At 32.5% G+C, this 72089-nt stretch overlaps 2 protein-coding genes across 2 annotated transcripts; one reads left to right on the forward strand and one right to left on the reverse strand.

Moving 5' to 3' along the window:
- Nucleotides 1-6663: 6663 nt before the first annotated feature.
- Nucleotides 6664-14061, reverse strand: LOC132751530 (ATP-dependent RNA helicase DDX1-like; the record flags this gene model as incomplete). The annotated part of the gene is made up of 8 exons (XM_060741715.1): nt 6664-8385; nt 8610-8730; nt 9070-9168; nt 9648-9690; nt 10635-10707; nt 11601-11673; nt 12883-12956; nt 13830-14061. Coding segments are annotated over 8 exons (840 nt in total), but the record flags the coding sequence as incomplete, so codon positions are not given.
- An 8644-nt stretch (nt 14062-22705) lies between these two features.
- On the forward strand, nt 22706-38626 carry LOC132751529 (putative G-protein coupled receptor F59B2.13). Its single transcript, XM_060741714.1, has 3 exons — nt 22706-23182; nt 29502-29744; nt 36139-38626. The coding sequence occupies exon 3, from the start codon at nt 36200-36202 to the stop codon at nt 37337-37339; it is 1140 nt and encodes a 379-aa protein (XP_060597697.1). The 5' UTR covers nt 22706-23182; nt 29502-29744; nt 36139-36199; the 3' UTR covers nt 37340-38626.
- Nucleotides 38627-72089: the final 33463 nt, after the last annotated feature.

Below are 72089 nucleotides of genomic sequence, written 5' to 3' on the forward strand. Positions count from 1 at the left end.
GAACTAAAATGCCTTAAAGGTTTTTTACCAAATATAATAAAGCCTGGGTGATGGTTTAATTAATAGAAGCAGTGTTTCACTCAGACATTCTCTCATATTGCTGCCAGTGCCTGGCCAAATTGAATGATGAATTAATCTGCAATGAACTCTTTTTGAGAGAAATAAATGAAAGTTCATATTGCTTTGAACATATTTGTAGGTTGGAATTTGTTATATATTATGTGCAAATATGACTGGAAATAACTGACTTCATCCAAGTGTAACCAAATGATATTTGCAAAATTAACCTTTTAGTAAAGCAAAGAGAATTCTTGGAGCAATAATGTTATGCACCTGGTTATCTGTCCATCATCCATCTGTCTGTTAGTAATTTATTGTTTATTCTATCTCCTGAACCAATGGAAGGAATTAAAAATTATTTGGAAGAAATATAATATCATAATGTGCATTATGCAAGATGCAGGTTTGAGCTTCCGCGGAGCATGGTCAAGGTTACAATTAATTATTCAAAATTGTTATATAATATGTCAAAAGGAGAATGGTCCAATTTGAATGTTAATTGTAATGTATGTGATGATGTTCATGAAATATTATTATGTATTTTTTAGTTATACCCATTTATTGATTTAAAATAGGCATTAAAAATTTATGTCTGAAGAGTGATGAACTTTATTTTATTATTTCTTGGTAGGAAAGTATTTAAGAAAAGGAATATTACATTGTCACAGGGTGAGAAAAATGTGCAGCCTGACTCGAACCTGAGACGCTCGGAAAACTGTACCGCGGCTCTACCGACTGAGCTATCCGGCGGCTTACAGCACATCTGTTTCCCCTAATTAGTGAACAGATCTGAACCGTGACGAACCCCCTCCCCCTGCATATCCTCAGGAAAGAAAGAGTTCACATAAATCACCCCGAATACTGTCGTAGTTAACCCTTGCCACGGTAAATATCAAAAGTACACTTATGCATCGTAATTTCTATTTGGACAAAACCATTTATCATTATTTCGGGGAAATATCAAAATACGTCCTGACTAAATAGGGAACAGAACAGACAGTGTATATGCCGGCTATTCTTTATCTGCAATGGTTTTCATCAGACATGGGGCGATTACTTGACAATTGTAATCGATTAAATTATGATTATTTGTCAAAATGCTTGATTAAATTAAATTACTGATTACTCCATTTTGACATTGTAATTGATTAAATTTCTGATTACTGACAGGAGTAATCAGATTACATTTATGATTACTGATTACATGTACATAAGTTAAGAAATGCAATGGTTCAACACTATCGTTTTATTGAACATTTCAATACAACAAATGTACAAAAAAATAATCCAGCTTAGTTTTACAGTAATTAATTCAGTCTTACTCTAGATATGTACATGTGTTGCCTCCTATTTACTAAGCTATATTCTCATATTACATTTAATGTTCTGGCAATATGAAGTATTTAAAAACAGCAGGCATATTTCCTGCCATGCTTGCGTATTGCTTTCTTTTCGATATGATGAAAATCTTTTTGTACTTTTTGCTTCTACATGGACTTAACAATACCAAAATGTAACAGAAAATATAACCATATCTCACTTTTGTCAGTAATTGCAGCTTACACTTGCTCTTTAATGAACCTGTAAAGTCTTCTCATAAAGTGATAATATACCGATCCAGGCCATTGTTATAATTTCACAGCTAAATTTAAGTGGTATAATTGTGACAATCATTTATGTATTGGGTCAATCTGCCAGTGATCTTTTCATCACCTTATTAAAACACAGGTGTCATCAAATCTGACCTGGGTGACTGCATTTAATTCACCTACACTACCTAAGACAATTAGTAGGCATTGACATTGGTACTTTTTTAACCTTTATATGTATGTTTGTTCAGCGATTTTTTTTAGCTTAACATGTATTGTAATCATACATGTAATCATTGTGATTACTGATTAAGTGGTCATGTAATTGATTAAATTATGATTAAATTACAGGAAAAAAATTATGATTACTGATTATTGTGATTACTCAAAAAATTGTAATCGATTAAATTAAATTAAATTACCGATTGCGATTACCCCATGTCTGGTTTTCATGACTAGAATCTGTTGCGGTCAGCAGGTTCATCTGTGTTGACATCGTTGTTTTTATCACGCGAACAAAGTATTTTACTGAACGAAAAAATCATGTACATCCTTATTCTTCTATTTGTTTGTAAATCTGACCGTCTGCTTCTGTAAGTTGTTTTTTTTTCAATTTATTTGATTTTCTTTCTCTTTTTGATAACTCCCTGTAGCATAGGCTTAGATATTCTTGTTCTTGTGGCTAATAATTGAACAGTTTTGAAATTCAAAACTTTAGATGTAAAAATGACCTTTATGAAATTAAATTTTGATATGAAAAATGTGAAAAGAATGTAATAATAATAACCATCTTTTTAATAAGATTAAGATATAAGTCTGGTTGAAGCTCATTTAATTAAAACTTAAGTCCTCTGAACATTTTATTTCTTCATCAAAATAAACTACAGTTTGTTATGACAGAAAGAAGATAAAAAATGAAACATAATATTAACCGCCTGTAAAATGATATTAACTGCCACAATATTGGAGTGAGAAATAATTGAATACTGAATTTTCTCATTATTTTATACAGGTTAAATGTAAATAATCAAGTAATGTGTTATATGGCAAACTGATTCGTTTTCAAGTATATACCTAGTCAACAGAAAAGTACATCAATACTCTAATCAGATACATGTACTGGGAAAGTGACTTTGTTTTTTAGTAATTCCATTCTTGTTTTTCTATTTTATTGTCACATCAGTGTTATTAGTGCATTGTGAAGGCCGTAAAATATCGCCCCATACATTTAATCAAGGATGTTATATTTTAGACCATTGAAGATCGTTCAGCATGACATATTGCTGTGTGTACATGTTTGTGATGTTATAATTCCTTCTATCTAACCCTTTTTCTGAATGTGTGGTTCCAATATCCTTTCTTTAATACTGTTGAATAACCCTTAAGATATGTTGCCTTCTTTTTAATTTTGTCGTTTGACGTCTTATCTATGACTCGCAGTCATTATAAAATTTTATAACCTTTCGAAATTTCATTTTGTGTAGTTCCGAAAAAGCAAGAGCACACGGTTTCTTTAAATAAGGGACCATATACCGCTATTCCACATTAAAAGTTTCATTATTACTGCTGTATGAACACATATGCGAATGTTTCTAATTCCAAATGTCCCCATTTTCATGAATAAATATTGAATTCTGCTTAAGCCGGTGGTATGGTGACTAAACAGTTTATATAATCTGTATACGTGACAATGTCTCCGACATTAACTTCTCTCACAACGTGAAACAAAGTCAATGTCCATTGCTTCTACTTTTTTGCCTATTGATTTTATTTGTCGTATGTTTATTGTATGGCTTTCTTGTGAGTGTTCCTAAAGTCACTTGTTTTCACAGTGATCAACTGTTTGATTTTTTCTTCTTTTTTTTTTTTTTGGGGGGGGGGGGGGGGGTTGAAATGATCCATGTACACAAAATTTCTACCCATTAAAATAACGTTACAGTCAATAACGTTATACAAAACTTGGCATAAATCATAGCTTTTATGTAATGTTTAGGAAATCGTTTTATACATAGATTGTGACAAAAAACTTACTAAATAATATCATTTTCTTTATCCAGATGTGATGTGATCCTGCAGTCAATGCTTTGTTTTCTACGTCAGTCATCTGTTTACACTTTGGTACACTGAAAATGCTATTAAAAACACACATAATATGCCCAGAAACAAATAAGTGTTACCTTATTTAGGAAGGGAAAACAAGAGTGTTTTTTTTAGCTCACCTGACCACAAAATGATCAAGGTGTGGTATAGTGATGGGGCTATGTCCGGCGTCTGTCGTCGTGCGTCTTCAACAATTAGCTTGTTAACAGTCTAACAGTCACAATTTTGATTGGATCATCATCAAACTTTGTCAGAATGTTTGTCTCAATGAAATTCAGATCGAATACGAAGATGGGTCATCTCGGGTCAAAAACTAGGTCACATGAGCTAAAATTAGAAAAAGCTTGTTAACACTCTAGTGGCTGCAGTTTTGATCCAAATATTCTGGAAATTTGTCAGGAAGGTTGTTTGATGATTTCTAGAAAAATCTTGCTAACACTTTAGTGGCTGCAGTTTTGATCCAAATATCCTGAATATTGATCAGGGAGGTTGTTTTGATGTTTTGTAGGTCAAGTTCGAATACGGGTCATCTCCGGTCAAAAACTATGTCATAGAAGCAAGAATAAGAAAAAAGCTTCTAAACACTCTAGTGGCAGCAGATTTGATTCAAATTTCCTGGAAATCGGCCGGGAAGGTTGTTTTGATGATTTGTAGGTCAAGTTCGAATATGGGTCATCTCCGGTCAAAAACTAGGTCACAGGAGCTTAAAATAGAAAATCTGGTAACACTCAAGTGGCTGCAGTTTTGATCAAAAGCTATGTCACACTGCCCAAATATGGAAAAAACCTTGTTAACACACTAGTGTGTTCACATTTATTACTCCATTGTCATCAAACTTGGTCAGGATGCAGCCATTGCTCGGATGTGGTTGATGGGTCAGGGGAGCGATCTAGGGCCATCATGACCCTCTTTTGTTCAATATAAAGATAATGGTTTACAGAATCATAGATGCTTATCACTTGAAGACAGTAACGCTGGAGGTAAAATTAGTCATAAAAAAGCAAACTTTCAAACAAAATATTAAATCACTATAAAAGTACCAGTTACCAATATGCAACAGAAGCAAAAGATGGTTCAGGTTATTAGCCAATGAGTAACTTTTTTTAAACTTTAAGTAGACATCAAAAATAAAAAGGTTCTGAAAAATATAAGTTAAAGCATTTCTGAGGCAAAGGCCATACAGTGCCTTTAAGCAGCTACATTATAAGCCGGGGACGAATTAGTATTTGGGTCGCGTGATTGATGATCACACATGTACTTCCAATTGTTACAGTTTATGACGCTTCATTTAAACTAAATGTATTTCAAACATGCCGTTTAATTGATAACATGTGCTATATTTTAGCTATCATCAGTTATGTTTATAAGCAGGAAGACTATCTGTTTTGTGATGGTCTGGTCAAGTGTCACTTAGGGCAAATTATGACATCCAGTCTATATAAGGTTTCCAATTATGATAACTTTTAGCTGTGTTTTCTTTTCACGCAGATACAATGAATTTGTTCAAGGTTTCAGCGACATAAAGTACGCCTTAGAATGGATCAATTTTTGTACTCACATTCTATATGTTTAAAGTCTAAGAAACTAAGAGTCTCGGTGATTTTAGAGAGTCGATTTGAGCAACTGTTGAGTACTGCAATAAACTTGTATAATGGATTTGACTAGTTTGGTAATATTCGTTGAAGATAAAAAGGAATATACTAAGAGGCTATAAAGTCTGACAAAACTATGAACATTGTCCACGCTAGCTCTCGCGTGTACTTGTGATATTAATATGCAAGTCGTTAACATCATTTCCATCCAGGACCATGACGGCCATATGTTTCTCATGTGTATGGATCTCATATTCAAACGAAAGAAAGTTAAATAAGAAACATTTTTTTTATCCTGGGTGAATTTGTCTGTAGGGAGGGCAATATAATGTACCTGCGTACCATCTATCTTGGATATTACTTAGTTAATAAAGAGTGGCAATAAGAAAAAGCTATAATTAGCTAGGTACTTTGAAGGTACTGACCTCATCAAATGGTAGAGTTAAAATTTAATATTTGAGTAAGTAAATGTGTACTTAAGAAATAAAATACTTGTTCTTTAACAAATTGTTATAATTTGTCATTCAAATTCGCACATGAAACGTGGTTCAAATTTTTTCTTACAATTTCAAAAGTAGTTTGAGGAGACACTAGGTCTTGTTTCAAATCATTTCTTGAAACAATATATCTTTTTTTATGTTGTTTGTCATAATCGTCTACATTTTTGACTTGATCGACCATAATGCAAGCAAATTTGATAGAAAGTACGTCGATAGAAATTACGACGATCGACGAATTCAAAATAACTCCTATGGTTAAAAATATTTGTACAGCCATATTGTTAAGGCCTCTGAAACAATGCAACTCTTCGCACAGAAGTTTGGGCAAGGCCTATTGAGCAGTGCCGCGTTTCGAAGCTCAAGTCCTACTTAATTTCTGATTCAATGCCATATAAACGATGTGTAACCAATGGCTGATCAATTTTTTTATTTTAGTCCCTTGGTTTTTACTTGAATCTAGGTTGAGGTCCACTACGTACTAATTTTCTAATATCTGAGTTTTAGTTTTCGTATTTTGGAGTATAAAGCTTGTCGTCCAGAAGGAAAAAAAAGAGTGAATTTTTATCCCAAAAAGGCTCAAAATTTGAACAATCATGATCAAGTCCGACACGTCTTGCAACAACAAAATGGTTCCAGGCCTTACAATTCTTTGGGTAGGTTTCAAAGATTTCAGTTTCAAGTTTGCATGAAGTTGATTTGTTTAAACAACCAAGACAGGGCATCATAGAAGGAACATCAATCAGTACCAGAGATCAACCAACATTACAGAATAAATATATATTTAACTTTTATTTCATAGTCTTTGCATTACAAGTAAAGTCAAAATTAACTTCTTTAATATTAAACAGAAGAAAGATATACTTAACATATGAAGCCAAAGTCTATGACACACACTTTTCAATATGTTAGCCATGATAGTTAAATAAAAAAACACCCTAAATCAACACCCAAATCTGTAAAATTGAAAATGTTTAACACACTTGTTCCACAAAAATCCTATCATTTGTAATTTCTATTATTACAGATAATTAAAGTATTTAAGCCTCTCATATGTTTGAAATTGTTCATACAAGAGTTAATATGTCTGCCTATCATAACTGTTTAACTGTTCCACTAGAATTCTTTAAAATGTCAATTTTATTCTCAGTATAGAATGATGTTTAATTGGGTTTTACGTCACACAGTATACATTATTTAGGTCATATGACAACGTTACTGGTGGAGGAAGACCTCAAGTGCTCTTCCGTGCACCTGAGTAAAACCACCGACGTTCCATAAGCTAGGTATAGAATTTAAATACAATCAAAACACTTTTTTAGCATGACAAAACCAGTTCAAATCCTTACATGTTTATGATTACAACATCTTTAATAATTTATAAATAAACTCAATTTGATTCACATCTTCACCAATGTCTTTGATAGACAGATGGAGTTAACTGTCGGGGCATATAAACATATAAAAGGAAAATGTCTATGGCAAAAAGAAAGTTAAATTTGAACGAGTGATAGTATGAACAGATTTTAAATCCCAACATAATGGGCGAATAAACTTTTGAGTGTTTCTTTACTAAAACAAACAAAAGAAATGAAGTTAATTATGGAATAACTTAAAATGACAAAAATAAATAAATAAGAAATGTGAATTTCGATCTTATACATTGTAAATATGCAAAGAGCATACATGTGAACTTTTTTTGATGATTAAGTGGGAGATTTTTCTTCAAAAAGAGGGAGATTTTAGAATTTGCAATAAATAAAGAAGTGCTGACATCAAAATTAGGGAGATATCTTTAATTTGTAAAAATACCCCTTATTTTAAGAAAAATCTTTGAAAATATGATTGCAAAAAGTGGGAGTCTCCCGCTAAAAGTGGGAGAGTTCACATTGAGAATATGTTCTTCACTACACTGGTTTTAGAGATATTAATGCAAATGTAAATTTTCAAATTATGACAAAGTGCAACACAGATCTGTGAACCTTGGGCCTCCAAACTGTTTGGTGTGAGTATAAAAACTTTTTTCAAAATTTATATAACTGAAGTTTGATGCAAAAAAAAGAAGAACCTACGGCAAAATTGTATTGAAAAGTCTTTAGATTCTATGATACCACATACATTAAACATACTTTTATTACACATCTTATATGAATATATTTGCGATAATTTGAACAAAACAATTTGGATGCCACTCAAAAAGCTTCAAATAAATATTTTACACAAAGGCTTGTCATCAATTTTAATTCAAGCAAACTAAAATATTACATTCTATTGCACTTTTGAGATTTCCTTTATTTGCCAATTAACCAACAAACAACAAAATGGGTTGTTATTCACGCATCATAAAAGTTTTTACTCAGTAAACTTTCACAATATCTATCAATACGTATATTAAATTAGACTCCATTTCTAAATTAGCCAATTAACGTTGAGAGAATTTCTTCTTGTATTTAAGATCTATAAATGATGTTTGGACTTTTTTCTCAAGCTTAGCAAGTTCCATAACTGCTGGAGCCAGCGAATCGACGTGTCCTCTATAACCACTTCCTGTAAACAGAAAGCATGTCAAGTATTTAATAAAATAACATTGCTCAATTGAATGCAGTTTCATTAACTAATTAATAATATTTCTCTTAATATTGATAAAATTTCTTTTAACATTGTTCATTGTTGTTTTGAGAAGATATCATAAAGTACATTGTCACAGACCTAATTTAATCTAAAGTGAATGACAAGACCAAATAAAATCTAACAATTATTATTAGACTTACCTCCTAGCTTTCTTTTCTGGCCATAAGTAACTTTACCATCAAACTCATTAACTGGCACTTTCATATCGGGTTCCACCTGGTCTATGGTGATGTCTAAATGTTCTTCTACATCTGCCAGTAACTGAAATATCACAGTCATCAAAACTGACTTTAAAAAAGTACTACCCTTTACCTAAAGTCTAAAACTATTATATATACAGTGCTTTAACAAATCAGCAGTAATACAAAAATATTGAGACAATTAAGTGTTTGGTAGAATTCCTATTGTTCTCTTCTATTCATGTACACAAGATTCATTTACTGTATATACAGTATTTGATCATTATTTACACAAGAATATGCAAGAAAATAGGAGAGTTCAATTTTGCAATATACTGTAAAATATGTAGAAAAGGACCTCCACAAAACACTGTTGCTTAATTATTCAATTCATTTAAAAATATGTATGAGATTATTTTACCTGTGGTTCATTATACCAGATACAGCATCCACCTCTATCTGTAAGATTGGTGTTATAGCATCCTCGTCCACGTGTATTACAATTAGAGTGATACCAAACCTGAAAATAAAACAACACTAATCATACTCTTATTCTTGAACTTATTTCTATTGTTAATAAATTATTTGTGTAACCAGAATTATCCTGCTCTATTAAAGGGACTACACTGAAGTTTATTGACATGACAGGACTAAAAATATATTTTCGAGGTTTGTGTTACATTTAATATAGGTCTAGACCAACCAAATAATATTCATTTTAATTCTGATTTGATTTCTCTATAATCCATTGCAGACTTCTCCATTTCAAGGGCTTTACTTAGTCTGTACTTATCTTTTTAGGCTTTTTAACCTCAGACCAATATCAATTAAGACAGTTAAGAAACAAATTAATTCATTACAACTTGATGATATCATTTCATTGTTTTTTTTACAATTTTGTTGGATAATAAGCTGATATTTTCTGCTGTAAATAATCAACATTATATAGTGCCTCTTTGTATGTTAAGACGAAATATTTTTCTTATTTTCTCATCTCACCTTTTCTTTTACAGTTGCCACTAGAGACACTGCCAAACCCATTCTGTAAAAATACAAATATAACTGTTATACAAGAAAATATCTTCATGGTAACTGAATGGATAACATAGTTGAAAATGATGTACACTTTAATTCAGCTTAAGTTAATCAATCAAGAAATTGGTAAATCAAACATGCCAATCTGACTGTAAAAGGCAGAAGTGAGAATTACCGTAAACTAAATTAAAAGGCAACACTTAATTAATAATGGAAGACAAAATTTTAAATGACAAATTTCCTAACAGTGAAACAATCTTCTGAACAAGGTTAATAGAATTTAAATATCTCTTTTAGTTTATACAAATTTATTCAATTTCAATTGTGTTGGAGGCTATAAGCTTATTGAAACATTTTTCTTTTATTAACTGAAACATATTCTCTCCTTCTCTAAACTGAATAATTGAGCCGTGTCACGACAAAACCAACATAATGGGTTGGCGACCAGCATGGATCCAGACCAGCCTGCGCATCCGTGCAGTCTGATCAGGATCCATGCTGTTCGCTTACAAACCCTATTACAAGAAGAGAAACTGATAGCGAACAGCATGGATCCTGATCAGACTTCGCGGATGCGCAGGCTGGTCTGGATCCATGCTGGTCACAAACGCACTATGTTGGTTTTGTCGTGACACTGCTCAATTATAATATGCGAGTATGCATTTCCTTAGTTATTTGTTTTACAAAGCAATCCATTTAAAACTGATAGGCACTTATAATTTAAATATGATGAAAAAGAGATAATGTTAAAGATGAATTCGCCTTAATAATGTTATGAGGCAAAATTCATGATTTTATGTGAAAGAAGTCTCACATGCCCCTATGTGCAATATTTCAAACTCAAACAGGAACCTTGGTAGAAACCACCTTACTTGCACAAGGTCTCAAGTGGTAAGACAAGTTTTTCATAGTAATTTGTCAAAAGGATTAATAAAATAATGGCTCTCCAACCTTTCTGCACGTCCAACTCTTCCAATACGATGAATATAGTTCTGTTTCTCATCAGGCAATGTCACATTAATCACTGGAAATTTAATTAAATGTCTGTATGCATAATGTTTTAATCAATCAAGATGAAACAAATCTGTTCTTTGATATTTTAATATTAGCAAACTTTTGAAAGTAAAACTTGAAAAATTTTATAATCCAACAATGCCATAGATTAAAAGAAGCCATGTGATATTACTTTGTAATTTAAAAGACAAGTAGGGTTGTCATTTGCTGAAAATAGCCAATAAAGTACTTGTATCTGACAGTTTATGTGCTCTTGAGCCTTTGAAGTTACAAGGAACTGGCTGACTTTAAATTGGCAGAGGGGTCAAACACACTCCTTGTATCATTTCAGAGAAAAGTGCATTTTTTATGACATCTTAAAGGTAAACTATGATCATGACAAGCCTGAATTGTAGAAATTAGGATTATTATCAGGTATATCTATTAAACAAGTTAAAATAAAATAATATTATGTCACAATAAGATTATACATCAATAGAGAAATATGTAAATTTTTTTTAACCCACAAATATAGTTAATACACAACTGCATTAAAGAATTCTCTTTACATACATAGCTCTTGTAATCACAAAGGTCACAATAATGAAAATGCAATTTGGTCAGTTTTTTCTTGCAGATTTACGTACAATGTTTGAAATAATTTATAACTAAAAGTAGAAAAGGACATGGATGCCCTCACATTCAACTGCTCTGTCTATGGATGGATGGTATGACAGCCGGATGAACGAACAAGGGCAATTCCATATGTCCCCAATCCCCCACACCTTAATAGTGGAGGCTTTTAAAAAAATCCATATACTCCTTAATATTTGGGGCATGAAAAATACTTCAAATTTCAAATTTTTATACTTTTAGAAGGTATAAATACAGACAATTTAGAGCTTTTAGGAAAAGAATTCTTACCAAATGGAAGCCCCGACACATCAATTCCACGGGCAGCAACATCAGTACAAATCATATACTTTACTTTTCCATCCTGTGTGATAAAATATAGGACAAGTTACCATTTAATATAAAACTTTTATTATCTTAGTCAATATCCTATTTACTAATGGTTATCCATTATAAAAACAAGATAATATCCATTATCAATACCCATTTTGAAGCAAAGAAAGCAGACAAATAAATGTAAATAAATCATAATTAACGAGATATTACGAAAGACAACAATTTAGACATATTGTTAAACTAGTTCATTGTATTAGTTGATAACACTCAAGTTTCACATCAGAAAACATTAAATATTATGCTCTATTATCAATAATAGTTCTAGGAGAATATTCCATGGTCACTACTTATACAAAATCAGTCTAGCTAGGCAAGTACAACCTAGATAGAGGTATTAGCAAAATGACCACTAACTCTAATAACAAAGTTATTGTCTGAACTTTGCCCTAACTAGTCTTGTTTAATCTACTTGCAATGTGATTAATTTTCAATGATCTGGAATTTTAATAGTCAAATCAAACATCAAATACCATCAGCTAAACATAAAGAACTCTACAAGTATAGTTATTCATATAATTTATTCCTATACTCCTGATGGTGGTGTTGGTAGTTTAACCTGCGGACCACGGCAGTAAGCCACAGTAAGGTCCATTGATAACTCAAGATCAATGTTAGTCTCATCAAATTGAAAATCTATCCTCAAGGATTGTTGTTTTTGTTGTGTCCAAGTATCACTGAGGGCAATTCATTCATTAATAAGTAACATTTAGCCACATTGGTATATTTTTTGGATATTTTTAAGTAGACACACAATGATGTCAAACTTAAACTGTTAGTGATATGAAACTTAGATAGATTAGTAACAAAAGAATTTGAAACTGACCTGCCCTTCTGAATGCAATTCAATTTTTCTTATGTGCAAGTTTACCTTGTTTGGGAGTGAATATCTTTGATAATTTTTGACAAGAAAGTTCTGAGTCTAAAGACCGGCATACCTTTGCCAAAATGATTTACATGGTGATCTGGCCTTTTGAATTGGTTTCATCATTTTTAGAGTGTACAAGTACACCATGTTTGAAATAATTTAATAACTTAAAATGTTTGAAATAGGGCACATCAAAAAGGTTTTTTCTAGCATCAACATCATTTTTTCTTCTTTCCAAAAATAGAACTAAATGTGACTTTGATAAAAAAAACAACACCAAAAACAACAACAAGAACAACAACAATATCTTACTTTAAACTTCTGTAAGTTTGCCTTTCTTTCTTGTGGTTTTCTGTCACCATGAAGACAAACACAGGAGTATTTTCCTGTAAAATAACAGCCATTATGTCTGCAGTTTGCCCAGAGATCTTAAGATATTTGTCAGAAAATGCATAAACATTATATTATCTGTTCCCATAAAATGGCCATCAAAACATTATCATTCAATTAAATAGACTGATTGAAACAGCTAGTGTATCACTTCTAATTGATATAAATGTGTTTCTACAATCAGATAATAGCAGAAGGACATAAGGGTTAAAATGCGTGTAGTTTCTTAACAAGAGATGTTACTAGTAAAGAATTATTTCTATGTTGAAACAAACATGAAACCTACATATATAAAGAAATCAATTATATATTCAGAAAATTATCAAAAAATTTGTTGTAAATGAATAAAAATTCTCATTATGTATGTAGTTTGTAATGAAGTAATTTTTTGATAATTTGCCTATAAAATCCTATTATAATACCAGTTCACAAGTTTGGTACAATATTATATCTTGCCTAGCATTTCATTGCCTGTAAACAAAATTATTTTATCTGCTTAAGTCCATAAATATGAAATTTGAACAATTATGCACTGTGCTACAATAACCACAAGATTTTGAACTGAGCAGCTTATGCTAAAGTTACAAAATGCATTATTACCCCTTATAACATGTCAACATGTTTAGTGGCCACATGGCCGAGCAATTAATGGGTCAGACTATTAATCTAATGATCGCTAGCCGCAAGGGTTCAAACCCCATCAGGGGCTAGTAGTTGTTTCGTTGAGCAAGAAACTTTACACTCATTGCTCAGTGCTGGTTGGTTCCAGTAATGGATTCCAAAGTGTGGCTATAAGCAGAAACTTCCTACATATGCGAACTAAAATAAATTCTGTATTAACCATCATGTTGGAAAAATAAGTAATTTACCTTGACCCCTTAGTTGTAAGTATTTTTCAAGGTTGTCACAATCAATTTTAGTTCTGCAAAATATTAGGGCTTTATCCATTTTGTGTTCATCTAAAGCTCGCACAACATACTCTCCTTTTAATATCTTTACGGCCTCTGAATAGGTCTCTGAAAATAGACAGTAACAGAAATGGTGAAATAAAGCCAATCTTAATATTAACAAACTTAATGATAAAAGTAGTTTTGAAGCATTTATATTTATATTTTATACATCTGCAGAATTGCTAGAAATTTTATGTGTCATTTGATTTACATACACTTTTATTCAGTTCATTTAGTTTTATTCATGGTATTGTACATTTCATATTAATACCATTCTTTCAAAAGATTAAATGCAATGAATGTTAACATTGAATAATTATTATTTTTCTATAGCAAATGCTAGGTTTTAATGATGAAGTCTTTCTTACTTTTTACATGTTGCTTAAAGTGCATTTAACCTTAACAGACATGTCTTGCTCTCTTAAATTATTGTCTTAAGATAAGTATTAGATTCAGATATTATATAATGGTATGCATATTACAGGGTACAATATCAAATGTTAATGTCTGTATAATAAAGGAATGCAACCTTAGTGATGTTTTAAGATACAATTTATATATACAAATTAACATTTAATGTTTTATTCTCAGATTCTGCTCATATATAGACTTGCAAAACACATATTAAGCACATATTAAGAAGAACTTTTTAGCATATCAATTTACAATAAAATTTAATCAAACAAGGATGGAAGAAAGTTATCAAAACATAGTACTGAGTTTAGATCTTAACCTAATGGCAAAAGAACATGAGGTCTGAAGTTAAATACTATTTCCTGAAAGGTCTTATTGTAATTATGAGGAAAATAACAGGTTGCACAAAATTATAAAATGAGCCATGTCACGACAAAACCAACATAGTGCGTTTGCGACCAGCATGGATCCAGACCAGCCTGCGCATCTGCGCAGTCTGATCTGGCTGAGGATCCATGCTGTTCGCTTATCAAACCTATTACAAGTAGAGAAACTGATAGTGGACAGCATGGATCCTGATCAGACTGCGCGGATGCACAGGCTGGTCTGGATCAATGCTGGTCGCAAACCCATTATGTTGGTTTTGTCGTGACGCGGCTCAAATAGTTATCTAAACCATCCTAATGTTTGACATGTGTTATCTCTCCTCTTGATTTACTTGTTTATTTAGTTTTTATAAAAGTACAACCTATTTCATATAACTAATTTTCTATTTATAAGCATTAAGTACAAAAACTTCAAAATATTTAAATATACAAGTTAAACTGTTGCCTAGCAACAAAAGTGCCCTACTAGGAAGAGCCTAAATATAGCAAATATCTTAAATAACTATTGATATTTTCAAAATACCAAATTGAAAGTACATTGAAGTAAAAGGTTTTTACTCTTTAAAAGGTTAGTAGAGTCATTTTTTTCTTCAATACAAAGAACAGACCTATATAAATGTACTTTTTCTGTGTGACTAAAACTGTATAGGTTAACTGTAAAGGTTCTTTATGAAAAACATTTATTGAGAGTAACCCATTTGTCATATTTTCTTAGCAAAAAGGTGGCAAAGTCTGTCATTATATGGAAAAGGAAAAATGCCACAAAGATAAAAGAAAAAGCCAATAAACCCCAAAATAATGGTGTTATGTATGGAATTACAGACAGATGGACTGTTGGAAAAACTAACTCATCAATTGATATTCAAAATCATAATGCAAAAATAGTATTAACATAAAAACAATCTTTAACATAATACATATATGTGAATTGGTAACATTTAAATATCAAACAAGTACAAATATATCTATAATAATTAAGGACCCACAGCAAAGAAGTACTTCCATAATTAGGTGTAAAAAGGTCTCAAAAATGTTGCATCCGTTGTGTTGAGCAAATTAAATATCAATATTACAGCGACAGAACTAATCCTATATTCCTTAATTCTGAAACATATCAGAACAAATGTTTTCTTTGCTCTGTTGCAATCCATATTGCATTGTTATATATGCCTGCTAGTACAATTAAGAACCTTAATAATTTTATTCAAGTGCAATGATTTTCTTGGTCAGTAACATTCAATTAATCTGACAGGATGTTGCATTTAAATGAAGTAAATTTTATCACTCTCCTAGGGGCAGACATTTCTTATCATGCAGAGAATACCAACCAAAACAACCCTGATAATTCTGTTAAATTTGGTCGCAGCAAAAATTCCTTCCTTTACTACCAAATTCACATTAAGGTTGTTCATCCCTGTAAGTTTAAGCAAAAATCTGCCATCCGGTTTAAGAAGGAGTTGCGTTCACAAAATTTCTACATAGTATATAGTGAAAAAATCAACAAAGGGCCATAATTCTGTTAAATTTGGTCGCAGCAAAAATTCCTTCCTTTACTACCATCTTCACATTAAGGTTGTTCATCCCTGTAAGTTTAAGCAAAATCTGCCATCCGGTTTAAGAGGAGTTGCGTTCACAAAAATTCTACATAGTATATAGTGAAAAAATCAACAAAGGGCCATAATTCTGTTAAATTTGGTCGCAGCGAAAATTCCTTCCTTTACTACCATCTACACATTAAGGTTGTTCATCCCTGTAAGTTTAAGCAAAATCTGCCATCCGGTTTAAGAGGAGTTGCGTTCACAAGATTTCGGGACGTACGGACTGACGGACGGACGGACGGACGGACAAGTGCAACGCTATATGCTCCCACATTGTGGGGGCATAACAATCTTTAACATAATACATATATGTGAATTGGTAACATTTAAATATCAGACAAGTACAAATTAAATTTCTATTAATTTTCTCTTTTAGGCAAACAGCAAAGGAGAATATTCCATAATAATGTAAGACTCACAGCAAAGAAGTACTTTCCATAATTATGTAAAAAGGTCTCAAAAATGTTGCATCCATTGTTTGAGTAAATTAAATATCAATATACAGCAGACAGAACTCATCTATATTCCTTATTCTGAACATAATGAGACAAATGTTTTCTTGCTCTGTTGCATCCATATTGCATTGCTATAATGCCTGCTAGTGTACAATATGAAGACCTTAATAATTTTATTCAAGTGCAATGATTTCTCAATGGTCAGTAACAATCATTAATCTGACAGGAAGTGTGCATTTATGATAAATTTTATCACTCTGGGGGGCAGACATTTCTTTATCAGGCAGGAAATACCAAAACAACCCTGATCAATCCTGAATATTTAAGAAGTGAAAATGTCTTGTGAAGCATCTTGATAGAAAGTTTTAGAGTAATGACAAAGAAAAGTTGTTATAGAATATTTATTGCATGCATTTGTCAAGAAATGACAATAACAGTGCAATATATTCATTTATCTGTCTATAATTTTTTGAAAAAATAACATAGGACAGCAATAAATTACAGAAAAGGTCTAAAGATTTTAACATACATATTCCAGGCAGATATGGACAAAACAGTACAAAATACAATAAGAAGGAAATGTTGTGAGGTAAATTCATGGCAAAGAAGGGTGTGAACATAAAAATTGGCCTGCTAAATGAGTAATGTTAGTATTCATTAAAGGTCTGGCCTATCTCTGATGTGTATTAGTTTGTCTTTAATACACTTGTTGATTTTCAATGACTGTAAATTATATTTTATACAAGTTTATACAGTCTGGACTCAAAAAATCAAGCGCTCAGCTAGCTTGTTTTGATGATGTAAAATGTGACATCACATTTCAAATTATTGCATGTGCATATATAAGTTCTCTTGCCATTTAAGATTTTTATTTTTGCCAAAGGCGGCAAACTCATGACAGGTCACATGACATCCCTTATTGCTACAAATGTCTACAATAAGCAACAGCAATATTGATAAACTAACAACATAAACCAAACAACAGACCCTCCTCCCATCACTACTTTGGTAGTGTTAGTATGAAAGATGTCACTTGATGTTCCAAATAAAATTTATCAAAAACAAATAAATATACTCTAATGAAACCTTTTTCTGTTACAGACTGTAGGTCTAACCAATAGAAAGGTAAAAGTTTTTACAAAAACATTCGGATTCTATGAAAATCATCACAGGTGTATTGCATTCAGTTAAACTAGAGTCAGCAATGGTGACAAGATATTAAAGGAAGTGTGAATATCCAATAAAAGACTGTGCTAGTATTCCCATTCTTTATTCATTAAAATACAGACATACATGAACAGAAAAATTGTTTTCATCTTGTCAGTTACCTGCAACAAAAAACATTTAAACCCTGTGAACATATTTTGTCACAAACAAGAGACAACAAATAAGTCATAATATTATATCAGTCTTCTTTAACTTTACGCATTTTTTTGGTCTTCTAACAATTTTTGTAAGTGACTTTCTAAATGAACTTGGAAAATTAGAAATTAACAGTGTTTGAATATACACAAATCATTCAAGAATTTCTTTGCAAAAAATGCAAAATCATGGACCATCGTCAATGACATTCAGTGCGAGTTTGTTACATAAAAGAATTTATGAATTTGCCAGGCACCTAGCTGTCATGTAGTTTCTCTGACAATGTGTTGAGATTTTACTTGCAAAAGCTGAAAACTTTGCTTTATTTGGAGGACATGCTACTTGAAACATTTCATTTGGATGTCACCTTTAATTTTTAAAGCTGGAGTTTACAAGTACTTATTAAATTATGACATCCTGCCGATGCACACGCCAAATAAGAGGTGCTCCCTTTAATCATTTTACAAGAAAATCCTCGCAACAATTTGCTAGTGTAATACACAATCACTTGAAATTAACACATGTGAGCTAAATTTTTAACTCTGAATATAAAAGCACTCTGTAAAGATGTGTTTAAAACTTTAGTTTGCTAAAACAAACATTCCTTTCAAAACAATTATGTTTACAATGAGTCATGTACTTTAATACAAGTTATATTAAGTCAGTCTAAGCTGCGACCTTTCTTTTATATAATTTTGTTCAGTAATGATGTCATGGATTTGTTATTAAGAGCACCCCTGAAACTGAAATGTTTCAGAATTTCTGGCAAGTTCTTCTGAAGCCACCAAACTAATTGTCACTCATGAACTGTAACTGCTATATCACAGAATCAAGATAAAAATCCTTCAACACTATATAACCTCTATTAAAAAGGAGGTATAAGTAAAGGGCACATAATAACAATAACTGGTAGATGACATGGTTTTGCAACATGATAGGTGAATAGTCTAGTAATAGCTGAAGTTTATTTCTCATACTGTATCATTGTTATTAACAATTTATAGCTTAAAGCCATTACAACAAAAATAATAATGATAATTATGATGTATACCAAGGACTGTAAAAATAAATCTCCTTCAGGCAAAAATCTATTTATTTACTTGTCCTTTGATTATAGCTCATTCTACAGGCTGATTGTTTGGACAGGACATGAAAGATTTTTTCGTTCAGTCTCGACACGCAATATTTTAATAATGATAATCATAGCAACACGCTTCTCTTCTATTAAATCAGATCTTTGATAAACCTATGGTGCTGTTTAACTTTTTAAAATAAAACATTTTATATTTTTTCTTAAGAAAAATGCATAAATACATATTTTTTATATATCTTCACTCCCTTAGTATAAAAGAAAGTGGTACTATCTAAAAACATCTGATTCTCATTTAAAGTGTCCAGTGCACTGTAAATTTTATTTTGTCATATTTGGTTATACATTATACAGGGGTGTAAACTCCCATAAATAATTCTATCTAGCAGCAGAATAAAATGACTATTATATGGCCTATAACTTGAAACAATTTCTATTTTCCTCCCACAACCTCTGCCAGTTTGGGTAGGGTAGGTAGATGAGTAGGGAGGAGGGAGGTAACCAAACAATATTTCATTCTTGGCCTGTGTGGAGGGAATTTTCCAATTGCCATTATGACTAAGATTTATATAATTTTTCATATGTTTACAAAACAACTTTATTAGCATAAAGTCACTCCCAAACTGAACTGAACTTTATAAAGAACAGATGAAATGACTCATGTGTTCAATACTAAATTCATAGCTTTTCATATCAGTTATTCCTCTTACAAATCAGTCTAAGATTAGTAATGTTTCATCACTTGGGATCAATTTCATTAGCACTACATGTGATGTCCATACAATATTCTTTAAACACATCAATATTGAAGGATAGCATATACATGTATAATAGAAAAAAATGGCACTGCAATATGGGTACATGTATATGATCAGAAGAAAATGATATAAACAAACACAAGTATAATACAAATATGTATACAAAGGTTACACACATGAAGAAAAATGTAAATGAAGAGGCTTTAGTCCTATATGTAAATTTGATGGACGGGGGAGTTGTCCTACATGTTAATTTGATATGGGGGCTTTTGTCCTATGTGTACATTTGATACGGGGCGGGGGAGCCTTTAGTCCCAAAGGGCTTTAGTCCACTGATGGGCTTTTGTCCCTATACAGTTTAAAATGCATACATTGCCATAATTTTTAGCTAATTTCCCGGACACTTTTCATTTGGAGATGGGGCATTGATCAAAAACCGTACTGTTTCTAAAATTTAAAATGTGGCACAGTCAACCTATATTACCAGTATTTACAAATTGCAAATTTAATGACAACATAAACAAGACAAAATGTAAATAATTATTAACAGTTTTTTTTTCTATTTTTTTAAAGTATTAAGGCTTTATAAATTCAATCAGTCACAGATTTATAGAACAAGAACCAGTTCAACCGACACAGAAAAGTATACCTCTTGAATTGTCAAGAGTTATGTCCCTGAGTTCAGAATGTAAAAATGAACAAAGGGCAATAACTCTAAAATTAGGCAAGGCAGAGTTAAGCTTCTTTTGCACTGCATATCTACTCAATGAGATCTATCTACCTACAGTTTCATGTTGATACCTTTTGTTGTTTCAAAGTTATGTCCCTGACAAGAGTAGCGGACGGACGGACATAGCGGTGACTATATGCTCACCCTTCGGGGAGCATAATAAAATCAGTCACAGAATAGAATAAAGCCATGTTAAGTAAGGACAATTAGCTATACAGTCATTTGGTAAAAATAGCTGAAACATTCGTCAAATCCTGCTGACATTATTACCTCATATCTAGCAGTAATTTTACGGTGTTTGAGTACTTATATTAGAATGGAGTTATTATTAATAATTGCCTGAAGGCAGATTCAATTTATGCTGGCCAGTTGTTAATCTGTTACAGTTTATGACACTAATAGCTCCATTAATCTTTTAATTGATCTAAATTATTGCCAATAATTTTTAGTTGGAAGGGGCACATAGATTTACCAATTATTATTAGTGTCACCATTTACTGTATTACTGCATTATGGGGATAATCAGTCTGTTATTAGCATTCTAGAATAGTTAGTAATAACTTGACAATAAGATTCCATTAAAAATTGTAAAATTTCTGGCTGAAAAGTAGATTATTTAAGATTTTTTATATTTACCTTGACATAAATCATCTCTGGGACACCTCCGGGAAAGATACTTTATTTCTGGGACAATCCCAGATGTCTGGGACATCATGGCATATATGATAAAGGACAAGTTGAGTAACTGTGACATCATTATAATGGTCAAGATGAGTAACTGTGACAGTTATAAAGGACAAGTTGAGTAACTGTGACGTCATTATAATGGTCAAGATGAGTAACTGTGACAGTTATAGAGGTCAAGTTGAGTAACTGTGACAGTTATAAAGGTCAAGTTGAGTAACTGTGACAGTTATAGAGGTCAAGTTGAGTAACTGTGACAGTTATAGAGGTCAAGTTGAGTAACTGTGACAGTTATAAAGGTCAATTTGTATATCTATCACAGTTATCAAGGAAAAATTATGTACCTACTACAGTTAAAGGACAAGTTGTGTACCTATCACAGTTAAAATATTTAAAAATTCATATATTTCAGTTACATTAAGTGCATTATTCACTAGAATTAAAGTAATATCCTCTCTATATATATGATACAATGGTGATTGTGATGTAAATGGTGCCTCACAGTGGTCAGACTAATCAGCAAAATATCAAAACGTCTGTGCTGAATTGATCAATACTTGGAGCAACAAAAACATATTCCATTTCATTACTTTCTAATAATTGAATGAAATCCTACCATTAATGAAATATTGAGCCACATTTGATGCATTGATATCTACTTTACCAGTCTACTTCAAACATGGTAAATTTGTGCAGAATTTAGATCTATTAAAGAACTGAAGTCTGAAATACAAGGGAAATACAGTATGTAGACCATTTCACAAACAAAATCTGAATGATTAAAGCACAAGACTCGTTATCTTAGAATTACGGGTTCAATCCTGCTCAATTACAAGCCTTTGTTTCCTTGAGCAAGAAACTATGAAACTTTACACTCATTGCTAAATACAGGTTGGTTCCAGGAGCTGATTCAAAAGTTATGACTTCCGTGTTAATTAAGAATTGTAACCAATTGCATACTATGAGAATTCCTTTTATTTTTGGAAAAGTATGCTATGCAAGTTACCATCATTCACTATTATTAGGCAAAGCAATACAAAGTATTTTGTCTGACACAAGACTTTATATAACCATTACCGCAAGTATCATTATATTTGAGCTGTGTCATGACAAAACCAACATAGTGCGTTTGTTGGTTTTGTCATGACGCGGCTCATTTCTTCTTAAGTATATTTTCTATATTAACTGTTTTGTACGAGATTACTGGGAATATAGAGGAGATACTGATAATAGGTAGAGGTCTCTCAAAACAAATACATTTCTAGAAAATAATATTGACCACTAAGCTTGGTAAAGAGTGAAGGCAATGTCCAGAAGTATATTGAATGATTGCCGTCAGAAGTATATTGAATGGTAGGAATTCTATCAAAATGCATTTATTCTATATATATTGGGAGAACGGTGAGCGGGAAAATATTGGTCTCGCTCTCTCCACTCTGGTGATTATCAAGGCAGGAATTATTACTTGACGAGATTTTCTCCAATACAAACCAGCAAGACAAACTACGGCATTGCCAATATATAGACAAAACGGCAAGTCTACTTTTACCAGTGACAGATCTATTTATCAATGATAAAAGTTTTATATTTTTTAATTTTTCTCCAACATTAGAGCATATATTTACTGTAAAATTAAAATAATATATATAAATATCAATTGTTATAACAATAAACAGTGAAAAATAAAATTCATTGGAATTTTATTTCATCTTGTGCGGAGAAGTTTTAAAGACTGACTGGATTTATTAGTGGTAATAGAAGTAATGAAAATAGACTGATATATGTTGAGCTTCAGGTAAGTTATGTTTTCTTACGCTACTTTGACAGCTAAATAAGTTAAAAATTGTCAAACTTTATAAGCTGAAATTATGAATGGAATAGCAATTGTTCTATGAAGACTATAAGAAAAGGGAAGAAGATATATTGAACATTTGTTTTTTTTTTGTAATTTGAAAACAGTATTTTATTCATGTTTTTAAAGAAATATTTTTTCATTTACTTAAATGTTAATTTATGGTATTTTCAAAAAATATCATTACATATCATTGTTATATAATTTGAAATTTTATTTTTCCCCTATTTAATGGAGGCCTTAATATTATAAGTTAAAGCTTTATATCTTTTTAATACACAAAATTCTTAGCATTATTAGCTTAATTACTGATATAAATTGAAATAAATATTTTAGAGAATGCAGTCTTTAAATCACTGAGTGACAAACCATTACGTAGTCAAATTATTTTTAAATACTGTGAATGAAAAAATATATCAATTTTTATTACCTTCCTTAATATGATTCAACAAAAGAAAAGGTAGGAAAATAAAGAATTATGCTGAATTAAAACAATAATCTGTGCAGAAGAAGTACTTCATTCAAACTTCATTGAATCACAATTTATCTGCAACATTAACAATGCTTCTAGCAATGGGTAATGATTCAAAATTCCACATGAAATGAAAATCTTACACTACTTTAAGTCTTCTATATTGAGAAAAAAAAATGAAATTCCTTTTACTCATAATAAATAATATAACATAAATCTTTTTATTCCCCTACAATCTTGCTTGTATGATTAAATAATTAATTCAATCAATCATAAAATACTGCAAATATGTAAGATCTTTATTTTACTGCATGAATCTGTATACATTATGATCTTCTGGTAAAATCCATGCATTTGTATAATTTGTTTGTTATATAACATGCACATTTGCTATAAAAATTTATTTGTTTTATGCAATAAAGTATAACATTGAACATGAGAAGTATTATTTTTAGGAACAAAATGGTAGACACCCATCAATTAAAAAGTCTTTACTTAACTAGTATTTACATTTTGATATTTTGCTACATTTATGTTTTAACAACTTAAACTCTTTTACATTTTTTTGCTATTATTTTTTGTAAAATAAATTTAATCAAACTATTTAATAACATATAGATTGGTTGCCATTGACTTTCTGGAAAGAGAGCACTTGTAAACTTACAGTGTTCAGCAAGTTGATGGCATAATGTGACAATATTTGCATATAAGGAAAAATAAACATGTTCCCTGATGATAAAAGTAATACACATCAATCAAATGAAAAATTATTGGGTACACTGTTACTTAGTAAATGATCTAAACATCAGAATTCACTGAATCACTGAAATGCAAATATGTAAAAACGCTTAAGCAATACAGACTTTGTAAAGGCATCAATACAGACTTTAAGACATCAATACAGACTTTGTAAAGGCATCAAAACAGACTTTAAAACATAAAAACAGACTGTGTAAGACATCAATACAGACTTTGTAAAGGCATCAAAACAGACTTTAAGGCATCAATACAGCCTTTGTAAAGGCATCAATACAGACTTCAAGACATCAATACAGACTTTGTAAAGGCATCAATACAGACCTCAAGACATCAATACAGACTTTAAGACATCAATACAGACTTTGTAAAGACATCAATACAGACTTTAAGACATCAATACAGACTTTAATGAATCAATACAGACTTTGTAAAGGCATCAGTAAAGGCTTTAAGGCATCAATACAGACTTTGTTAAGACATCAATGCAGACTTATGAAGGCATCAATACAGACTTTGTAAAGGCATCAATACAGACTTTAAGGCATCAAAACAGACTTTGTATAGACATCAATACAGACTTGAAGGCATCAATACAAACTTTGTAAAGGCATCAATACAGACTTTAAGGCATCAATACAGACTTTGTAAGACATCAAAATAGACTTTGTAAGGCACCATTTCGGACATGAATAAAAAATGCTTAAAATATAAACATTGTTTACTTCATCATTTTAAGTTATAAAAAAAAATATTGCAACATAATAAATTTTGTTATATTGGTTTAGCTAAAGGGATATATACTATGAGATCTATATGACCCTTGGGTAGCACCTAGGGTAATAAAGACCTAAGTCTACCTATATTCTCTGGTATTATCTTGTTGGCAACTTATATAACTACTAAAACAGTTAATATATTCGTTATATAACCTTTTAATCTTTTATACAACTTATACTTTGTGCCATTGAACCTGTCCAATCCCTTTATTATACTTGAATGAACTTCTTTTCAATAACAATTAGTCAATATTAACAGTATTCAGCAAGTATTAGAAGGAAGGTGACTTACTGGACATAAAATTTTCTTTATTACATAACCTTACATGTGACAGGAAAGTGATAATAATAAAATGAATAGCTTGTGTTTTATATAAACTATTTGGCCTATAAGTAAGTAAGCAAGTAAATTTTTTATTACATATATATGATATGTGTATATGTAATAACAATAACAGAAATAACATATTAATATTATTAATAACACCAGACCCAATAGGTCTAGAAGTCACTTTTAAATTAGAAGTGTTTCTATATTTTACATAGGTCAACAAAATAAAATGACTGTAAAATTGTTATAGCATCATTATTCATGCATTATATAATATTTAACCTGGAAACGTGATTGACATGATAATATGGATTTAAATAATAAATTAAATAATGCATTAGGCTGGAACTTTCAGAACTTGTGTAAAATACTACATGTACTATACAAAAATCTTTTTTATGATCAAATAGAACACCAATAGAAATGTGGAAGTCTCATGAAAGAAAGAAAAGTTGACTAGATGTAGTTAATCATATCAAAATTTCTTTATTAATCAACATGAACATTGCAATATTCATCTTTCATGTTTTTTTATTTCATGCTGTTTTCTCTGTAAAAAGTCTAAGCTCAAGTAAAAGAAGGCATTGCTAATGCTAAATAATACATGAGTTTTCCCCACTGATGAAGCAAAAATTCCCAATTGGTAATGTGTCTTTCAAAACACTGATTACTTTCAGGAATAGCAATGAACTGACTAGAGATTTTTTTTAAAGCTATGTTTCTTTCTTACTTAGAAAGTCATGCAAAGCTTATAACACAGCTGAGTTCTTTTTTTTATATATTTTACTTATATTATATGTACTGTTCCAAAATTCCAAATTGCAATAATTTGTGTCACTCTTTTTCCATATATACTGGTGATACATTAGCATTTAGAGCCAAATATGATGAAAAAAAAAAGGCTTTTATTTTACACATATTATATAATATTAAAGTAGATTTGTTTTGTATTCAATCAATGTGATACTTATAATGTAAGCACTGTTCTGTTTCATAATTACGCTAAAAGTTATAATACATTCAATGGCAATAAATATATCACAAATTGTGGAAAAAGAAAAGAAAAAGATTTTATTCTCAGCTGTGTAAAAGTTTTTTTTTTATTACTTTATAGTTCATTACTTTATCTCATTTAACACTTGATTACAAACACACATAATCTAAAATGGACTTGTCTTTAATATTAAAACAAATTCATCATTTACAGGGAAAATACTCAGAATACAAAATACATTATAATGTACTGAATGATTATTTGGGGTAAGCTATTATCAGTCTGCATAGATAATCTTGGTCTATTTTGGTTGCATAATGGATCGCAAAAATTGAGCATCAGTAAAAACATATGCAAATTTCCTTTGATCCAATCTAGCACTTTAACCCCATATGCAAAATTATTTCAGTTAAACACAGGGTAACTTTGCAACTTTTCAAACATAATGATAAAATTCGAAACATGTACGAAGAAAATCATGTAACAACTAAATTATCCTTCTGACATTATCTCTTTATTAACCAATTAAACATCAAGTTTTCATGTAATCTTTGGAGAGGTATTGTTTCTGCTGTGGTTTCTATAGTGTGTCCAAGACAACTGCAATGTGTATACAGAAAATTTAAAAACATCTTTTCACAAATTAAGTCTGAATGCAAAACAATGCTATATGAACAAATGCTTACTGAAAATATTAATGGAGATTTTGCTATGGCAGCCAATATCCATCTGAGCTGCATATATGCTGAAGAGATCCATAGATGTTTGATGTAAAGAAAAAAAAATCATCAACACCTTATATAATTTAATAGGAGTTAACCTGTTATTGCACTATGGTGATGTTATGATAGATGACCAGGCAAAACAGTAAGTATCATTTAAAGAGTCAGGCTGCTTAAAAAATAATCTATTCATGGTTATAAAACCATCTATCAAAAAGTAAAAATGTACAATATAAAACTAGACAAAAGGCCCAGTGTGAAATATCTTCAAGAGAAGATTTAACAATGTTAGTTAATCTTTACACATCAATATTTTACTTCTAAACTTTAACTATTTAACTAGTTTAATGGTATCCAAGGGAAATTAAAACCTGTTTTACAACCCATAAATCTTAAAGAGGAAATAAAAATAGTTGTAAAGTATATGGAAAATAGAGAAAATGATGCTTTTATTGCATTTAATTACCACAAAGATAAGGTAACACCTTACCATTAAATTTTATGCTATTTTGAAATAGAATTTAAAACATAAATTTTCAGACACAACAAATTTAACTATAAACTGAGAAACAGTTCTTGCAACTTGCAATAATTAATTTGGAGTTCCTTCATAAACTTATCATGGTTATCAGTAAGATTTTGGGCCCCCTCAAAACTTATAAAACACTCTGATTGTTGTATTTGATAAACAAACAATGACCATCTATCTTATATTCAGAAAGGTTCTTAAAGAACTAAAATTAAATGACTACCCTTCATACCTTAAATATTAATCTGAGATATAGAAGGAAATGTGGAGTTAAATCTTAATCTGAGATATAGAAGTAAATGTGGAGTTAAATCTTAATCTGAGATAAAGCATGTGGAGTTAAATCTTAATCTGTGATATAGACATAAATGTGGAGTTAAATATAGAAGGAAATATGGATTAAATCTTAATCTGAGATATAGAGGGAAATTTGGAGATTAAATCTTAATCTGAGATATAGAGGGAAATTTGGAGCTGAAATATAGAGGGAAATTTGGAGTTTAATCTTAATCTGAGATAAAGCGGGAAATGTGGAGTTAAATCTTAATCTGAAATATAAAGGAAATGTAAAGTTAAATCTTAATCTAATAAAGATATAGAGGGAAATGTGGAGTTTAAATCTCAATCTGAAATATAGAGGGAAATTTGGAGTTAAATCTTAATCTGAGATAGAGAGGGAAATTTGGAGTTTAATCTTAATCTGAGATATAGAGGGTCCAAACCAGCAATTCCTGGGCTTTAAGGCAGACACCATAACCACTTGGCTCAATGTGCTCTGCTTATATAAAATTCGATATATTTAATACCATATAAAATTTGAACAATTTCTTTTAAAAATACAAAATACCATACACCTACATCACCTTCAAATTATATTTATTTTAAGAATTTAAAAGCTTTCAAACAATATATATTAATTTCCTACATAGTCAGCTTCATTTCAGGTCTGTGAAACATTATACTTTCATTGATGTCATAGAATCAGTAAAATTTTAACAATTAAAATGTAAATACTTGAACTACTTCTTTCCTAAATTCACTAAGCTGGATTCTTGATAGATAATGCAAATACTTTGTCAATGATAAACTACTTTTATGTTAATTTAACAAGAAAATACCTACAACATCCATAATTATATATACTCCATATTTCAACCTTACGTACTCAATATTTCAAACTTACAACAGCATTTAAAATCTATATCCACATGTTAAAGACCCATATAAAATTCTAATAGAAATTACATCTTTGTGGTGATGAAATGCCAGCCAAAGAGAAAGGAAAGTGGTGTGAAAACTATCACACCCATGGGAACTTCTGTTCCAGCTAAATAACTAAGATTGATGGCTCAAAAAAAGATTATGACACATGACCATGAAGCAACAAAAATGATTCTGAACATAACAAAATACCCATAATATTCTCATCAAAAAGTACATTGTGTGGAAAAAAAAATGTCATTTTATGGACATCCATTACTGATGGAATAATTTCGCTATACTAAACACTTAACAATGTCATTCGCTTACAATGTTTTCCCTGAAGCACACTTACTGAAAAAATATATATTTGTCATAAAGTCTAAAAACACGCAACACCTTAAAGTTGCTAAACTATTTCCTCACATAATTACGTTCTCAAATCAAGCAAAATAATACTTTTTTTCCCTCTATTCCAGATGAAAACAAAATCTAGTTAGCTGAAGGCAACCAGAAATAGAGACATTCCACGGGGATAATTAGAGACATCGAAAGACAAAAGAAGACAGCTCTCCATCGTCTAGAGTTCCGCACTTCTAGCTACAGTCAGAAATCAGCATCTACTATTTGAGAGGGTATTAAAGACCTGGGGGAAAATATCAGTCAATATTGCTGGATTCAATAATCCTATTGTGATGAGAGGAGATACTGTAAAAGTAAATGTAAGTATCATACTGTGTCATGACTGTTTATAAGGGAATAATGGCTGTATAACTGAGCAAGAAAGGTAACAATTATCGGTGAAAAAAATGTTTCTCATTCATTAACATGGATCAATACATATAGTTTACTTAAAGTAATGTCATACAAATACAGACTTTAAATATACAGTATAAAGCATTTAATTTAACATATATCAATTCTAATTCTATGTTCCTTTGTCAGAAATTAATCAATTTTATTAGTATAATATAAATCATAATATTATATCCATATCACTAACTGTAAACATAGCAAAGAGAGTAAAAAGAGGAATATTACTAATTTATATAATATGACAAACTGATTTTTTTTCCATTGCTTTTTGTATTCATTAAGTATTCATGTAATACAGTTATATCATTCTCCTGAAAAATTAACAAACTGACTTGTAACATTCACTTTATATTACACTCTGCATTTAAAGATATTCCTTAGAACTATCACTGAAATAGCTTTTAAAATCAACTTAATATTGCAACTGAAAACTTTTTAAATTTTAATGATGATACCACAAGCATGTGCAGTCAAGAACACAAGCAAATGTATAGCATTGCACTGGTTTTTCTGAAACTGTGCAGTTCTAATTTTAATCTTATTGATTTAGGAAAATCAATTCAGCACAATTAATGTTTATGCACTGGTTTAACAGAAATGTGACAGAGTTAACAAGTTTAAAACAATAAAAGTTGTTACATGCCCCACATATTTTTTCTCAGCTGTAACACTTTACTGGTGCACCATAGAACATATACATTGCAAAAAAACAAGCAGACTGTATTGATATCTCATAAGTGAAACTCCAGTGCATAAGCATTTGCATAATATGATTCTTTTTTATTTTCTTCTTGACCAAAGGTAGTACATGAGAATGCTGATCTATTAGTTAACCAACAATGTTAGATTATTTTTGAACATTTTCAACATTATTAGATTATTTTTGAACTCCTCAGCGATATATGATTATTTTTGAACATCTTCAGCAATATCAGATTATTTTTGAACATCTTCAGCAATATTATATTATTTTTGAACATGTTCAACAATATTAGATTATTTTTGAACATCTCCAGCAATATTAGATTATTTTTGAACATCTTCAGCAACATTAGATTCTTTTTGAACATCTTCAGCAATATTATATTATTTTTGAACATGTTCAACAATATTAGATTATTTTTGAACATCTTCAGCAATATTAGATTATTTTTGAATATATTCAGCAATATTAGATTATTTTTGAATATCTTCAGCAATATCAGATTGATTATTTTTTAACATCTCCAGCAATATTAGATTATTTTTGAACATCTTCAGCAATATCAGATTGATTTTTTTTTAACATCTTCAGCAATATTAGATTATTTTTTAACATCTTCAGCAATATTAGATTATTTTTGAACATCTTCAGCAATATTACATTATTTTTGAACATCTTCAGCAATATTACATTATTTTTGAACACGTTCAGCAATATTACATTATTTTTGAACACGTTCAACAATATTTGATTATTTTTGAACACGTTCAACAATATTAGATTATTTTTGAACATATTCAACAATATTAGATTATTTTTGAACATCTTCAGCAATATTACATTATTTTTGAACATCTTCAGCAATATTACATTATTTTTGAACACGTTCAGCAATATTACATTATTTTTGAACACATTCAACAATATTTGATTATTTTTTAACATCTTCAGCAATATTAGATTATTTTTGAACATCTTCAGCAACATTAGATTATTTCTAAATATCTTCAGTTATATTAGATTCTTTTTGAATATCTTCAGCAATAATTAGATTATTTTTGAATATCTTTTTTTTTATTTACTTAGAAGTAACAGACAAAACTAATAGGCAAAAACCTTTTTTCCCACATTTCAGAGAGAAATTAGCTCTTTATAAATGACCTTTTTGCATTTATAATCTTTTTTTCTTTTGTACAGCTAAGACATGTCATAATTGCTGTACACTGAACAAAAGATACTCCATTAGGTAGTAAACAAATAAGCCTTAATAACAATGTCTCATGAAATTAGCTTCTTTCTTTTTCTTGGAGAAATAATTGGACAATTTTTATGTACATAAAAGAAGTAATTTCAGGCTCAAAACTGTTTCTATGGAAGCAAATATGACATTATCTTGTGTTTTAGATTTCAATCACATATATAAATATATCAATGACTTGGAAGAGTTTCTCATCCCTACTTTAAGTCACCTTCAGTTTGTTTACCTATATTTGAGACAACATATATGGTGTTCTTCATTCATCACATAGTAATATCAGCCTTCTATAGTTACAGACTATGACATATGAAAGCATACTGTCACCTCTAGTAGAAATTATCCAAGAACACATAATTTCATCTGTCAAAATAGTCTCCCAAACTGGGGATTACAACTGACTTAACCCTGAATCTCTAGTTACCAACGAAGATAATTTCTGTCACAAACTGTAATCTTATTTGGCCTGATTTGGTTTGATATTGTCATACAAGAGGGTAATTCTTGTATATTCATACAGACTGTCTGTCAACCTTGATCAGTGGTATAAAAATAACAATGTCTGAACTAAATAATCCTAATTTCACAAGAAACTTGATTTGTTTACATCATCATACTCTCAAAAAAAAGCTGAATATTTGATTGTCTGAATAAAATACGAGTCGCGTCACAACAAAACCAACGTAATGCGTTTGCTACCAGCATGGATCCAGACCAGCCTGCGCATCCTCGCAGTCTGATCAGGATCCATGCTGTTCGCTATCAGTTTCTCTACTTGTAATAGGGTTGCAGGTAAGCGAATGGGTAAGGTAATGGTCTGTATCCATGCTGGTCGCAAACCCATTATATTGGTTTTGTTGTGACGCGGCTCATATGTATCTCTTTCATTTTCAGTGTCTAGTGTCTTGATATTTTTTTTTTATTTTCTGAAATGTAAGTCTTTTAAACAGTAAACAATTTTGCAACTCTATTCTCCATTCTCTTCTGTCAATGGACATGTTTTATTGTAAGATTAAGGCTTACAAGCCCTATGATAACTGCTGAGTATATTGGGATAATATAACTTGACTATTAAAGTGCACTTTGGAAATCTTATAATACATGTAAAGAAAATAAATCCTTCATAATTTTACACTTGAAGATGGTTAAAGACATGTGATGGTACGATTGTAACAAGAGGGCCATGATGGCCCTGAGGTCGCTCACCTGTATATAGCCCCCCTCCCCCGGGCCAATTTTTACCCAAGGGCTTTTATTTGTTTATTTGAACAGACTTGGTAGACACCCATTAGAAGATGTTTCATGCTAAACATCTAAGTTCTAGCTCATTGGGTTTTTTAAAAGAAGATTTTAAAAGTTTTTACTATACACATATAGTTAAAAACAATGACACCCCTGGGGCAGGGCCAGTTTTGACCCCCGGGCTTTTATTTGAACAAACTTTGTAGATATTTACTTAAAGATGTTTCATGCTTAATATCTAAACTCTAGCTATTTGGGTTTTTCAAAGAAGATTTTTAAGTTTTTGCTATACACATATAAAGAAAATCAATGACCCCCCCGGGCGGGGCCAGTTTTGACCCCAGGGCTTTTATTTGAACATACTTGGTAGACACCCATTAGAACATGTTTCATGCTAAATATCTTAGCTCTAGCTCTTTGAGTTCTTTAAAAGAAGATTTTTTTAAAGTTTTTACTATATGCATATAGGGAAAATCAATGACCCCCTGGGGCGGGGCCAATTTTGACCCCAGGGCTTTTAATTGAACAAACTTGGTAGACACTCATTAGAAGATGTTTCATGCTAAATATCTTAGCTCTAGCTCTTTGGGTTCTTTAAAAGAAGATTTTTTAAGTTTTTACTACATGCATATAGGGAAAATCTATGACCCCCTGGGGCGGGGTCAATTTTGACCCCAGGGCTTTTATTTGAACAAACTTGGTAGACATTCACTAGAAGACGTTTCATGCCAAATATTTAAGCTCTAGCTCTTATGGTTCTTTAAAAGAAGATTTTTTACGTTTTTACTATATGCATATAGGGAAAATCAATGACCCCCCGGGGCGGGGCCAATTTTGACCCCAGGGCTTTTATTTGAACAAACTTGGTAGACACTCACTAGAAGATGTTTCATGCTTAATATCTTAGCTCTAGCTCTTTGGGTTCTTTAAAAGAAATTTTTTTAAGTTTTTACTATATGCATATAGGGAAAATCAATGACCCCCTGGGGCGGGGCCAATTTTGACCCCAGGGCTTTTATTTGAACAAACTTGGTAGACATTCATTAGAAGATGTTTCATGCCAAATATCTAAGCTCTAGCTCTTATGGTTCTTTAAAAGAAGATTTTTTAAGTTTTTACTATATGCATATAGGGAAAATCAATGACCCCCTGGGGCGGGGCCAATTTTGACCCCCGGGCTTTTATTTGAACAAAATTGGTAGACACTCACTAGAAGATGTTTCATGCCAAATATCTAAGCTCTAGCTCTTAGGGTTGTTTAAAAGAAGATATTTAAAGATTTTTCTTTCGGTTGCCATGGCAACCAGAGTTCTGCATGGAATTAAATTCTTTGAACAATTTTTAAAGGTGACCACCAAAGGAACATTCCTGTGAAGTTTGGATGAAATTGGCTCAGTGGTTTATGAGGAGATGTCATTTAAAGCAAAAGTTTACGGACGGACGACGGACGGACGGACGCCGGACGAAAAGCGATCACAAAAGCTCACCCTGTCACTTTGTGACAGGTGAGCTAAAAAAACAACAACAACAAAACTTTCTTGTCATCAACTTTTTAAAATTGTTCCCACTTAAATTAATAATAAATGTGGAACTTTAAACAATTACTGAATAAATATCTACTGCATCTCTGCTTTGTTTCTTGACAAATGCTATTGTATTTTGTATCTTGTACATATATTCTCCAGTGATTTATGGCACAAACCATTGCCAAGAAAAAAAACATCACTTAAATGGTAAAAAGACATTTATCATTTTGACAGTTGATTCTCTGGCACAAATTATTTGGAAATGCAATTTGACTTTCAGAAATACTATCAAAAATTTGAATTATTCATAAAAAAAATTAATAAGTCTCATTGTAGATGAGATTTTCCCCCACATATTTCCCAATTGTGATTCAACCTGGATTACTATATATAACCAAGCCTGTTTGTAAATATATCCCCATGGAGGCAAAAAATTTCTACATTTTCTTTGTTCCCCGAGGACAATCGGCTGACATTATATTTGAATGTGGTAAGATATTTGGAAATCTATTAAAATTGTGTGTAAACATATTTTGTTTACCATGGTAGAAAAGATGATTCCCAAAAGAGTTTATACCCTTAATTATACCTTGTGTGACTCTGATTCAATATTAAACTATTGTTACACATATTGATAGACATATCAATGGTCTACAAGATAAAATGTGAATCATACATCAATGTATATAGAATAACTTTTATATCCCACTTACATACCTGTATTAAAAATACATTATAACATATATAGAATTATGATGCAATTATTTATTTTATTAATGCTTTCTGCATATTTTCTTCTGACCATCTTTTGTCATCACTTAAATGATTTAATTTATGTTAATAATGTGACAAAAATGAGCTGCACCATGACAAAACCAACATAATGGGTTTGCAACCAGCATGGATCCAGACCAGCCTGTGCATCCGCACAGTCTGATCAAGATCCACAGTGTACGCTATCAGTTTCTCTACTTGTTATAGGGTTTGTAAGCGAACAGCATGGATCCTGATCAAACTGCATGGATGCGCAGGCTGGTCTGGATCCATGCTGGTCGCAAATACATCATGTTGGTTTTGTCATGACAAGGCTCAAATGAAGTTTGAGATCAGTCCTTTTGACATCCCTACTTTAACTACTCTTATGCATCTCTGTGATTTAAAATTTCTAGACATTTAAGCAATCAAAATCAAATTTCCAACTTTCGTTTCCAAATCTGTATCAATAATTGTATCAATGATTAATCAACAGTAAGGAATGAAATGAATTATATGTTGATATGTTTTCTACTGATGATAGCTCTACAAATAATGAGCTCTTAATTATATAATGCCGGAATTTTCTTGAAATTTACACAAGCCTATTATATTATACGGTTTGAAATATTGCCTTTAATATACTTACCTTGTGAACTCTGTTAGATTCTGCACAGAAGCCATAAAATATACTTTATACTGTCTAATATTTCAGAGAAAATTTGTTTTCATGAAACCCTGCAAAATTTTAATTAGAAACTGGAAGACTTGTAAAGACCTGAAATTAATTTCTTTTTCAAAATATTGATCCTTTTTTCCAGACAATGGTTCCATCGGCATGAAAATGACAAACTTAATACAGGACAGATTTTACACATTGTGATGGAAGAAGTAACTGGTACCCAAATTAATTATACTCTAACCTTTCACAACTTCAACTCTTCATCTCCACCTACATACTACGGCAACAACAACAACAACACTACCAACAACATGACCAAGTTAATACCACACTTTGGGATCCAACATGATGAACTTTCTTTTGAAAAAGTGTTCGAGATCTACATAGTGCCAGTGTTAGTTGTATTTGGTACCATCGGGAATCTTCTAATACTACTAACTGTACGCCAGAGGAACATGAGTAACTGGTCAATATGTTTCTATCTTGCCGCTTATGCCGTTGTCAATATCATCATCCTAGTGCCTATGTCCGGTTTGGAGTGGCTGTGCAAAGTAACTGGAACTAAATATGTGACGGAACTCACCGACTGGACATGTAAATTATGGCAATTTGTCATGGGGGTTTCCATCTATTCTGGAATATGGTTTATGTACGCAATGCTTGTGGACCAATACATAGTTATCTGGTTGCCCCATAAAGCACAGTCGATGTGTACAATATTCATGGCAAAGTTTGCTACAGTGATAATAGTGATTGGCCTTATCGTGGTCAGTATCCACGCAATATGGACATATGAACTTTTCTCAAATGGATGCTTTGTGTCACCTGCCCAGAATGATATTCTCACAATTGTTTGGCCATGGGTTTCCCTATGTTGCTACTGTATCATACCTCTTCTCCTTATTATAATCTTCATTGTTCTCGTCATATACGGATCGTTCACAAAAAATACGTGGAAAAAATCGTCCAGCAACTATCAAGTACCTATTGATATCACGTTCATGACTGTCGCTCTTTCAATATTCTATGTCCTTTTTGTAGGACCTGCGACTGTTCTCAACATAATGGAGATCAACCTACCAAATTCTTGGCTACATGATCCTGAATTCTACAAAGCAATCATGGTAGCGGTAACCGTCGGTGACCTACTTACATTTCTCAATCCAACATTCGCTTTTGTCATTTGTGTGTCTTTCTCATCAACATTTCGTTTAGAGTTGCAAGAAAGGATAAAAAGCTTGTGTTGTGAGAACGTTATTCGTGTGTATGAAATGCAAGTGAATAATGCTGGAAATGTTGGCAATGATCCAGAAAATTGCTCGGAGACCACACCCTTGTAAAAACACTCGTAACATTCTTATAGCAAATATCGTGTAATTCATATTTATTACGGAGATTTCTAAATTTTGTGATGTGTTAACTATTCACTATTTGCCAAACAATTCAGTCACTCTGTAACTGAAAATGACAAAATTATAATAGTGTAGGTTCCTAAATGGTTTTCCTTTACATTAAAATTGGTTGAAGCTAAATGGCTCCTCTTTTTCACAAGGAAAATTTGAAGAAATCTACAACATATTCTATAATGAAATTTTTATTTTTTTTTCTATGTAATGCATTAAAAAAGAAAATAATTAAGTGTTGTCTACTAAAAGAAGAAATGTCTAGCAACATAAATGATTCTGACAGAGAAAAACTAATGCTTATATTCACAAGTAAGTTCCATGGAATTCAGCTTTGTTCATAAATCACTATTGAAGCGACACTTGGTAGGTGTTTTTAAGGTGTGAAAATGTCAGACCTTGTCTGGTGGCATTAAAGATTTTTCCCTATAAACATGAGGCTGTCTTTGGCTATATAATTATAGTCCTTGTGCAAAATTTGATTCCATCAAGAGATAAAACAACACATTTATTTACTGATTGTGAGAAATAATTGATTGATTAAGCCAAACAATGTGAGCATGTTCTGTTCAAAACAGATAATAAATCATCTTATCTAAATTATATAAACAGATTGTTTTCAACTGAACCAAAATTGAATATTTAAATAGCCACCAAAATGCTTTATACCTTCAAAAATAACAAAGAAACTCAAAGATTTTTCTATTATCTGTTAGATAATGTAAAGTGTTATATATCCAAGGTTGATGCACAGATGGGCTGGGTATCTATCATACCAAATTATGTAAAGTTGACTTTTTTACAACAATAATGCCAATGTGAACAATATGGAGTTGGCATGTCAGTACTATAATTGTTTTTAAATCACATAAAGTAAACAAGAGCACCGCTAGGCGGAGCATTATATGCCCGAAAGTGATTTTTTTTTTTAGTAAAGATGAAGCATTTGTAAGACATGGAAATTAAATAGAGTATTACCTCCTTCACAAAACAATCCTCCTTTGAAGTTTCAAACTTGTGGTCCAAATGGAACTTAAGTTATGCCCCGGAAACTGTTTTCAGTTCTAAGGTAATACTGACCTTGACCTTATGACCCCAAAATCAATGGGGGTCTTCTACCCAATATGGACAATTATACTATGAAGTTTAAACACAGTGGGCCAAATGAAACTTAAGTAATGTTCAGACAACTGTTTTCAGTTTTAAGGTAATAGTGACCTTGAAGTTTGAACACTGTTGGCCATTGGAACTTAAGTTATGCTCCGGAAACTGTTTTCAGTTTTAAGGTCATAGTGACCTTGACCTTTGACCTTGTGACCCCAAAATCAATAGGGGTCTTCTATCCAATATGGACAATCATCCTATGAAGTTTGAATATTGTGGGCCAAATGGAACTTATGGAAGCTATGCTCCGGAAACCAAATTGCTAACGGACGGACGGACAGACGCCAGGGGGTATAAAATTCTTTCGGGCATATAATGAATATGTGGGCTTTTTATAGTATATGTTCTAAAATAAAGAATAGCATATTAAAATATGATATTTCATTCATAAATTTATTAATTTCCTTCCTGTTTTATAACAAATGTTAACAAGACAGACACAATCTTGAGTGTTATTTCACGTTTGATTACATGACAAAAGATAGAATTAAGTTTAACAATTTCAAAACCTTTTGAGGTCTGTTATATTGTTTTGAAAAGACTTATAAAAACAACTATTTCAGAAAATGTACAAATAATGCCATTCCAATGCTTGGACACTTGAGGCGGTAGCCAGTGGGTCTATTAAATGTTTCTGCAAGACACACCACTACAATGTACATTGACAGGTAAACAATATTGCTACTATGTACAGTACAAATGTATTTCTAAAGTGGAACTTATAATTTGTAAATGCCTATACTGACATGGGTGATCTTAGGTTTCCTGCAGGTTGCAATCCCAATGTCAACACAGATAATTATGTTTATTAAATATTGTCCAGGGATCTGCCAATCACTAGCTCCTCCCACCCCTCTTCCCAAACTTAATTGATTTCCTTCAAGAAATCTTGATTTTGAACAATATTTTGAAGGGGAAAAACAAGTCAAATTTTCATTTGTTTTTTTTATTTTATTCTTTTATACACATCAACAGACATATTCTTGTTATTATTGATAAACAAAATGCATGTGATGAGATTTTGTTAACTGTTGTTTCATTTCTTTATATATTATGTTATCTGGAGGTTGTAAATATACATGTTGCATGTAACACTATATTAAAATTATCTTTGGAAATACACAAATTTATTGATGTTTTTGTGTTGTAACTTAGTTTTAGGTCACGCTAACACTGTCAATATCATAGTATAGTGACCCCTCCGGGACAGACACCTTATTTCCGGGACATTCCCCGGATGTCCGGGATGTTATGGCATGTATGATCATAGTATAGTGACTTTCCGGGTTTTACTAGTAAAAGAAGACAAGATTTCAGGATGTCAACCCTCTAGCACCATTTCCAGACAAGAGGGCACACTTGAGAAGAACAATCCGTCTTCAGTAAGCTTCGTGCCACCAGTTTCCCCTTAAATGATTGAGTCAAAAGACCCTGAAAAAGTGAGGCTTTTCTTTTGTACTCGGCTACTAATTTTAGGAGTTTATTTTGTCACAGGGTGAGAAAAATGTGCAGCCTGACCGGGACTCGAACCTGGGACCTTCGGAATACCGTTCCGCGGCTCTACTGACTGAGCTATCCGGCCGCTTATAATACACATCTTCTCCCCTAAATAGTGAACAGTTCTGAACTCTGACATATGGAATAGTTAACTTAAAGAATCTGTTAAAGCCACCAACATGAACTTGATTGAGCCAGTTTGGACAGGCTTTATTTCTGCTATAGGTATTCAGACAGTAAAATGTTAGGGCCCAGTTACACAGACAGTCGGTCCCCAATCGGTCATTTAATTTTAAATTTACTCGCTGTTATGATCGGTTGTCATGCGTGATTTTATTTTAGGTTTTCTGTGTAAACGGCCATCGGTGACAGAAAGCAAACTCAAACGGGAATTAGTCGATGATTAAATGCTGAAATACTTTTGGTTTTTATCGTTTGTAAATCGGAGCTAAATCAGGCGTAACGCTGATTAATCGGTGTTTGATAGCTAGTCATCAGTGGTTAAACACTTTCCGTCAGATATGGCCGGTGATTCATATTTGGTTATCTTTGTCCGATCGGTGATATCGGTGATTAAGAGCTTGCATATCTCGTGATATAGGTTGCCGTCGGTAATTTTTAAAATATTTTCACCGATCGAGAATTTTAAACGTGTTTAAAAATCCCAATCGGTAATTTTTCACCGATGAAACTTATCTTTCCCCAATAGCAGTTGATAGGTGGAAAACAGGTGACCAATAGGTGATATCGGTGATCAATACGTTGTCATCGGTTCACTCCATAATTTGGCTAAAAAACTACCGATCAATCACCGATGGCTCTGTGTAACTGGGGTGTTACTGTTTATATATCTAGATAATTGCCATTATTTAAACTAACTTTTGACAGTTTCAATTTCAAGCTTATTCAGCATTATCGGCAGGGAAAATGTTAACAGAGAAGTGTTTATTAGCTAATGCAAATTTCTACAATACAAGACATTTTAACTTAGAAAAAACCTTAATTGTTAAAAAATTCTTAATTGAATATATAAAGCAATCATCTTAATTTATCAATAATTGTGTATTTCAAAGAATTTTTCAAAAGTTTAAAAATACAGCAGCCTGTTTTAGTCAAACTGAATATAAATGCAGAATGGGCCAGTTCTCCTGAAATAGTGTCTTTATATTAAAATATCATTAGATACTGGAAACCCAAACAGTATAAATTCATGTATGAAATATTGCATACTATAATTATGCTAACAAATTCACTAAATTGACCTTTCATGTAAAACAAAATTAATCATTAAGTACATCCTAACACTTTGGTAATAATTAAAAACAAACTATAGAATAGGCAAGACTTGTTGTGACAAAAATAGCAATATATCTGAGCAAAATGCTTACATCCTACAACTAGACAAAAGGAAAATTGACATGTACCAATATCACCTCATGTCTATTTTTGTAAAAAATGAGGCGAAAATCTAAAGTATATTATAATGTCACTTTTGGTGTTAGACATTACAAAGTACCCATTCTCCTCTTTCTAGCCAATTAACTAGCCTTCCTCTGAAAGTGCCAAACTATTTTTAGATTCACATTAATTGGCCAAATCAGCAAATGACAGATTCAAGTTAAAGTTACTAACATTCAAAGAAATAGGGGAAATATAATAACAAGCTTTATACATTTGTCAGAACTGACATCCAATTAGACTTCTAGCATAGTACAATCTGTAATAGAGGGTTAACAGAATTTGAACAAAGTGTTTACAAGGTCAGATTTCTATTGACTTACATAAATTCCTTACAAAAAGTAACCACATCCAATCAATATCTATGACTCATTGTACTAAAATGGAACTATTTCAGTCAAAGTTTGTAATGGAACTGAGTTCCTATAAAATACTCAGGGAATATATTTCATAGCTCTTTTCTACTGTTTCTCAATTACAAAAGCTCAAGAAATCTATTACTATTAATCTGTGCAAATGCCCCAGGTCACACAAATGGAAAAATAACCTACAGTGGTTGTGGGTAAAAACTAAAATATTAAAATGACATATGAATGCTATGATGCACTTTATGTTATAAGCAGTATTAATGGAGATTGCAAATAGTAATCTTAGATAATTGCTGTAAGCTCAAGTCTCTTACCACATTTGCATGATTTAGAAGAATATAATATTATACATGTGGTCACTAGGGCAAGTTTAACTGTATAAATAAATTAATGATCTTACAAATCACTATTAAGATCCTATTTACACATTTACAGAGATAAATTGTGAAGAACAAATGGTGGATCTTATTAAAAAGGGAAGTAATTGGTGTATTCTTCTATCCTGGACAGATATTGTTACTTAAATTTCTGTGGTTTATAATGGCATTTAATGCCCCGGTCACATATTCACGGATAATGCCATGGAAGAGCTACGGTCTAATCGTTCACGGATTACTACGGAAATGTGAAATACCGTAGTCCGCTACAGTTCCAGTACGGACACACAACGGTATGAGTATGGAGTCCGACAGATTTACCACCAAAAGCCCCCGGAGAGACACGGATTGTTACGGACAGACACGGTTTGATACGGAGCGACACGAATCAGGACGGATGCACTACGGATATACTACGGTCTGCTACGGTATAAGCACGGGTTAGTACGAATAAGTACGGTTTGATACGGAGAAGAACGTATTGATACGGAGTAGAACGAATTGCCACGGATCTATACGGACCTATTAATACATCCGTCCAAAACCTCTTGCTTGCTTATTTTCAAAATGCCTCAAAAGAAAATAACACCTAGAAAACGAATTGCAGCGTTCAATAATTTTGGCGGAGAGGATTCAGCCTATTCGCGTCCGAACCCCGAGACACATCAGGTCCAATTTAAGTGAATTTCTTGAAGGACGCTGGATCCTCAACAAGTTCGGCCATGAGAGCCTCATACTTAACATGAAGCGGTCTTCGTAAAAGCCCATCTCTAGTCCACCATCTCGTCTGTCTTCTCTTACCTGACTAGTAATAGTAATCATTAATGGAAAATGTTGATCAATACTGCTTCTCTTTTAATTTTAAGATTTGCTGTTCATCTTACAATTACATTCATTATCGTGATGTTTATGTTTTAAAAATATGTAAAAAGCTTGTTAATTAATCTTATTATCACTCAAGGGCCAGTGTCCGAGGCTTATGAGACACTTCGTTTTATGTACATATTTACTCCATTTTCACGATCCAATGTTTGTAAAATATGTAACATTAAATGTTATTCTATTTCTTATGAATTGTAGTACGATATTAATATAAATTTACTTCTATGCATGTCATCAAGCAGCTCGACCACTGCCTCCGCATTCTGAGCCATTTCAATATAAAGTTGCAGCCAGTAAATGGCAATTATCATTTATTAAATGTTCCTGCAAATATATATGTCTGTTTTTAACAAGAAGGTAGTATTTATACCCTTGAAAAAGTACATGATACTTAATTCATCCGTACTAAACAGTGGTGGGCCGTACCATTCCGTACCGTTTCGTGTTGCAACGCAATAAACCGTATAAGACCGTGCTAATCCTTGCCTCTCCGTAGTACAACGTATTACGATCGTGGCTTTCCGTGACAATGCCGTATTAAACCGTATTAAAACCGTAGCTTATATGTAGGGTAACCGTACAAATACGTAGTTCTCCGTACCAAACCGTGGAAATCCTTGACAAGTTGATGGACTACGAATCAGTATGGACTAGAACGGTTTTCGTACGGACCAGTACGTATCAGTACGGATTAATACGGACTAGTAGGGATACGCTACGGTTGATTTTTCCGTAGCAAATTTTTGTGCATGTTCAAAAATTGTCAAGGATCGCTACAGATATACAAGGACTACTACGATTGATTACGGTTACAATACGGAGAGCTACTGACCAGTACGGGTAGCTACAGACGATGCCGGAATTAATCCGTGGCTCTTCCGTGGGCGTATTCCGTGAATATGTGACCAGGGTATAAGTTTTCATGTACATTTAGTGCAACAGTATATAACTAATATATGGTGCATTTAATTTTATTTTAAAGAAATGCTGTTTTTCATGTACCAAAAATCTCTAGGTGGATTCAAATAAAATGTGGTGATCCTTGACAGATTTATTAATTCCTATTTATATTAACATTCCTGCTGAACTGGACTGAGATATTCTAAAAGGATAAATGGAAATAAGGATGGATAAAGCCATTTCAATGCCCCCTTTCAATTTTAATGGCAGGAAAGAATAAAAAAAGCATTTTCCAGATAATATAAATACTATAATTGCAAATTGAGTTCAAAATAATGGCAGCTTTTGTATACAGAGTGAAGGGAAAGATACAGTGCTTATTGAATGTATGAATTTGAAATCATTATCTAAAATGAATGAATGCTTGTAGACAATATTGAAAGAACAATTGAAACCAGCTTGTAACATTCTTTTTTTATTGGTGGGTTTTATGTCACACCAACACACTTTAAAAGTCATGTGGCCACTTTTCAACTTGACAGTACCAGAGGAAGACATCAGGTGCCCAACATGATCACAGGCAAGATTGGGCACCTCAGAATAAAACAACCAAAATTCTTGAAGTCAGCTGGATGGCTTCCTCACATGAAAAATCCAACATGCCTGGTTGGAGCAGTGAGGGGGAAGTGGTTTGAAGTCAACAGCCATGACCACTCAGCCTCGGACACCCCCAGATTGTAGCAAAGCCAGGGGTGTAAAAATATGAATTTTTGCCACTTGCCCCAAGACAAGTTATTGAAACTGATAGAAAATGTGTCTTAAAACAAGATTGCATTTGAGAAAAATGCTATGCCACCGCATTAATACAACACTAAATAGTAGTGTGCATTAATAAAACACTAAATAGTAGTGTAGGAACGGATATTTTTGTTTCTATACAATTGAAGATTGTCATAATGCATAGATCCCTGACCTATCTAATTCTTATCATCAGATTAGTGGTTGAATCTATTGTTAATCCAACAAAAGATCAGAGTAGGAATATATCAATGCACTTGAGTCTTGTTAATTTGGTGGTGAAGGTCATATTTCTCACAGCCTAAATTTCATGACTATATCAAAGGACAACACAGTAAGACACTTTGTTAAAATCTAAGTCAGCTAATATCAAAGTTCACTTTACATCTTAATCTGTGCACATGGTTCAAATTTCATAGCTGTACATCAAAGGACAAGAAAGTAAGTCACATCATCAAAATCTAGATCACCTGATATCAAAGTTCAATTTTACAACTTAAACTGTGCACATGGTCAAAAATTCATTGCTGTACATCAAAGGATAAGAAAGTAGGTCACTTTCCCCTTGGGCAAGGCAAAATTTTGACCCAAGGGTTTTATTCAAACAATCTTGATACAGGTCCACCAAACAACATTTCAAGTCAAATATCTAAGCTGTAGCTTTCTCCCATTCAGAAAACATTTGTTTTACTTTCTGTTTTTACTATGTGTTCATAATGAGAATCACTGCCCCTGGGCAGGGCCAATTTTGACACCAAGGGAAAAATTTGAACAACTTTGGTAGAGGACCTATAGATGATATTATATAGCAAACATCAAAGCTCTATGCCTTGTACCTTCAAACAAAAATACTTTTTTTTTAACTATATGTACATAATGAAAATCAATGACCCCCGGGTCGGAACCAATTTTGACCCAAGGGCTATAATTTGAACAATCTTGGTAGAAGTTCACTTCGCAAAGTCTCATGCCATATATTTAACCTCTAGCCTTTGTCAATTCAGAGAAGAAATTTTTCAAGTTTTAACTTTATTTTTTTGTTTGTTTTGGGTTTTACGTCACATCAACACAGTATAGGTCATATCGCGACGTTCCAGCTTTACTGGTGGAGGAAGACCTCAGGTGCCCCTCCGTGCATTATTTCAGGCACGAACGGGCACCTGAGTAGAACCACCGACGTCCCGTAAGCTAGCTGGATAGCTTCCTCACATGAAGAATCCAAAGTCCCTGTCGGGATTCGAACCCACAGCAAGTGAGGGGCAAGTGGTTTGAAGTCAACGACCTTAACCACTCGGCCACGGACGACCCAACATTTTAACTTTATACATATAAGGAAAACTATCGCCTCTGGGGCAGGGCAATTTTAACTCTAGGGGCATACTTAAAACAACTTTAGTAGAGGACCCATGATATTACATACCCAATATAAAATCTCTTAAGCCTTAAAGTACCTTCAGACAAGACGTTTTTTTTACTATATGTACATAGTGAAAATCAATGACCCCTAGGGGTGGAGCCAATTTTGACCCCAGGGCTATAATTTGTACAATCTTGCTAGAGGTTCACTACACAATGTTTCATGCGAAATATCTTAACTCCAGCCTTAATAAATTTAGAGAAGATGATTTTTAAATTTTACTATATACATATAAGGAAAACCTATGGCCCCCGGGGCGGGGCTAATTTTGACACTAGAGGCAAAATCTGAACAACTTTGGTAGAGTACCTATAGATGATATCATTAACAAATATTAAAGCTCTAAGCCTTGTACCTTCAGACAATAAGATTTTTTACTATATGTATATATTGAAAATCAATGACCCCCGGGGTGAGGCTGATTTTGACCCCAGGGCTATAATTTGAACAATCTTGCTAGAGGTTCACTACACAATGTTTCATGCAAAATATCTAACCTCTAGCATTTGTCAATTGTTTTTACTATAAGTTTTACTTTATACATCTAAGGAAAACCAATGACCCCCGGGGCGGGGCCGATTTTGACCCCAGGGCTATAATTTGAACAATCTGGGTAGAAGTCTACCAGACAATGCCTTATGCAAAATATCTAACCTCTAGGCCTTTGGGTCTTTACAAGAAGGTATTTTAAGTTTTTACTATATGTACATATAGTGAAAACCAATGACCCCCGGGGCGGGGCTGATTTTGACCCCAGGGCTATCATTTGAACAATCTTGGTAAGGGTCTACCAGACAATGCCTTATGCAAAATATCAAAGCTCTAGGCCTTTTGGGTCTTTACAAGAGGGTATTTTACGTTTTTACTTTATGTCATATAGTGAAAATCAATGACCCCCAGGGTGGGGCCGATTTTGACCCCAGGGCTATAATTTGAACAATCTTGGTAGATGTCTACCAGACAATGCTTTGTGCAAAATATCTAAGCTCTAGGCCTTTTGGGTCTTTACAAGAAGATTTTTTAAGTTTATTCTTATAATTCCTTTTGGTTGCCATGGCAACCAGATTTCTGCATGGAATGAAATTCTTTGAACAACTTTGGAAGCCCTTCACACAAGGATCAATCCTGCCAAGTTTGGTTGAAATTGGACCAGTGGTTTTTCACAAGAAGATTTTTGAAGTTCACTATATAATCTATATAACACACACACACACAAACAAACAAACAAACACACACACACACGCACACACACACAGGTGAATCGCTATATGCCACCGCATCGCAGATGCTGCGGTGGCATAAAAACCTTGCTTTCCAATGCCTTTCCTACGAAAATTCACCCATGGTGTCTTTACTCATAATAGACTAAAAGATTTTGTATCTTAACTTATAAGAATAAATTATCCCCATTGTGAAGGAATAGAAATACAGTATTTTTTTTCTACTGGCTGAGATTTTTACTTGTCGACAGACAGTTCTTTGGAAAAATCTTCTTGTCTGCTGGCATAATGTCCAGAGTCGAACAAATGGGGCATAGATTTTCAAAAGCTCTGAAAGCATCAACATATTTTACATTAAACAAAATCTGACATATAACTAAAAGAAACCAAGACTCCTTTTTTAAGTAATTAAAATCACATGGCTATAAATAAACATGTAAAAGTATACATAAAGGATAGTGCCAACAATTATTCCAAGGAAACTAGGCAGTTTTATTAGCCAACCGTGAGTGTAAATCAAGCTCATAACTTTTTTTAAATAGAAAATCATTACACAACAACATGAAGAATAATTAAAGACCCACCTGGACATATTTTTTTTTTTATTGAAACTTCAGCTCCAAAAATACCCCTTCCCCCCTTATCATTCTAATTTGTACAATTATAAATTATATAATAAAATAACAAGTGTCAAACTCATTGCCAAGCCATAACAACCTTAAACAAAATCAGATTTTCCAAACAAATTTCCAAGAATATATATATTTTTTTGTTGGGTTTTACCATTTGTACCAAAACAGTATAGGTCATTTGGCAACTTTCTAGCCTTACTGGTGGAGGAAGACCTCAGGTAAACCTTTGTGCATTATTTCTGGCACAAATGGGCACATGAGTAGAACCACCGATGTTCTGTTCCGTAAGCTAGCTGGATAGCTTTCTCACATGAGAAAACAAATTATTTTATATAAATTAACAGTAACACCAATGACTGGTCTTTAAAGACAACTATACAGGAACTATACAGAATCATGTAATGGGTTTGACTCCTGTCACTGCCCTCTTTATTACCGGATGTTCTGTGATTTACCCCAATGTAGCAGGATATAACTGTAATATCTAATTCAAGGATCGCATGCATTACTACTATAAAGATGATTATTGTGATGTAGCTATCACCCAATTAGCAAATCTGATGTGAATCGCAAAAGCAATTATCTATAAAACACTTTCCTTCCAGCATTGAATTACCAGGATTTGTAAGATTATATAAAAAAATCCAATTTTATACACATTTATCTAAAAAACTTTAACTGTTCTCTAGGGTTAGTTCAAAATCATATCAGTATCAGGTAAAAAGGTCACTATTCACTGGAAAATAATCCATATTCTTTTATTAGTTGCTGGTCTCTCAGAAAAAAGTAGTTTTAATTGAAATTTTCACTCTTAAACCTGTTGAATTTATCTAATGCACTTGCTGACCACATTATCAATTTTTGGGATATCAAGATGAAAGTTTAAAGTTTAAGTCAGCCTATACAGTACAGAGCCTGGTCATACTGCAGTGACAGATGTGCCTGCTGGCCTAGCTTGTTCTATATGGGTGGCAAAGGCTTATTATTAATTTCGGTTCCAGCAGTTTATGGTTAAAAGTTGCCATTTCAAATATGTTGCAGATACTGTTTGTTTGGTTTAATAGGGTGTATCAACGCAATTTATGTGATTGAGCCTAATGTAATTAGACAGTGGTAAATGCATTAACCATTGACCTATGCTTCGTTGACGTTGTTCCTGCATAGGAGTTTAAGTGGAGTATATAAAATCAAAATTCCATTTGTAGACATATTTTCATCTATACCAGGTAGTGCATGGCAACTTCCCTGTGACACTAATTTATGCTATTCCATGGGAAGCAATGGATTTTATAAACAAGAGGGCCATGATGGCCCTGGATCGCTCCCCTGACCCATCAACCGCATCCAAGCAATGTCTTAGACATGCATCCTGGCCAAGTTTGATGACAATTGAGTCAAAAATGTGACCTCTAGTGTGTTAAAAAGGTTTTTCCATATTTGGGCAATGTGACCTAATTTTTGACCGGAGACGACCCATATTCAAACTTGACCTAGAAAACATCAAAACAACCTGCCAGACAAATTTCCAGAATATTTGGATCAAAACTGCAGCAACAAGAGTGTTTACAAGCTTTTTCTATTTTTAGCTCCTGTGACCTAGTTTTTGACCGTAGATGACCCATCTTCGAAATTGACCTAGAAATCATCAAAACAACCTTCCTGACAAATTTCCAGAATATTTGGATCAAAACTGCAGCCACTAGTGTTAACAAGCTTTCTCTACTTTTAGCTCCTGTGACCTAGTTTTTGACTGGAGATGACCCATCTTCAAAGTTGACCTAGAAATCATCAAAACAACCTTCCTGACAAATTTCCAGAATATTTGGATCAAAACTGCAGCCACTAGAATGTTAACAAACTTTTTCTATTTTTAGCTCATGTGACCTAGTTTTTAACCCCAGATAACCCATCTTCGTACTCGATCTGTATTTCATTGAGACAAACATTCTGACAAAGTTTGATGATGATCCAATCAAAACTGTGACTGCTAGACTGTTAACAACCCAATTGTTGACAACGAACAACGCACGACCACGGACGCCGGACATAGCCCCATCACTATACCTCACCTTGAACACTTTGTGGTCAGGTGAGCAAAAAATGGGCTGCCTAACAATTCAATACACAGTATTAATAGGTTAGATGTTTGACTGATGTTACATAAAGTATAACAACTGCAGACATTTTATTTAAGCAGGTCACTGGCCATAAATGATTTAAGGTAATAATAATTCTGATAATACTTAACCCTTTCCCCCATGAGCATATTGTGAAAAATGGCCATTTTCACTGAAAAGCCTCCTCTTACAAGTTCAAACTGCTATGAAACTATGAAAAATGCTTCAATACTAATCAAACTTGGCACAAATGTTGACTAGACCATTGCCTTTGTAACGACATGCTCAGTTTTAAATTTCCTGTTACCATGGAAACAAGGGGACATCTCAAAATTGCCAAAAATCACTATTTTGCCTCGATTTTTTCCATCAAAATTTATTTCAAAGTGCTGCAACTTCTCAAGGGATTGAGATAGAGTCAAAGGCTTTTCAGCGTTGGTTACACGTTACCTTATGATCGACCTGGGGTCATTTTAAGCCTCTCACAAGTCCAAAATTTTCTTGGCGATGAGGGGGACTCCGCCCCCCCCCCCTTCAAACCCCCCAAACAGAAGGGGGCACCGAAAAAGTGCTCACTTTTTTTAGCAACATTTCTCAAACAAAAACATGTGTTTGGGGCCCAAATAGGACATTTTTTCACTATTTCAGACCTAAAAAGGGGGGGTCGAAAGTGCGTTGTTTCGCGTATATATGAGGTAAAGGGTTAACCTGGACTAAATTAAAAAAAAGTGAAGGCAGATCTGAAAAGTTAAAGAAATTTCAAAATATGAAAGAAGACAAAACAGGAGCAGACTACAAAGCAAGTTTGAGGTGAATTTATCGGGTTCTTTCCTAGGCGAAAACATTTTGAATAGCAACATCAATGTAAATTCTTTTACAAAATCTGTTCGACAAAATGTAACATAAAATCTTTAAGTCTAAATCAAAATCTGCATGCATATATCTCATTTTATTGCTAATGCTTTACCTATGTACTTACAACTTTTCCAATTAACTTACGCTACAAAATCAAATGGTTTTTCCATGTAAATTTACTGAATTAAGGTAGGGCATGTTTAATGAGGACAGATGTTTAGAATTGATAACAAAAAAGTAATTTGATAAATTTTAAAATTTAATGAACCTCTGTAACAAAAAAGAAAGATATAAATCTTATTTTAATATTTTGAAGACGTAATAATGCAAAAATTTAAATCATGAGGTAAAAGTTAAATTTCCAGAATATTAAAGAAACGGAACAATAAAATTTACTTCATACTTTCATGAATGTGAAAATATCCTCACAGATTTGGTACAATATTGAAATATGATAAAATATGAGGATGATACATATCTGTTAGATGTGGGACTTAACTAATTTTTCAATTTTTGGGATTTAAAGTATATTTTAACCTTCTAATTTAAAGCAGGACATCAATTTCTTGGTTAAATGTACATTTTTTTAAAAGTATTAAAGATATTTACTTTTAATTTGGACTATACAATTGTACACTTTCATATTAGAAATGCATTAAATTTTCTCCATTTTGATTTAATATATTAATCCTTTGTTGACTATCAAGGGGAGATAAGTTTGCTTAGCAGTTTTGCAGAATTATGCCCCTTCTTTTATTTAACTATCCAGCAATGTGAGTGGAGTGCATAGTCTGGGGTTAAATGGTATGTGATTGTTGTTTGGAAATAATTTTTTTTGTAAGCCATTAACAAGTATGCCATGACCAAGTACAAAATCTTTAGTTTTTGTACAACAACTGCAACAAACAGCAAAGTCACAACAGTTTCTTTTTCCTCGAAATAGACAAAGCTAAAATGTAATAAAAAATTTGTCCAGGATACTACAGTGGAAAAGTGCATTTAAGAATTTGTACCACTCTAAAGCAGCAACAAACTATTTCTATTTATAGACAAAGTCACATAAATAATTTACACTTTAAAGCTTTAAGGTATCAATTATTTTCAAACCTTCTTCTGAACAGTAAACAAAAAGATAATAAAAATAGAATTACAGCAATGTAATGGGACAAGAAAGCGGGAGAAACTCATTTACTTTCTATAGATTCTAAATCTTTATTTGGTTCATACACAAGTGTGTCTGACATTCTAATGAGAAAACTTGACCACAATAATTTACCTGTCAGGAACTACTGTTGACAGCAGTCTGCTCTTCATACTTTATGGTATGGTAATTACATGGAAACCCATTCAGCAGATAAATAAAGACTTAACAATAGAGCCAACTATTCCACTATCTTTACAAATAAGGAAAATTACCCCAGCAATGACCTAAATGCTTTTTATAGTACTTACCAAGATTAATTAAATCAATCAATCAAACCTTTTCCATATCAATCTCTCCTCCACCTCCCCACAATATTGTTTTTTATATTGTTGTTGTATTTAAAGTCACAACAACATTGTTATTATGGAAGAAAAACTCAGGTGCCCCCTCTTAGCAGGTAAGGTAAGACACCTGAGTAGAACCAATTGCATACTGAAAGATAGACTGATAGCTTCCTCACATAAAAGAAACCAAAGTCTATGACAGTCTTCAAACCAACATGGTGATGGGTGAGGACTCTTAACTTGGCTATTAACATCTCTTAATTGTTTCTTTAACCGTATAAAAAGAAATATACTAAAAGAAAAATCAATTTTTTAACTGGTAATCATACAAGGGAGACAACTATATTAATTGCATTAACTGCACATTGTGTTATCTCCCTTTTTTAAAATCACTGATATATTGATTTTCAGCAAAACAAATACAGCTAAACTTCCTGTAAACATCTGCTTAATTAGTTTACTAAAAGAACTTACTGGATCAGTAGATAATAACAACATTTTTAGAATAATCTCTACTTGTAATTTTCTCTGAATGTGAGAAGATAAGTTTTATATAGAAGTTAATGCCTCATATAAATTCTCAATACATTGTATATCAATAACTTCATCCTCTAATTGACAGCAAGTAAGATTTTTTACTTTTCTTTGCACTATAGATGCAGAATTATAAACATTTCTAGGCATGTGATTATATTATACTCTCTAATATCTAGACAAAGCTTCTATTATGTTAAACACTGAATCAGGGCTCACGCTGTCGGTCGCCATAGTCGCCATTTGCGATTATTTTATAAGATTGGCGATTATTTTTGCATTTTGGCTACAAAATCTGGCGATTATTTTTTACTTCCAACAGTGTTTATGTAAGGTATAAAAATCGATAATGAATGCAGAAGACCCAATTAACACCAGCGGGGTGCATTTAATTGAGTGTCAACTTTTTACCGGTCACGTGCTGCTAACTATATTGCCCGAGGTGATAAAATACATGCGAGATGTATAATTGTATAAGTACTTTAAAGATATTGTCCAGCATTTATAATAGCCATCAAATATCCGTCAATTAGCCACAAAAATCGTTTTAAAATTGATAAACTGGATATTGACTTACCCAAAATTTACCGTGAATTCCAGTAATTGCAAATTTTGATTTTTTTTTTGTTTTAAGCTACTTGACTAAATCGCCAGTGGAAAACAATGGTAAAATATTTAAAAAGTATTAAATTCCAAATAACTATTTGCACAACAACCAAAATTGTGAATATTTCTTCAGAAAACAGGAAAAATCCGATTGTCACATATTTTCGCGACACCGATAATTTTGATATTTATTTAAAGGTGAAATAAGCTATGTTCTGTTTAAAAATCTTTACTACTATTGCAGTAAATTTGTATTACATTGGTGATGATGATATTTTTCAGTTAACTATTCAGAAAAAAGGCTGCATTCTGTGAATGAGTTTGCAAACTTGTGTTATTTCTATAGGCTAATATGACCTAGATCTACTCCAGTTCTGTGTGAAATGTGGAAATTGACAGTGGTTATAGCTGACAAAATTTGATTAGAACAAACAAAAAAAGTTGTGTGATAACAGCATTATGTAAAGTTATAATAAATCTTTAATATTATTGTTATACAGTAATTAGTCCCCTACCGGTTTACCGGAGGGGACTTTAGGTTTACCCTCCGTCCGTCTGTCAGTCCGTCAGTCCGTCCGTCCACAAAACTGGATCCCGCGATAACTTGAAAAGTACTGAAAATATTTTTATGAAACTTGATATATGGATAGATGGCAGTATGGAGATTATGCACGTCTTTTTCTTTTCTTCCTATGTTGAAAATTCTGGTTGCTATGGCAACAAATAGGCTTAAAATATGGCAAATTTTACACATAAACTGGATCCAGTGATAACACAAAAAGTACTAGAAATATTTTTATGAAACTTGAAATATGGGTAGATGGCAGTCTGAAGATTATGCACATCTATTTCTGTTCTTCCTATGTTGAAAATTCTGGTTGCTATGGCAACAAATAGACTGAAAATATGCCAAATTTTACACATAAACTGGATCCTATGTTAACGCAAAAAGTAATAGAAATATTTTTATGAAACTTGTAATATGGGTAGATGGCAGTCTGGAGATTATGCACGTTTTTTTCTTTTCTTCCTATGCTGAAAATTCTGGTTGCTATGGCAACACATAGACTGAAAATATGGCAAATTTTACACTTACACTGAATCCAGTGATAACTCAAAAAGTACTGGAAATATTTTAATGAAACTTGATATATGGGTAGATGGTTGTCTTGAGATTATGCATGTCTTACCTGTTCTCCCTATTTTGAAAAAATATTGGTTGCCTTGGCAACAAATAGGCTTAAAACATGGCAAATATAACATTGTTTGTGATAAGTCAAAAAGAGCTGAAATTTTTTTATGAAATTGCATCTTTAATTCAAGAGTTATCTCCTCTTTAAGCATTTTGCTTTTAAAAATGTTATATTATGTTATATTTCAAATATTAACTTTAGAGTGTCCTTCAGTCCGTCTGTCTGTCTGTTCATAAAAACTGTTTCCTGTGATCACTTTTAAAGAACTTTTCCGACAAATTTACTTAAAATATAGAAAAATTGAAACATTAGTGAATGGCCATTGGCCCTTCAGAATGTTGATGGGGTTCTAACCGGTAGGGGACTTATGGATTGCTTGCAATACTATGATAATTGCTTGTTATACTAATTATAACGTTTTTATTCTGTTCTATAATTACAATTAAAGTTGTGGTTCTATTTAAAAAAAGGTAGTTATCAATATACACAAATGTATCAGTTTATTAGAGAATCCTTATAAAACTGAAAGATATAAATTTATGTAATGTTTATTTAATCAACTGCTTATGTTGTTAATCGCTAATTCGTGAATAGTCCGCTGAACTTTTGGCTATTATTTTTTTAAGTAAAAATTATTGGCTATTATTTTATTTGAGCCAGTGTGAGCCCTGCTGAATACCTTATTGAAACCATAATCAAACCCTGACTATTCCACATACCAAGTTACTACATCTAAGGTAGTGGAAGCATGGCCAAGCGGTTAACATAGCTGACATATAATCTAAGGATCTTTTGCCATGTGGGTTCAAAACATACAGTGACAAGCTGTTGTTCCTTAAGCAAAACAAGAGCCAGTTGACCCGACTACGTTTTGGAAACAGAAAAATTATCTTTTGTAGTTTCAGAGTTATGTCCCAGACAAAGTTCAAAGTGTGATAATTCCAAACTTAGGCAAGGCAGATATACTGTTCTTTGCACTGCACTTCTACTCAATGAGATCTATCTACCGATTTTTGCGCGACACATATCAATGATGGTGATCATTTCTGTGAAATAGTTGTAAAATCCGACTTCAAATAATAAGTAATGGGCCGGACAGATTTTGCTGCAAGGTCATGCTGTGACCTTGACCTTCAAGGTAGTGACCAAAATGTTGCGCATGACATGTTGTCTCCATATGGTGATCATTTCTGTGAAATCAACTTCAATAACCAAGTTATGGGCCAGACACGATTTCAGGATGTACGGACGGACAATTGGACAACCTGGCGACTATATGCTCCACCTAAATATTTCGGGAGCATCAAAAATCATACTCATTGCTCAGTAACTAATTTTAGAGTGTCTATTAACTTAAAGCTTCCTTAACAATAAAACAAAAATAAATTATTGTGTATAAATGCACTATAGCCATCCTAAAACATGCAATAACTGAAGAGAATCCATTCTATGATGATCACTGTTGCTTAACTTTTGGTTTCAGGGAATCTACTAACAATATGACTATAGTCAAGGATTTTGATGGAGTGTAATCTACTAGTTACATTAATTTAAATGTTTGTAATAGCAATAAATCAACATGTAATGAGATCATTCTGGCAATTTCAAATAAGATAACAAGAACCGGTTGAACCGGGTGATGCTCCCCGAGAAGGTTCTGGACACAGGAAAGTATAAAAAAAATGAACAAAGGGCAAAAACTCCAAAATTAGGCAAAGCGGAGTTATGTTTTTTTGCACTGCACTTCTATTCAATGAGATCTATCTATCTATAAAGTTTCCTGATGATATCAGAGTTATGTCCCGGGTAAAAGTCAAAGTGTAAAAATGAACGAAGGGCAAAAACTCCAAAAATTGGACCAGGCTTTGTTTAGGTTCTTTAAGCATTGCAGTTCTATCCAATTATATCTAGCTACCTACAAAGTTTCATGTTTTAAAGTAATGTCCAGGACAAAAGTCAAAAGGTAAAATAAACAAAGGGCAATTTCTTCAAAATAAGGCAAGGCAGAGTAATGATTCTAAAGCACTGCACTTCCACCCAATGAGACCTATCTATCTATAAAGTTTCATGCTGATATCTCTTATGATTTTAGAGTAATGTCCCCAGACAAAGTTCAAAGTGTCATAATGAACAAAGGGCAATAACTTCCAAAAGTAGGCAAGACAGTGTTTACAGTTCTTGTGCACTGCAAACTTACTCAATGAGATCTATCTACCTACAAAGTTTCATGTTGATATCTCTTATACATTAAGAGTTATGTCCCGGACAAAGTTCAAAGTGTAAAAAAAAACAAAGGTGGATAATTCAAAAATTAGGCAAGGCAGAGTTAAGGTTCTTATTCTGCACACCTACTCAATGAGATCTATCTACCTACAAAGTTTCATGTTGATACCTCTTATACTTTTAGAGTTATGTCCCGGACAAAGTTCAAAGTGTAAAATAAACAAAGGGGATAATTCAAAAATTAGGCAAGGCAGAGTTACGGTTCTTGTGGACTGCCACAGCTACTCAATGAGATCTATCTACCTACAAAGTTTCATGTTGATACCTCTTATACTTTTAGAGTTATGTCCCTGACAAAGTTCAAAGTGTAAAATAAACAAAGGGGGATAATTCAAAAATTAGGCAAGGCAGAGTTACGGTTCTTGTGCACTGCACACCTACTCAATGAGATCTATCAACCTACAAAGTTTCATGTTGATACCTCTTATACTATTAGAGTTATGTCCCGGACAAATTTCAAAGTGTAAAATAAACAAAGGGGGGTAATTCAAAAATTAGGCAAGGCAGAGTTACGGTTCTTGTGCACTGCACACCTACTCAATGAGATCTATCTACCTACAAAGTTTCATGTTGATACCTCTTATACTTTTAGAGTTATGTCCCTGACAAAGTTCAAAGTGTAAAATAAACAAAGGGGGATAATTCAAAAATTAGGCAAGGCAGAGTTACGGTTCTTGTGCACTGCACACCTACTCAATGAGATCTATCTACCTACAAAGTTTCATGTTGATACCTCTTATACTTTTAGAGTTATGTCCCGGACAAAGTACAAAGTGTAAAATAAACAAAGGGGGATAATTCAAAAATTAGGCAAGGCAGAGTTACGGTTCTTGTGCACTGCACACCTACTCAATGAGATCTATCTACCTACAAAGTTTCATTTTGATACCTCTTGTTGTTTCAAAGTTATGTCCCGGACAAGAAAAGGGGACGGACGGACGGACGGACGGACGGACAAGGCGGCGACTATAAGCTCCCCCGAAATTTTTTCGGGGAGCATAATTAAATCCTTAGAATTACATGTAGTGTTCATAATGCAAGAGAACTAACACTCCAAAACGTTTAAATCCTCTCCTGTTTTTTTTTCTTGGTTGTTATAATGAATGGATGAGTTTGCCCAACCCTTGAGAATCACCATTCATTGAAATAAAATATTTTTCATTGAAATAACCATTATCTATCCAGACATAAGACCTTAATTTAGCCTATTTCATAAATGTAAAGGAGTTATGAATTCCTCCAGGTAAATCATAGAATTACTGACAGAAAAAACGTAACACATAATAATTCTGTCTACTTTTAGAATACAAATTATTTTTAAAAAAATTTCAGGGCAATCATAAAAGCAAAAAAATCTTGGTGCTGATTATTTATCCTCAAGCCATAGAGATCAAATTAAATTAATAATATGGAAATGTTAAATCTGTCTGTCAACACTTATGATTTTTTTTTGACAGTGTCTTATAAATTTATTCTAAGATGGCACTATGTAAATGGTTAATTTAAGTCAGTCAAACTATATTAAAATGATATTTGCTACACAATTTAACCAGATAAAGCCTTCAATGAAATCTAGAAATTAATCCTCCTGATTCAGACTCATTCCTAACTAAAACCTATTTTTCTACTTTTAGTAATGGTGACCATGACCCCATGGGATTCAAATGAAATATTAATCCAGGGTCTTCATATAAGATTCCTACAAACCAAGTTTGCTTATAATATCTTATTCCTAACTCTAGTAATTGTCTGGAAACCATTTTTGTTCTATTTTTAGTAACATTGACCTTGACCCCAGGGGGTTCAAATAAAATACCAAACAGGGCTTCCACATTAGGTTACTAGATACCAAGTTTGATTACAATACCTCATTCCTAACTCTAGTTATTGTCCAGAAACCAATTTTATATTTTTAACAATGGTGACCTTGACCCAAGGTGGTCTAAATGCAATACCAACCGGGATCTTCATATAAGCTTGTTATATCCCTAGTTTGATTACAATACCTCATTCCAAACTCTAGTCATCGTCCAGAAACCATGATGAAAGGACCAACCTACTAACAAACCGACAATGTGACTCCTATATACCCCCTAACTTTGTATGTGGTGGTATAAAAATGACATTAAACAAGTGTAATATAACTTTGCAAATGAGGTGACTGATAACTTTATATAATTATGTATTCATATGAACTGTCAACAAAATAATCAAACATGTCTGGCAAAAGACTTCTGTTTAAATCAATCCTACATCCAATTATGATAGAATGTTCCTCAATGTCTGTAGAGACCTATATAACAACAACAACAACACTGTCGCCAAAAAGGACACTCAGATGCCCCTTTATTTAACTGTGAATAGACAGTGCGACAGAGTGGACATGACAAATCTATATTGCCTCTTCTTCTAAGTGGGGGCATAAAAAAAACACTGTCACTCATCTTACAGACGTCAAAATTTCAATGCATTCATTGTCAAAAAAGTTTTTCAAACAGGCGTACCAAAGATTTCATTTTAACTTAAACAAAATTTACTATTCACATTTTAGACAAATGCATGAATTCATAATGCTATGAATAACAGTTCCTTTCGGTAAAAACACAAAAATAAAGAACCAGCAAAGTCATTTAAAGCCCTATACAGTAGTAGCACCGAGTTAATTAATTCAAAAATAATAAATTTTAACTGGATTTCTAACTGACAATTCAATTAACATAAAAGAGGTCAAATACAACTACTAATTCATATTTACCGTATTTAAGGTAAACGCTTGTTTGGTTTTGCGATAAAAAAAAATCTTAAAAATTATATTTGTGTCTTTTCATTTTGAATCTATCAAACTCTTGAACAAAACTGATAAAATATTCTGCACAGCTTCACATTTTATCACTCTTACTAAACTTGATAAATTTAAGATGAAAGAATCTGCTATAAGATTCTGCATTTTTGTTCCATCAGAAAATCCTGGATACAACGTAAGGACACTTGTACTGCAAATCCTTGAAATGTTTTACAAAAGGAACAAGAATTCCAGTTACCTTTGTTGTTATATAATACATTGCAGACATTATGTCATTATGTCTTTGCTGCAGTGCTAAATGAGCCTTTTATAGCTGTTTAAGGAAATTAAGAAATAAAACCACTCTAAAAACCCAATAAAGTATCCCAGAGTCATTGCTCTGTCTTACCTAACTTAAAGTGTCCAAAATAAAACAAAAATCCTGAAGGTAAACCTATTTTGTCCAAGGTAATTAACCTGTGAAGGCTGTAGCATTCAAGCTCCAGACAATAACTTGTTACAAATGTAGATTTTTAAATAGATTATCCAATAACAGACAATGAACATACAATGTAAGGCCATCAATTAATCTCAGCACACCATGCTTAGCTAAAAAAAAATCTAAAAATAAAGCAAACATAACATGTTTGCTTTGAGTTTTAATTAGAATTCAAGGTAGATTCAGCAAGTAAAGTAAAAAACATAAAACTACATGGAGAGATAAACCAAAGATATAGACAGATAGACAAACCTGCAGACAGCCTTGAAGATGCAATCACATTATCACTACTCCTTTTAGTGAAATTATTAAAGGAATGATAAAGGTAATGAGAGAGATAATTACAAGACAATCATGATGAACATTGTTTGATTAGCCATGTCACATGCTTAAAAAAAATAAGCATTAACTAATTTGAAATAAGAATTAATTCTGTCTGTCTTACTATGCATTATTTACAATAGTTTTGCACATCATTTTATCCACTAGAAGACAAAATCACATGATGTGAAAGGATAGAGTATGTAACTTTCCTATGAGCTCAATAGTAAACATGAGCTCAAGGTACAAAATCACCATGGAAATGAATGATGAAGTAAAAATCCATGCTGCCAGGGTTATTTTTGCCATGTAAGAGAAAAAGTAGCCATCTAAGAGCTTACTAAATGAAAAACATCAAAGGTAGTTTACTGTTACATATTGTTGCTTTTTTCCTTAACTCTGAATGATTTGTTTACAAGACCAATAGTTGCCTTGAATTTTTTAAATTAGGCCACTAACACCTGTCCTGATGTTAGCTTTTGACACCCTTAAAAGTAGTGATCGATTTGTAAATAAGGATCAAAATGGTAAAAATCTAAATCATTGACTTATTAAAAAGAATTACTAAACTTTATTTCAATTATTAGCTGTAGCAGTCAATTAACAAGCTTTAAGCCACCAAAATTTGATCAATAATAAGGTAACTGATTCATAAAGCCAAACATTTATTTTTGAAATAATGAACAAACAAGATTAGTCATGATTTGTTTGTTTATGAGAAGAAGTTGTTTCAGGGTATGTTTACCAGTCCTGCAATGGCCCCAAACAATATACATGTTATAATATCCCTTGCCCCTCAAACATTTTCACACAAGTTAAAAAACAAGAGGGCCATGATGGCCCTGAAATCGCTCACCTGTATAAAAGCCCCGGGGCGGGTTCAATTTCAACCCAGGGGCTTTTATTTGAACAAACTTGGTAAGACACCCATTAGAAGATATTTCATGATAAATTACTATTTTACTATACACATATAGGGAAAAACAACGACCACCAGGTGGGCCAATTTTGACCCCAGGGCTTTTATTTGAACAAACTTAGTAGACACTTACTAGAAGATATTTCATGCTTAATATCTTAACTCTAGCTTTTTGGGTTTTTAAAAAGACAATTTTTTAAGTTTTTACTATATACATAAAGGGAAAAACAATGACCCCCTGGGGCGGGGCCAATTTTGACCCCAGGGCTTTTATGTGAACAAACTTGGTACATGTTTCATGCTTAACCTCTAAGCACTTGCTATTTGGGTTTTTCAAAAGAAGTTTTTTAAGGTTTTACTAAATACAAACAAGGAAAATCAATGACTGAGTCGGGCCAATTTTGACCGCAGGGCTTTTATTTGAACAAACTTGGTAGAAATTGACTAGAAAATGTTTCATGCCAAAAATTTTATCTCTATAAGCTCTTTCGGTATTTTTAAAGAAGTTTTTTCTTTTGGTTGCCATGGCAACCAGAGTTCTGCATGGAATTAAATTCTTTGAACAACTTTTAAAGTTGACTACCAAAAGAACATTCCTGTGAAGTTTGGATGAAATTGGCTTAGTGGTTTATGAGGAGATGTCATTTAAAGTTAAAGTTTACGAACTGACAGAGGAACGCCGGAGGAAAAGCGATCACAAAACCTCACTATGTGACACTTTGTGACAGGTGAGCTAAAAATGTCAGAGTTACATACATGTATCACAGATATCCTATAATAATTACATTGTTTTTGAAAAATGTAACTTCTCAAAAAAACAGTAAATTTTCGCAAGGTTATAGATATGACATCAGACATTAACATAATCTTCGTCATTGATGAGACATTATCGTGAATCAACATTCTCCTATGGCTACCATGAAAACATCAGACAATATGAATTATTGTCCTTGGAGAAGATTTTACCAGAAATGAATTACATTCAATATCCAATTTATGGCTGGATAATGATACACTAGGTGACAATTAGGAGATAATACATTTTATTGCCGCCTATCCTTCTCAATGGTATGACAGTATCATTTCCATCAGCTAATATGCATTATGTACCAATTAGCTAAAAATGTATTAAATACTTAAATGAAAAATTTTATATTTTCTCATCAAGCTGTTGTAATTTCATCCTTTGATCATTTTAAAGAGCTTTAAAGCTTAATATGCAATACGAAGAACAAAAAATACCAATCAAAAGGATTGGAAAGAATCATTTTCCTTTTTTTAATGCCATAGAATAACAAAAGACAAGCAACAGGAATTGTCAGAAAATCAGGTTTCTGCCATAATAATGGGTTGAAGTCCATTGAGATTAATCTCAGGAACTTTGTACATAGAAAAAAGTAATACAAGTATTTCCCATTATTTTATAAAACAAAGTGCCGTTTTATTTTTTGCAAATCTGACAATAAGCAGCAGATTATGTTGGGTCACAATAGTTTTGTGAAATTTGGTTGAATGAAAGCCCTTGAGAAATATATGAGTTGCATAGTCATATGTGTATTTCCATATATTACATAAATGACAACAACAAAGGGTCATAATTCTGTCATAAATGTTCAAACCAAACATCAAAGAAAATATTATGCACTGCATCATAAGAGACAATTATTATTAGTTCTGTGAAAGTTTGGATGAATTCCTAAAGTTGCATACGAAAGGAATATTTCTCTATCCATAACACAAGTGAAACAAACAACAAAGGGCCATAACTCTGTTAAAATAATCTGTATAATAATAAAACCGACAATAATGTACCAGGGCACTGTGCATGGTGATAAAAAGTCTGTTCTGAAGTTTCAAACTGTTTTGTTGAAATCTATTTAGAACAGTAAGAGGACTTGCGCACAAAAGAAATTGACATTCAAAAATTTCACTATCAGTATTTTCTTTCATTTGGTGACACAAAAACCTGGATAATCAAAGCACAGAAGGCGCTGAATTTGTTTGGGTCTCAGAATCTAAGAAAGGTGCAGGTTGTGAGATTATATGTTTAGTGCCACCTATGCTTTCCAGCGTTCTAATTGTAGTAAATTGGCTATAAGACTAATTGCAACACTGATATTCAATCCAATGTTTATTTGACTTTAACAATTTAAAAAAATGAGTTAACTTTACTGGGATTTGAACTCCAGACCTCCCGCTTCCTAAGCAAGCCCGAAAACCCTTCAGCCACGGTGAATTTATATGTGAACGGCCTGAAGAAAACCATATTATTCTAAATTAGGGCTTGTAACGACTTTAACTGTTGTTTAACACAGATGTAAATAATCCTGGAGCTTACTATAAGCATGTATATTTATAAAGAATCAAAGGGCTGCAAGTTCTGTGGTATTTTCTGATCTTTGCAATCTAAATCGTACTGTATATCTGTATGCATTTTCCTATATAAGTTTATTTTTATGTATTATAATTCCTTTTGTAAGGCACCAGAGTTTGATAATACGGAATTCTACATAACTAGAGTTGCATCAAAAAATCATTTATGTTCTATTTTTACGACAGCCACACTTTATTCTTGTATATCATGGCTACTTCCTTAACAAAAACACTTAAAAAAAAGAATTTAAAAAAAAAAAGTTTCCTCGACTGGGATTCGAACTCGAGACCTCTCACTCACGAAGCGAGCGCGTTACCACTGTACCACGGATAAGTTATACACGTTACGCCTGAATAATATCAAGTGATTCTAAATTTAGAACTTCCATTGCAGTCCGGGTTTGTAATCCTTATTAATTTCGAGGTATTTTGTTCAGGGTAAACCTGTTGTTTAAAATTGAAGTTAATATTTTAGCGAAAATCCTCTCGCCCAAACAGTCCGACATGTAGAATCTATATATTCCACTACTCGGTTTGTGTAGTATTCGGTAATTGACATGGCTAAAAATAGTATTTTCATTGATAAAATCATATTCATCCGCGTAATTTGTGATTGTGCATTTATTGACAATTCTATAACCCAACGCTATTGTTTAACTTTAAATGCATTGTAATTTGTTGGATACTTGTAACAAAATAAAATATTTCTTTCTTTTAAATCGCTAGTTTTAAACTGTTTTGAGAATTACTTGTTGTTAGGTTTGTTGTAAACTTCTGTGTCAGAGATTGAATGTCCGCTTTGTATTTAGTTATTTTCGATCAGAAAATACAATAAAACAATATTAGAAATCTTCGACCATTCGGGAATTACTTTGCTTGAAAATTGATGCGCCTGTCTTTGACCATCTTTACGCAGTGATCTCCCCTGAATTTTTCGGCTTTAGTGTACATACAAAAGGGAAGTAACCGCTTCAAAGAAGTGGACTACTTTCGGTGTTTGCAATTAACAACATTAGACTCTGAAATTTCGCTACCATTATTTGTTTGGTCTGACGACCCAAACAAATAAAAATCAAAAGAGCATAATCTATTAATTTTCCATAGTTTCTCATACTGATGTTCTGTCATTTCTTTTTATCACCTCCGAGTGTCACATGGCTGTTTCTGCTCTGTTGTAACCCTCTAAGTTGCAGCAATCTTGTTATAAGAGGCGATGATATAATTGTATGTTATAATAAAAGAGATAATTACCTGTTATCAGGAATATTCCTTACACTGTCTACTTCCTTTAGATGGAGAAAGTAACATATATAATCTAAATGTTATATCATCATGCACATTTCTCATTACAGTAAGCATTATCTCGATAAAAAACTTAACATAATGGCAATATATAATGATTATTCAAACCAATTCTCTTGCACTTCAATTTTAATATGAATTTTGATTACAAATAATACAAGTGATGCATACTATCTCTGTAGCTTTGCCATCATCTGCAGGTGTCCTCATTAAAATAATATAGCACATTTATTTGAGGGATTGTTGAGATAGTGCCCGGAGATGGAACATCTAGTCTACACAAGTGTGTACGCCATGTGGACTTCTCCTTTGAGGAGCAAGGACAGGGAACTTGGGATGCTGGTTAAGAAAATAACCAGTGATATACAGTTATTTCATGTTACCCTGTAAATTCTATACTACATTATGCTTTCATCTAATTAAAACCTTAAGAAATAGTAAACAAACTATTTAAAGTGAAAACAAATAAGGTCTCTACAAAATAGAACAGGATTTATGTTGAGAATTCATTTATTTACTCCTAATAGATATTCTAAGCATATATGGTTCATTTCATTGTCTGTATGGCATACAAATGAGACATGTGGACCACAGTAATTTACCTGTCAACACCAACTGTTCAAACAGTGACATTCTAGTCACTTTTCTTATCCCATCATCTACTTCACAGAATTCTAATTATAGGGAGACCTTTCTACAAGACCTCCTCTTGATGCAACTGATCATGTAAAATCTACATGTACATAGAAAGACATGACTACTGTTATTGAGGAATTTGAATTAACAAGAGCACCTCATAGCTAAGCAGGGCAAGAAATGCAAAAATAAGAAATAAGTTTGAGTTATCTTGCTTAATTATTTTCCTTTAACTGATTTATATTTCAAGGGGGGGGGGGATCCTAATGTGTAAGTCTCGTTTAAAATAAAGGTGTTTAACTTACTTATTTAGTTATTTACTATTTAAATTCACGTATTGGTTAATACTATAAGGAACAGCTTATAACAAGTTCACACAGGGGTATAAACACTACAAAACAACAATCTAGAGAACGCTTGTTATGCCTGCAGAGTAAAGACAGAAAAGGAAGTGGATTATTTATTACCGGACATTGTGTGAGTTATCCAGATGTAAGCGGATATACCAGCAATATCTGATACAAAACTTGCATGAAATTATGTAATAAAGATAATCATTATGTCTGCATCAGTTAACGTAAAATCCTTTCAATTAATGAAATCGATTGTACATTTCAAATGCTATCAACGGAATTAGTTCCTGCAAAAATAAAAAGCAAAAACCAGAGGGCCATGATAGTCTTTGATCACTCATCAGAAGATATGGTCTACATGGACAAGATTTTATAACTGTGATATATTTTGTTCAACAGGCAGGAACAATTTGATTTATTTTTGTAACACCTGGCTATCTAATGGTCATGGCTGTACAATTTCATCAAAATCTACCATGTGGTTGAGCAGGAGATGTTGCCTTGCCTGTTCATACTGAAAAAAAATCTCACTGCATACTTGCTTTGCTAAATATTTATTTCAGAAAAGGTTTCAAACAATTTGACCCTGAATTGCTCACCAGAAACAACTGTTTTTCAGAGTTAAAATATCTTTTTCAAATGAACTTGCCAAAAGGCAAGTTCAGCTCAACTTGCCCCTCTAGTTATATTGTTTCATAAACTATTGTTAGTTTTTCTTCATAATAAAAAAGGAATATTTCACAAATGGCCAAAGTTCATTTAACTGTACATCTGGCAAGATAAGCATGTCAGTCCATGCTTTCTAATTTCCTTTTCATACTGGAGCCTTTTTATAAAAGACAACCTAAGAATGCTACAGACAAAGTTTGGTGATCATCCGTTTAAAGATTTTTCTATTAGCTCTATTAGCCTCTAAAAGGGGCCACTCAAATTTTTATGAGCAAATTTGACAAAAGAATACTTAAGAGCAGCCATTATAAGACAGGCCTATGTCATCAGTTTACAGGCATTATAAGACAGGCATATGTCATCAGTGCACAGCCATTATAAGACAGGCCTATGTAATCAGTGTACAGCCATTATAAGACAGGCCTATGTCATCAGTGTACAGACATTATAAGACAGGCCTATGTCATCACTTGAGCAGCCGTTAAGACAGGCCTTATGTCATCACTTGAGTAGCCATTAAGACAGGCCTATGTCACAAGTGCACAGCTATTATAAGACAGGCCTATGTCATCAGTGCACAGCCATTATAAGACAGGCCTATGTCATCAGTTCAGCTGCGATTATAAGACAGGCATATGTCATAAGTTGAGCAGCCATTATAAGACAGGCTTATGTCATCAGTTGAACAGCCATTATAAGACAGGCTTATGTCATCAATTGAACAGCCATTATAAGACAGGCCTATGTCCTCAGTTGAACAGCCATTATAAGACAGGACTATGTCATAAGTTGAACAGCCATTATAAGACAGGCCTATGTCATCAGTGTAAATCCATTATAAGACAGGCTTATGTCATCAGTTGAACAGCCATTATAAGACAGGCTATATCATCAGTTGAACAGCCATTATAAGACAGGCTTATGTCATCAGTTGAACAGCCATTATAAGACAGGCTTATGTCATCAGTTGAACAGCCATTATAAGACAGGCCTATATCATAAGTTGAACAGCCATTATAAGACAGGCCTATGTCATCAGTTCAGCTGCCATTATAAGACAGGCCTATGTCATAAGTTGAGCAGCCATTATAAGACAGGCTTATGTCATCAGTTGAACAGCCATTATAAGACAGGCTTATGTTATCAGTTGAACAGCCATTATAAGACAGGCCTATGTCATAAGTTGAACAGCCATTATAAGACAGGCCTATATCATCAGTTGAACAGCCATTATAAGACAGGCTTATGTCATCAGTTGAACAGCCATTATAAGACAGGCTTATGTCATCAGTTGAACAGCCATTATAAGACAGGCCTATGTCATAAGTTGAGCAGCCATTATAAAACAAGCCTATGTCATCAGTGTAAATCCATTATAAAACAAGCCTATGTCATCAGTTGAGCAGCCATTTTAAGACAGACCTATGTCATCAGTTGAGCAACCATTATAAGACAGGACTATGTCACCAGTGTACAGCTTGACCAACCCGCATTAACATATACAGTCTGACTTAACCCTTTCGCTGCCAGAGGGTTATTGTTTTATTGTTAACCTATTTGCCAGAGGGTTTTCTAAGAAATTACTATATTATTAATTAATATAATTATTATTATTTGTTATAAGTACATGTATTATAATAATTATATATGTTTCCAAATCTGTTAGTATAATAATAATTATTGTCGATGGTATAATTTTCTTTATATTTATTATTATTTTTATTATTATTATTATTATTAATTTATTATTATTACTATAATTATTATTGAAACGGCTAAAGCCGTCCATATGGCAGTGAAAGGGTTAAATATGCTTAATCAGTCCTGTATTGGGGGATGTGTACATTGAATGCCTGTCCCTCCTTGTTGATCTTGTGTTTTCATTTTTAAATTCTCAATTTTTAAAATCATTAAATTTTATATCTTTCACTTCAAAAGAACATAAATTTTTATGTGGTAAAGAAGTTTTAGCTTTTTAATGACTGTTCTTGTACAGATTCCTTCCAGTACGACATGAAATAAATCTGAGCTTTCACAATAACACACACATTTGAAACAATCCAGAAGATTGATTGCTGTCAAATTTTTTACGCATTTTCAAAGGTTTTTCCCTTAAAAAATGCAAGAGCTTTTTTGGGGGGAAAAAAATAAAACCCTGGCTGACAAAATAAAAGAAAGGGTTGGGGAAAAAAATATTGGATTTCATTTCTTTTTCTTGTTAAAAACAAATCAAACAAACTGCAAATATCAACAAAATCTATCATTCTACAATAATACAGTAATAATTCAAGATTTCAATTTGTTCTATAGACATAGTTTCCATTAGTTCTTGGTGAGAAATATTGTTATCTTGCCCTGTATTATATAAGATATATGAGTGTTTTGGAATAAATCCTCAATTACGTACACTAGCAACTTAACAAAGTGAAATTTTAAGCTGAAATTGCCATCCATTGAAAATTTAACGAAGCAAATAAATGACTCCAAAGAATCTCTAGCAGAACTCAATTTGAATTTGGAATTCAAATGAATACTATTTTGAATAACAAAGGAAAGATTTAAATTTCACTTCCAAGTATTTCTTTCCTTGTTCACTTTAAAACCAAATAAAGTCTGGAGACAATTTTTGTCTGTTTTTTTTTTTTTATTTTTACAAAGAATCTACCTTTCTTGGTTGAAGGAAGTACAAACCAGATCTTTGGTTCTAATTCTACTATAAATACCTGATACTCTGGTGTAACATATAGCAATGTATAATGGAATGATAAAATGAGAACATTTAAGATGTCTCTGATTTATGCAGACATAACCCTCTTTGTTATTGCATTATTCAGGTTCATGTCAACCCCAGTGTGCTGTTGATAATGTATGCCAGCTATTAGGAAGACATTTTGGAGACATAGAGACATAATACAAAAATAAATCTATATGCAGATCATGACATTTTTTTCATTCTCTTTCAGAAAATGCTTCTTATGGGCAAAATTAATTCCCTCCAGCAAACAAAATCTACATCACTAATTTATTTTTAGAATAGAATGTCTCTCAGTGGTATATTTGTTTATCTCAGAAATAGAAATAATAACTGTCAGAGGAGTGTTGTGATACTGAGATACAAACATAATGCCAATGCAAGGAAAGAGTACGATGTCAATAATTTTGCACAATGGAAACTTGTAAATGACATAACAATATAGCTCTGAAATGGAAACTTGTAAAAGACATAACAAAATATAGCTCTGAAAAAGGTACAGAAAATGTATATTAAATAATTTAACCACATAATATTCTGTACAATTATGGTTTCAAATAATCAAAGTAAATATACTCATATTTTGCTAAATCAAGGGCCATAACTCTGAAAATCCTTAAAATACACTATGTATGAACAGACAAGGGTAAATCTGTATGTTGCAATTACTATAATGTTGCTTTTTAAAATTATTTGCAGCAAAATTTTATCTTTATGTTAATATGACTTATAAATATTAAATTTAATACGAAATAGTTATAATAGTTAAACACACAATTCTAACATTTCACATCCCACCCTATAATTGTGCAACACATAAATAAGATAATCATTTTTTAAATCTATACATGATTTTGGCTCAAATATATATACCAGAAAAAAAAAAACAAGAGCCCGGTTTGAGCCGGGTGATGCTCCCCGAATAGGTTTTGGACACAGGAAAGTACACCTCTTGTAGTTTCAGAGTAATGTCCCTGGAAAAAGTTCAAAGTGCAATAATTCCAAAATTAGGAAAGGCAGAGTTACTGTTCTTTCCACTGCACTTCTAATCACTGTTATCTATCAACTTACAAAGTTTCTTGTTGATATCTCTTATGGTTTCCGAGTTATGTGCCGGACAAATTCAAAAAGTAAAAATAAACAAATGGCAATAACTCCAGAATTAGGCAAAGCAGAGTTATGATTCTCATGCACTGCACATCTACCCATTGAGATACATCTACCTACAAAGTTTCATGTTGATATCTCTTATAGTTTTACAGCTATGTCCAGTACAAGATTTTTCTAAAAGGGGAGATAATTCAAAAATGAGGCTTAACAGAGTTATGGTTTTTTTTGCAATGCACTTCTACTCAATGAGATCTATCTACCTACAATGTTTCATCTTGATATCTCTTATAATTTTAGAGTTATGTTCCGGACAAAGTTCAGTGTTAAAATTAACAAAGGCCAATAACTCCAAAATTAGGACAAAAAGAGTTATTATTCTTATGCACTGCACATCTACCCATTGAGATCTATTCACCAACAAAGTTTCATGTTGATATCTCTTATAGTTTTAGAGTTATGCCCCGGACAAGATTTTTCTATAAGGGGAGATAATTAAAAAATGAGGCTTAACAGAGTTATGGTTCTTTTGCACTGCACTTCTACTCAATGAGATCTATCTACCTACAATGTTTCATCTTAAATTATCTCTTATAGTTTTAGAGTTATGTTCCGGACAAAGTTCAAAGTGTTGAAATTAACAAAGGGCAATAACTCCAAAATTAGGACAAAAAGAGTTATTGGTATTATGCACTGCACATCTACCCATTGAGATCTATTCACCTACAAAGTTTCATGTTGATATCTCTTATAGTTTTAGAGTTATGCCCCGGACAAGTTTTTTCTATAAGGGGAGATAATTCAAAAACCGGGCAAAATAGAGTTATGGTTCTTTGACACTGCACTCCCCCTCAATGCCCTCTACCACTGTATGAAGTTTAAACAAATTATCTCCAAGGGTTTTCAAGTTATGCTCCGGACAAGAAAACGGATGGACAGACGGACGGACGGACAGACGGACAAGGCGCCGACTATATGCTCCCCCGAAATGTTTCGGGGAGCATAAAAAACTGTAGTACAGAATTTGATAATCCTTCACATATACTTATTTTCAGCATAAAACAGGCAAGTAACAATGGGAAACCGTCTGAAAAGTTCTTTGAAACATTAAAATATAAATATATTATACTCTTTCAATTAGTGTTTCCATATTTTGCTCATTATAGAATGACTTTGGCATTCATG

This window comes from Ruditapes philippinarum, unplaced genomic scaffold, assembly GCF_026571515.1.
Source record: "Ruditapes philippinarum isolate M1 unplaced genomic scaffold, ASM2657151v2 ctg11_1_1_1_1, whole genome shotgun sequence".
Lineage (NCBI taxonomy): Eukaryota > Metazoa > Mollusca > Bivalvia > Venerida > Veneridae > Ruditapes > Ruditapes philippinarum.

Bases quoted from the DNA above. Each gene is read 5' to 3' on its own strand.
- LOC132751529 (XM_060741714.1), top strand. From the start codon at position 36,200: ATGGAAGAAGTAACTGGTACCCAAATTAATTATACTCTAACCTTTCAC.